This window comes from Pelobates fuscus, chromosome 10 (assembly GCF_036172605.1).
Source record: "Pelobates fuscus isolate aPelFus1 chromosome 10, aPelFus1.pri, whole genome shotgun sequence".
Classification (NCBI taxonomy): domain Eukaryota; kingdom Metazoa; phylum Chordata; class Amphibia; order Anura; family Pelobatidae; genus Pelobates; species Pelobates fuscus.
This window is the reverse complement of record NC_086326.1, coordinates 39,165,987-39,238,075: the sequence shown is the minus strand read 5'-3', so window position 1 is coordinate 39,238,075 and position 72,089 is coordinate 39,165,987. Positions and strand designations below refer to the sequence as shown.

Sequence of the window (72,089 nt, the reverse complement as noted above, 5' to 3'; positions counted from 1 at the left end):
AAGACATGCATTAATGGTAGATGACTAAAATATAACAGCAAGCAAATCATGATCATATCGGCAAAAATATTTTTCTCTTCTCCCCACAGTTGCATTTGAGGATGATGATGATAAGATTGTAGGAGGTTACACCTGCACCAAGAACTCTGTCCCATACATCGTATCCCTCAACTCTGGCTACCATTTCTGTGGAGGTACCCTGGTTACTAGCCTGTGGGTGGTGTCTGCTGCCCATTGCTACAAGGCGTAAGTTTCACTTAACGTTGACATAGATGAATGAAATTACAGAAAACATTTTTGTAGAAATGCATAACAAGTTCATATTTAGAATGAATGAAATTCGACCAATGTGTTAACTTTCTCTTAAAAATGGCCTATGTTTCCCTCATGCAGGAGTGTTCAGGTCAGACTGGGAGAGCACAACATCGATGTAAGTGAGGGCACTGAGCAGTTCATTAACTCTGCCAAGGTCATCAGACACCCCAGCTACAACTCCAGGACCACCGACAATGACATCATGTTGATCAAACTTGCTAGTGCTGCCACCCTCAACAGCTATGTGAAGACTGTGTCTCTGCCCTCTGGCTGTGCTGCTGCTGGAACCAGCTGTCTGATTTCTGGCTGGGGAAACACACTCAGCAGTGGAAGTAAGTTTTGAAAAAATAGCATACTCTAAACTAGAGACAAACTCTAGTTTAGAGTAAACGAAGGGCTTATAACTAAACATCTCTTATTTTACATTTACATTGCAAAAACATGATTTGTTACAAGAGCAATGTAATATTGTTAAAGGCACACATTATTAAGCATTTTTTTTAATTCCACAATATAACTAGTTAATATTACACATGCTGGAAGGAGTTAGTGGTTGTTTGATTACATACTGGTCTTTCTATTTTGTTGTCTTCAGCAAAGGTTGATATAGTGTGACAGGCAAATAGTGAATTAATACGTTGATGGACATTCTGGCTAAGGAATAATCATATAATAGTATTTATTAACAAAACATTTTAGTCCAGTACTTAATAGAGATAACATACTGCAATGAACTCATAAAGAGTGTGTACATGTAACAAGATTATAATTTTATTTCATTTTATTTTATTTCAGCCAACTATCCAAGTCTCCTGCAGTGTTTGAACGCACCCATCCTGACAAGTGCTCAGTGTAGCAGTGCCTACCCAGGACAGATCACCACTAACATGATCTGTGTTGGCTACGTTGAAGGAGGCAAGGATTCCTGCCAGGTAATGTATCTGAAAATCGCAGTTTGATTTAATATTTCCAGTGGAGAAGTGAAATATATCTCACAATCCATGGCTATATATTTAATGTTTTTAATATTTTACATTTTCTCTCCTTCCCTCAGGGTGACTCTGGTGGCCCCGTGGTCTGTAATGGTCAGCTCCAAGGTGTTGTGTCCTGGGGATATGGCTGTGCTTTGAGGAACTACCCCGGAGTCTACGCTAGGGTCTGCAACTACAACTCCTGGATCCAGAGCACCTTTGCTTCCAACTAAAACTGTTTATTAAATGTTTTGTGCAAGATTTTAATAAATGTGTGAACTTTCTAAAAACGTCTTGTCATCATCATTTATATAATAAAAAAAGTACTGAGTTAGAATATATCGTCATAAAATGTTTGAATATATTCTCTGGATAAAAATAAAAGTTTGCCTCTTTATAAATCAAAGTTACATAGCTGCATAGGCTGTAAAGAGATATGTGTCCATAAAGTTCAGTCTTGCTCACATCTGTTTTTGCTGTTAATCCAAAAGAAAGCAAAAAAAAAAAACAGTTTGAAGTACTTCAAATTTTGCAACAAACTAGGAAAAAAATCCTTCTTGCTCCAAGAAGGTCAGTCAGATTTATCCCTGGATCAAGAAGCTCTTACCATACAATTAAAAATGATGTCCATGAATATTATGTTTTTGCATGTATGCATCTAGTTGCTGTTTAAACCTAAAAAATGTTCCTTTACTTTGGACTATATCTCCTTTCTTCCAGTCTAAAATCATGACCTTGTGTCCTCTGTGTAGACCTGTTTGTGAATAGATTTTTTTAGATAATAGATTTCCAGACAATGGTTTGTATTGGCCCTGGATATATTGGTATAATCTTATTATATCCCTTCTGAGGGACTGCTTTACTGAAGTAAGGAGGCTAAAATGTTCCATTCCTTTTACTAATTTTGTAGTTCACCTCTGCAATTTTTCTAGTACCATATTATCCTCCTTCAGAACAGGTGCCCAAAAGTGCATAGCATATGCAAGATGTGGTCTTACCAGTGAGTTATAAAGAGGCAAAATTATATTCTCATTCAGAGAATTAATGCCCCTTTTTATACATGCCAATACCCTACTGGCCTTAGCCACTGCTGATTGACATTGCACATTGTTGCATAGTTTGTTTTCTACAACAAATCCCAAGTCTTTCTCGTGTGTTGTTATCCCTAATTTGTTTCTATTAAAGGTATAAAAAAGTTGCTTGTGCATTCGTAACGCCGAAGTGCATAACTTGGCATTTTTCTACATTAAGTTTCATCTACCATTTGAGTGCCCAGTTCCCCAGTCTATCAAACTCACTCTGCAGCAAAGTAATACCCTGATCACATTTTATCACTTTACAGAGTTTTTGTCATCTGCAAACACTGAAACATGACTTTCAATGCTTTTTTCAAGATCATTTATAAATATGTTAAATATAAGTGGACCCTGAACAGAACATTGTGGACAACATCTGCCACTTTTGTCCAGTTCGAAAATTTACCATTAATGACAACTCCTTGTACTCTAGTTAGAACTCTAACCTATTGATTGGAACTGTATCAAATGTCTTGGCAAAATCCAAGTAGATCACATCCACTGCAGCACCCTGATCTATACGTCTACTTACTTCTTCATAGAATGCAATTAAGTTACTTTTACATGACCTATGTTTTTTCAAACATACTGATTTTTGCTGATAACCATGTTCTTCACATGAATTCCGGAATATTATCCTTTATTAACCTTTCAGATAGTTCCCCAGCCCCATAAGTTAAGCTCACAGGTCTATAGTTTCCTGGCAATGATTATATATATATATATTTTTTTAACAAGTACTTGTGGGTGAATACCATCAGGCCCTGGAGCTTTGTTTATTTTAACTTTCTTTAGTTGCTGCAGCACATTGTCTTGAGTCATCCAATCACACTTTTTCTGCAAGTTTCTTCCAGCAATTATTTGCATATCTATAGCCATAGTTTCTTCCTTAATATATATTGAGGAGAAATAGTTATTTAAAACTTCTGCCTTTTCCTTGACTTTATTAAATATCACCCCCATTACGGTTTCCCCCATCACGGTTTTCAGTGTAACTACACTTTCCTTTTATTTTTAAATTTTTTATTTATGTACTTAAAAAATATTTTGGAGTTGGTTTTGCTCCATTTGGCTATCTCTTCCTCATTTTGTAGTTTAGCAAATCTAATGCTAAATTTTGTGCATTATAGGCTTCCTTATATCTTTTATATGATGCCTCTGATTTGTCCGATTTGAATGCTTTAAATGTCCAATTTCTTGATTTACTTTCCCAGTAAGCCACATTGGTTTTAATTTTTTTCTTTTATATTTATTACCCAATTACACACACTGAGAAATGTACCTTTCTAACATTTGTTTGAAGATATTCAAACAAATCTTCAGTTTTTTCTTTTTTTACTAAAGAGTTTATTCCAGTCAATACACTGTAAAGCTGCCCTTATCTTATTGAAATTTACTTTTTTTAAAGTATATGCTTTAGTATACCCATGTGCATTTTTATTTTTTTTTAGTTTATTTCAAAAGATACTATATTGTGATCACTGTTTCCCAAGTGCTCCCATACATGAATGCTGGTCAAAAGATCAACATTGTTTGTTATTACCAAATCCAGACAAGCATCCTTCCTGGATGGTGATTGTACAAGTTGTGACATTAAGGTGTCATTAAACAAGTTCAAAAAACGAATTCCCTTTACTGAACTACTAGTCCCTCTATCCAATTTTATTTGGGGTAACTAAAATCTCCAATAATTAGTGTGTTACCCAGATTTTCCGCTGAACCAAATGCAGCTGTTCTTCCTCATCATTATTAAGGTGGTTTATAACATATCCCTACCAATAATTGATTTCCCTTATTTTGTCCCAAGCAGAAATCTACCCATAAAGCTTCAACATTTTCCTTATCGCATTCCACTTACTTGACATTTGGCCATATTGGAGAGTTTGGAATCTGATTGATTGATTGCTTCTGTGGACAGGTGTCATTTATACAGGTAACAAGCTCAGATTAGGAGCACTCCCTTTAATCATTACCTGTATAAAAGACACCCGGGAGCCAGAAATCTTGCTGACTGATAGCGGATCAAATACCCATTCACTCATTGACATGCAAATCAATTTATAACTTTTTGACACACCCACCATTAAAATTATAGACTGATCATTTATTTGTCAGAGGGCAAATGTTCAAAATCAGCAGGGGATCAAATACTTTTCCCCTCACTGTAGAAGGCTTATCAATAACCTGCGATCTTTGAGTTTGGATTAAAATATTGTCGAATGGGATAGACAGTAGCTAATGTCAGGCAACATAGGGTTGTAGTCAATGGAGCATATTTGAAGCAAAGTCTTGTTAACAGCGGGGTACCTCAGGGATCTGTACTTGGACCTTTTCTCTTCAATTTTTTTATTAGTGATATTTCAGAATATCTTGATAGTAAGGTATATCTTTTTGATGATGATACAAAGATCTGCAACAGGGTTGTTGTTCCAGGAGGGAGAAGTCAAATGGTCAATTTTTTAGGTAAACTAGAAAAATGGTCAGAGCTCTGGTAACTGACATTTAATAGGGATAAGTGCAAGACAATGCATCTTAGGTGTAAGTATAGAATATTTGATATAGTCCTAGCCTTACCATCTGAGATTTAGGGGTAATTATTTAAGATGGCTTAAAGATAGACAAACAATGTAATAGAGTAGCAGGAAATGCTAGCTGAATGATTGGTTATATAGGGAGATGTATTAGCAGTAGACAGAGGGAAGTGCTCATGCCGTTGTACGGAGCACCAGTGAGACCTCACTTGGAATATTGTGTGCAATATTGGAGATCATATCTCCAGAAGGATATTGATACTTTGGATAGAGTTCAGAGAAGGGCTACTAAACTGGTTCATGGATTGCATGGTAAAATGTACCAGTATAGACTAAAGGATCTAAACATGTATAGTTTGGAGGAAAGATGAGACAGGAAGGATATGATAGAAATATTTAAATACATAAAGAGATCAACACAGTAAAGGAAGACAGTATATTTAAAAGGAGAAAACTAGAGGACATAGTCTTACATTAGAGGGGCATAGGTTAAAAAATTGTATCAGGAAGAATTACTTAACTGAAATTGTAGTGTATGCATGGAATAGCCTCCCAGCTGAAGTAGTAGAGGTTAACACAGTAAGGGGGTTTAAGGCATACGGCTATGATAGATATAAGAAACAGCCAGGGACTAATGAAACTATTTAGAAAATGGGGAAGACTAGATGGGCTGAACAGTTTTTATCTGCCATCACATTCTTTGTTTCTGTAACGGCTACCCAAGTAGAGAGAGGGTATCTGCCGTTGGAGACGTCCTTTTCCCTGCAAGCTGCTGTGGAGAAGTAAAGCTGGTATAATCCCATCCACGATATCCAGAGCGAGAGTCAGGTTCAGCTGTAACAGGAGCAGAATAATATTCCCAAATAATCCCCTTCCAAGAACGAGACGAGGCTACGTTTTGAAGGGTCAAGAAGAACTGAGGCCTGGAACACCCAGCCTGCTTTTTATTAGGATAAGGTACACACAGGACACTCCCAGGGAGAGGATGAAAATAACCAATCATACACATGGTAACACCCCCACGTCTCCTCCCCTCAGATAAACACATAACATAATTATAACGTACAATATTTTACCCCAGTTCTGGATGTACCCCAAAAACAGGGGGTACACCTTTAAGGTCTTGGTTAGGAGAACAATATGTCCAAATTTCAGCCCATTCGGTTGAGGGGTTCGGGAGTTATGGATGTTTGAAGTTTTGACCGACCGCCTGGATTTTCTAGCCGAAAAGAGTTCCACAAGTTTTGGCCCTGCGGTCGGTCTCCGTTCGCCTGTTAAAATTATACGAAATCCTTGTCATCCACAACTATCTCCGTGTTCGCTGAATTCCCCATAGCTGATTAAGTGTAACTACCGAATGGCCCGTCGTTCGGTAGTTCCAGGACGAAGTTCTGGGCGCATGGAGGTCTCAGCGGTGTTCGCCTGTTTGTGTATCCGTTTTTAGTTCCATGCGTTTGCAGGCAAACACCGCTGTTCGTGCGCAAGATGGCCGCGAACACGTGTAAGTCCCGAAATGGCGGCCACCTATATGTTATACACGGAGTTCGTGCGGAATGATGTGAACGGCTGGGAACAAGCTGGGAAGGTAAAACATGCTTTTGCTATATCACAACAGTCCGGTATTCGGTAGAAATCTGCCGATACAGAACGAATCAAACTACCGAACAGATGCTTTATCAGGCATTTCACTGTCTTAGTCCACAGGGCTTAGGAGATGATGAAGTTCTGTTACACTGCTCCCCTTTTGTGGAACACCCCGGCAGACCCGGATTGATCCTTTTCGGGTCAACTTGGGGCTGTCCGGTCAATTGTTAGGGCAACAGTTCTGTTTGCCTGGACAGACCATCGGCATTCCCATTAAACTTGCCAGGGCAGTATTGAATGGAGAAATTATAGGGTTGCAGTGCTAGGCTCCATCTCAATAAACGTCCATTATCTCCAGCTACTCTGTTCAGCCACACCAGGGGGTTATGGTCGGTGATTAGAGTAAATTCTTGTCCGTACAAATATGGGGTGAGTTTCTTTAGTGCCCAGACCAGTGCCAAGCATTCCTTTTCCACTGCCGCGTAACTCACTTCTCTGGGTAACAGTTTTCTACTGAGATACATGACAGGGTGTTCGCCCCCATCTTCTCCGACCTGGCTTAGAACTGCCCCCAGTCCATACATGGATGCATCTGTATGAACGACAAATCTTTTGTTAGGGACGGGGGCAGACAGGACAGGTGCATGAATCAGAGCATTCTTTAGGGCTTGAAAGGCGGTTTCACAGGCGGGAGACCACAGGACTATCCTAGGCAAGTTCTTTTTGGTTAAGTCTGTCAGGGGTTTCGCGATGGCGCTATAGTCAGGGACAAACTTCCTATAATATCCTGCCGTCCCCAAAAATGCTAAGACCTGCGTCTTGGTGTGGGGTGTGGGCCAGTTAGCTACAGCTTCAACTTTAGCGGGTTCTGGGCGCTGCTTCCCACATCCCACCCGGTGTCCCAGGTATTGGACTTCGGCCATGCCGAAGTTACACTTTTCTGGTTTCAGAGTCAAGCCTGCGGCCCGAATCTGATCCAGTACGGCCTCTACATGCCTCAAGTGTTCTCCCCAGGTTTCGCTATAAATCGCAATGTCATCCAGGTACGCGCAAGCGAAATCCTGGAAGCCATCAAGGAGGCGGTCCACTAAGCGCTGAAATGTAGCCGGGGCGTTTTTCATCCCAAATGGCATGACTTTGAACTGGTACAAGCCAAATGGGGTGACAAAGGCCGACTTAGGGATAGCCTCCTTGGCCAGGGGAATCTGCCAATACCCTTTGCACAAATCGATGGTGGTCAGATAACGTCCCCTGGCAATACGATCTAATAGCTCGTCTACTCGGGGCATGGGATATGCATCTGTCACGGTTCTGTCATTGAGACGTCGATAATCGACACAGAACCGGGTGGTTCCGTCCTTTTTGGGAACTAGAACCACAGGTGAGGCCCACGGACTGTCAGATGGCTCTATCACCCCCAGTCTTAACATCTCTTGGATTTCCTTCCTCATCTCCTCTTTTACTGCCTCAGGGATCCTATAGGTAGTTTGTCGGAGAGGGGTTTGTCCTGGGGTCTCTACATAGTGAGTTGCTAAGGGGGTGTACCCGGACTCTTGGGAAAACGTCAACCCTTTCTCAGTCAGCAGCTGTCGGATCTGCCCCTTTTCTGCGGGGGTTAACCGCTCCCCTAGCTGTACGGTATTGAGCAGAGTTTTAGGTTCCGAGTTAGCTAATAGGTTGGGTATGGGTAAGCTGTCAGGGTCTTCAGTGGCTGGGATACATATGGCGGCTATATCCTCTGGTCTTTCCTGATATTCTTTTAATAAGTTTACGTGAAAGGACTTCTGGATCCTTTCATCTTTGCTGCTGGCAATTACATAGGTGGTGTCACAGACCTGTGCTACCACTTTGTAAGGGCCCTGCCAGGAGGTTTGGAGCTTATTCCCTTTAACAGGTCTAAGTTAAGCCCCTGCTTAGTTCCCCATACCACCCTCAGACTAACGGTCTCTGTGAATGCTTTAATGGTACCCTAAAGCAATTGCTGCGGACCTTTACGGCGGAATACAGAGACTGGGAACGATCCCTGAGGACGTGGTGGTCCTGGTGGGACTAGAGCCCGAAATTCTGGACGTGAGACAATGGCTGGGGTACGTGGCTCTGTCTTATGAGCTTGTCGTGTAGTACCCTGGCTTACTTTCCTTGTCTCGGCGTATTCATCGGCTAGCCGAGCCGCCTCATTTAGATTAGCGGGGCGCCGGTCTCGAACCCAGTCTTGTATGTCCGCAGCCAAATCTTGGAAGAAATGTTCCATTAAGAACAACTGTAATACTTCCTCCCCGGTGTTGGCCTTGCACCCTTGGACCCAATGTGATGCCACTCTTTGTAGCCGGTTGGCCCATTCCATGTGGGAGTCCACAGCTTTCTTTTTGGACTCCCGGAAGCGGCGACGGTATGCTTCTGGGGTTACCACATACCTGGTGAGCAGTGCCTCTTTTACTTTTTGGTACTGCGTGATCTCCTCTGTAGTGAGTGCTCGGAAAGCCTCATTAGCTTTTCCTGACAGTTTTCCCGCCAGGATAGTGACCCATTGCTCTGGCGGTATTTGATGTAGCGAGCACTGCCTTTCAAAGTCAGCCAAATATCCATCAATTTCTTCTTCATTTTCCACAAAGGTTTTAAATGCAGTAAAGGGAATTTTCTTTACCGTAGTAGTGGGTAGCGGGGTAGGAACTGTATGTGTAATGGGCTGTCTCGCTCTTACCAGTTCCATTTCTTGTTCCCTCTTGGTTTGTATCTCTTCCCTTGCTTCCCGGAACAGTTGAGTTATTAGTTCCGCAGACGTGACTGGATACAAAGATAATCTCCGCTGTACAATTGCAGTAATCACATCGTCCTCACTGATGGGTGCCATGGGTTCAGTTACCTCCATGGACCTATCCATCTCGTCCAGCTCCAGCAGGTCAGCTATCAGCTCCCTCCGTGGTCTGTTGCTGGCACTCCTACCACGATTCTCCAATAAATCCTTTAGTGTGGGTCTTTTCAGCTTGGCATACTGCGACTCCATTCAGCGCTTGTTCTTTGGATAAAAGGACCATCCCACCGCTGCCACCAATGTAACGGCTACCCAAGTAGAGAGAGGGTATCTGCCGTTGGAGACGTCCTTTTCCCTGCAAGCTGCTGTGGAGAAGTAAAGCTGGTATAATCCCATCCACGATATCCAGAGCGAGAGTCAGGTTCAGCTGTAACAGGAGCAGAATAATATTCCCAAATAATCCCCTTCCAAGAACGAGACGAGGCTACGTTTTGAAGGGTCAAGAAGAACTGAGGCCTGGAACACCCAGCCTGCTTTTTATTAGGATAAGGTACACACAGGACACTCCCAGGGGGAGGATGAAAATAACCAATCATACACATGGTAACACCCCCACGTCTCCTCCCCTCAGATAAACACATAACATAATTATAACGTACAATATTTTAACCCAGTTCTGGATGTACCCCAAAAAAAGGGGGTACACCTTTAAGGTCTTGGTTAGGAGAACAATATGTCCAAATTTCAGCCCATTCGGTTGAGGGGTTCGGGAGTTATGGATGTTTGAAGTTTTGACCGACCACCTGGATTTTCTAGCCGAAAAGAGTTCCATAAGTTTTGGCCCTGCGGTCGGTCTCCGTTCGCCTGTTAAAATTATACGAAATCCTTGTCATCCACAACTATCTCCGTGTTCGCTGAATTCCCCATAGCTGATTGAGTGTAACTACCGAATGGCCCGTCGTTCGGTAGTTCCAGCACGAAGTTCTGGGCGCATGGAGGTCTCAGCGGTGTTCGCCTGTTTGTGTATCCGTTTTTAGTTCCATGCGTTTGCAGGCAAACACCGCTGTTCGTGCGCAAGATGGCCGCGAACACGTGTAAGTCCCGAAATGGCGGCCACCTATATGTTATACACGGAGTTCGTGCGGAATGATGTGAACGGCTGGGAACAAGCTGGGAAGGTAAAACATGCTTTTGCTATATCACAACAGTCCGGTATTCGGTAGAAATCTGCCGATACAGAACGAATCAAACTACCGAACAGATGCTTTATCAGGCATTAAACTGTCTTAGTCCACAGGGCTTAGGAGATGATGAAGTTCTGTTACAGTTTCAATGTTTCTTAGTAACTGCTTGTACTGCTTACAACAACTTTGATTTAGAAAGAGCCTTTGTCATTGAACTAGTGTGAGACTGATTAGGTTATTGCTGTGGGTAGCCTCTGCCAGTTGCACAGTGCCACTTACATAAACTGTGAGTTGGATATAGATATAAACTACTTGTTTATTGTTTTTCACATGTCTCTTTTTATTGAAACACTTCAGACAGTAAACAGAACATCATTGAATATAGCATCATTGGCATACATAAGAGAAATGTAGGTATTGGAGTACAATGTTCATTATATCTTATACACTGACAGTAAAAACATAGTGATCAGTACATTAAGTCATGACTTGGGTAGTTTTATCACAAAATACATTAGAGTCATGTGCGAATTGGTGCAAATCCTGCACTTATGATTGCAAACATCAATTCCAAGATGTCTTGCCCGAAGAAAAACAATGGTAAATGCATATATAACTGAGATTATGTAAAGAGAAGGTTATTAGTAGGCACAGAAAAGAAGAAAGAAGGAGAGAGAGAGTTGTGTCCCATTTAAGAGTCCCGGTGTGGCAGACAGTGTCAAGTTGTCCAGCTTCTGCGAAGCCCTTATCCCAATACCTTTGGTAACAATAAGGAGTATACTACTTTGCAGTTTAAGACTGTAGTGAACTAAAAGTGCTAATTGTATTCCTTTTTGCAAAGATTTAGGAGGTAAAAGCTTGTGGTCAGTGTGTGATTAGAGGCCAGTACACCCTTGCCAACATTTCCATATTTTAGTGTGGTCTTCCTCTCTGCCTCTTAGTCTGTGGGACATTTTTTCATATTGGTAGACTGAGTTAACCCTGATCCAGACCTCCTGTAAAAAAAAGTGGGACATTATCCTATCCACTGTCTTGCAATACTGATTTTTGCTGGTTAAGATTTCTATTGCTATGTGTAACAGGGAGCATTCCGGTCTAAAGGGGTCCAAACTTTTGCTATCTTATGTATTACATAATTGATGTGGTGCCAGAAGTTTATCAATCTCGGGCTCTAGACATAGTATGAAGAACAGTACTGTGTATTGGTATAACGTGAGAAAAACAAAACTTTGCAAGGCAATATGGTATAGGTGGGCAACATGGCAACTGAGAAATTAGTGCGTATGGGATAAAGTATGTGAAAAGATTATAGAACATGTGGGATACAATATTTTTTTTTATTTACATCAATGCTTTCTTCAATGTAACTTCATTATGTGGTACAATGGTTTTTAAAAACTTTCTATCTAAGCATTTTTTTTCTATCTCCATTAAATAATCTATAATCTATGCATACTGAAATGAAAACACATTTAAACATTACTTTCCAGGACTCCCAAATTACTCAGTGTGTGTGTGTGTGTGTGTGTGTGTGTGTGTGTGTGTGTGTGTGTACGTGGTAGTAAAGAGGTTAACATTGGTACATATATGTTTTACATTCTTGGAAAAAAATAAATTCAAGGTAATTGATCATATAAAATGTACACGTTAACCAGATTGTGCAGTATTTACATAATATGATAACATTCTATGGGGGCAGGCGTAACTCTGGGTAAAAATATATAAATACACACTTAATTTCACCCAAAACATCCCACAGGTATACCTCCAGGATGAAACTTCTACTGATCTGCGTGCTCCTTGGAGCTGCTGGTAAGAAATATTATTATTATTAGTAGCAGTTTCTGTCTCATTTAAAAATATATGTTTAATTTCATGTTATTATAACATTTTTTTTTTTTATCAATTTCTTAACCCTTAATATTTTAGACTTATAAAATTAAAAACACACATATGGTGAAATAGTTTTTAGCATTTTTCTTCAACTTTGCAATACATTTGTTTTTGAGCTACCTATGACATCATAGCTTATTTGTAGCATTTAAAAATACACTTAAAATACTATTAAAAAAAGAAAAAACATCTAAGGAAACACATAGAAAAAATCTCCACTATGGCCATGAACACAGTTATATTTAAAATGTAATATTAAGGATCCCTTTGAATAATATGAATTATACTACGATTATTTTATTTAAATTATGTCTGTTTCCTATCTTCCAATATTGCAATTGATGTAAAATAAATACTTTTTGAAAAATACATCTTGACTGCATATGTAGTTTACACCTTCAATTAAACCATATAAATGTTTTCCATTGAGCCATATGAATTGCACCATAAAAAATATAATTTACAATAAGACATGCATTAATGGTAGATGACTAAAATATAACAGCAAGCAAATCATGATCATATCGGCAAAAATATTTTTCTCTTCTCCCCACAGTTGCATTTGAGGATGATGATGATAAGATTGTAGGAGGTTACACTTGCACCAAGAACTCTGTCCCATACATCGTATCCCTCAACTCTGGCTACCATTTCTGTGGAGGTACCCTGGTTACTAGCCTGTGGGTGGTGTCTGCTGCCCATTGCTACAAAGCGTAAGTTTCACTTAATGTTGACATAGATGAATGAAATTACAGAAAAAAATGATTGAACATTTTTGTAGAAATGCATAACAAGTTCATATTTAGAATGAATGAAATTCGACCAATGTGTTAACTTTCTCTTAAAAATGTCCTATGTTTCCCTCATGCAGGAGTGTTCAGGTCAGACTGGGAGAGCACAACATTGATGTAAGTGAGGGCACAGAGCAGTTCATTAATTCTGCCAAGGTCATCAGACACCCCAGCTACAACTCCAGGACCACCGACAATGACATCATGTTGATCAAACTTGCTAGTGCTGCCACCCTCAACAGCTATGTGAAGACTGTGTCTCTGCCCTCTGGCTGTGCTGCTGCTGGAACCAGCTGTCTGATTTCTGGCTGGGGAAACACACTCAGCAGTGGAAGTAAGTTTTGAAAAAATAGCATACTCTAAACTAGAGACAAACTCTAGTTTAGAGTAAACGAAGGGCTTATAACTAAACATCTCTTATTTTACATTTACATTGCAAAAACATGATTTGTTACAAGAGCAATGTAATATTGTTAAAGGCACACATTATTAAGCATTCTCTTTAATTCCACAATATAACTAGTTAATATTACACATGCTGGAAGGAGTTAGTGGTTGTTTGATTAAATACTGGTCTTTCCATTTTATTGTCTTCAGCAATGGTTGATATAGTGTGACAGGCAAAGAGTGAATTAATAAGTTGATGGACATTCTGGGTAAGGAATAATCATATAATAGTATTTATTAACTAAACATTTTAGTCCAGTACCTAATAGAGATAGCATACTGCAATGAACTCATAAAGAGTGTGTACATGTAACAAGATTATAATTTTATTTCATTTTATTTTATTTCAGCCAACTATCCAAGTCTCCTGCAGTGTTTGAACGCACCCATACTGACAAGTGCTCAGTGTAGCAGTGCCTATCCAGGACAGATCACCACTAACATGATCTGTGTTGGCTACGTTGAAGGAGGCAAGGATTCCTGCCAGGTAATGTATCTGAATCTCGCTGTTTGATTTAATATTTCCAGTGGGGAAGTAAAATATATCTCAAAATCCATGGCTATATCTTTAACATTCTCTCTCCTTCCCTCAGGGTGACTCTGGTGGCCCCGTGGTCTGTAATGGTCAGCTCCAAGGTGTTGTGTCCTGGGGATATGGCTGTGCTTTGAGGAACTACCCCGGAGTCTACGCCAGGGTCTGCAACTACAACTCCTGGATCCAGAGCACCTTTGCTTCAAACTAAAACTGTTTATTAAATGTTTTGTGCAAGATTTTAATAAATGTGTGAACTTTCTAACTACTTTTTGTCATCATCATTTATATATTAAAAAAATACTGACTTAGTTAGAATATATCGTCATAAAAATGTGTGAATGTATTCTCTGGATAAAAATAAAATGTTGCCTCTTTATAAATCAAAGTTACATAGTTACATAGGCTGTAAAGAGACACATGTCCATCAAGTTCAGTCTTGCTCACATCTGTTTTTGCTGTTGATCCAAAAGAAGGAAAAAAAACAGTTTAACCCCTTAAGGACACATGACGTGTGTGACATGTCATGATTCCCTTTTATTCCAGAAGCTTGGTCCTTAAGGGGTTAAAGTACTTCCATTTTTTAACAAACTAGGAAAAAATTCCTTCTTGCTCCAAGAAGGTCAGTCCGATTTATCCCTGCATCAAAAAGCTCTTACCATACAATTGAAAAATAATATCCTTTAATATTATGTTTTTGCATGTATGCATCTAGTTGCTGTTTAAACATATGTGTAGACTCAAAAAAAACCACTTCTTTAGGCATATAATTCCACATCCTTACTTTTCTTACTGTAAAAAAACCTTTCATTTGCTTTGGACTAAATCTCCTTTCTTCCAGTCTAAAAGCATGACCTTGTGTCCACTGTGTAGACTTGTTTGTGAATGATTTGTTTTAGATAATATATTTCCAGACAATGGTTTGTATTGGCCCTGGATATATTGGTATAATCGTATTATATCCTATCTAAGGGGCTGTTTTACTGAACTAAAAGAGGTTTAAATTTGTTAACCTGTCTTCATAGCTAAAATATTCCATTCCTTTTATTACTTTTGTAGTCCACCGCTGCACGTTTTCTAGTGCCATATTATCCTCTTTTAGAACAGGTGCCCAAAATTGCACAGCATATTCAAGATGTAGTCTTACCAGTGATTTATAAAGAGGCAAAATTATATTCTCATCAAGAGAATTAATGCCCCTTTTTATACATGCCAATACCTTACTGGCTTTAGATACTGCTGATTGACATTGCAAATTGTTGAATAGTTTGTTTTCTAAAACAATTCCCAAGTCCTTCTCGTGTGTTGTTATCCCTAATTTGTTTCTATTAAAGGTATAAGTTGTTTGTGCATTCTTTTTTTTTTTTAATTCTTTATTTTTGTGTCACGCTGCATAAGTGTCAGAGTCGACATTCAAAACGTTTGAAGCATAATTGTCAGATTCATACATATGGCAATACACAAGAAAAGGTACAATATGCAGCATGAACAGTTTTTTTTGTAAAAGAATTATTGAGTACAAGTAGGTAGGTAACTCGAGTGCCCTCAGTGGTCTATAGAAGTATGGCTATCTGGTGTGATGTGGTGGTTCGTGTTCCACTGAGGAGGACATCCCCGTTGGCTGTGGCTGCCTTGTGAAATGACCCTGGTGTGTCAGTGGTGGGGATGGGGGGGGGGAATACACAGCATAATCAGTAGTTTAAACTCGGTGTGGTGGTTCATGTTCCACTGAGGAGGACATCCCCGTTGGCTGTGGCTGCCTTGTGAAATGACCCTGGTGTGTCAGTGGTGGGGATGGGGGCGGGGGGAATACACAGCGTAATCAGTAGTTTAAACTCGGCGTCTGGCCGTTGTCTCACCAAAAGTGGCCCCGTGTGTTGCAACTAAGTTGGGTACCTGGTGAGGTGTATTATGTGAGGTGTCGCTACGAGGGAGTAGTGTGTGATGAGCTCTAACTTAGGAGTGATGAACTGTGAGGTAGGGTAACAGTAGACATTGGAGGAAAGTCAATCCCCTTCGCAGGGGTAGTCTCTCATGGTGGCGCGCGGGGCCCTTGCATCTTCTTAGCATGTCTGGGTGTAAATTCCTGCACAGTGGCTGGGTTCAGCTGTGATATCTGCAGGCCTCATAGCATCGGCGTTGTCAGGATGCCCAAAGTGGTCAGAAGAGCTTCTAGTTCTTGGGCGCTGTGTACTCTGTGGGCTGTCCCTTCATGAGAGAAGAGGAGCGCTCGTGGGGTTCCCCATTTGTAAGGTATGTCCTTGTTCCGCAGATGTTTTAGGCAGGGTTGCATTCCTTTTCTCCAGGTTAGGGTATTCCTTGTCAGGTCTGAGAAGACAGACAGCGTGGCCCCTTCAAAGATTAGCAGGGTTTTCCCCCGGAGTGCTGCGAGAATCAGTGCTTTTTGTTGAAGTGACTGGAATCGCATGATTAGATCCATAGACGCGGCCGCCGGAGCCCTTGCTGGTTTTGGCAGCCTAAACAGTCCATCAATTTGTATAGACTGTTTAGGCGGTAATATGGTCGCCAGTAGGCGTCTAATGAAGTGTGGCGCCTCTGTTAACCCCACCGAATCAGGTATCCCTCTGACCTTCACATTGTATCTCCTGCGTTGGTCTTCCATGGCATCAATTCTGCTCGTCGTGGAGGCTTGCTGGTGTTGTAACTCAGCTAGTTGTTGTTCCACTACTGACAGCCTGGAGTCTTGGGTGCTGGAAGTGGCCTCAAGCTTTGTTATTTTGGAGGCTGCTGAGTCAATGGCTGTTTTATAGTAGGCCATGTCGGCTGCTATATTTTTGCGCAGTTCTCCCAGCATCTTTTGGAGCAGGACTGCTGTTACTGGGTCACCTGGTTTTGGTGGTGCCTTGGTAGGGTCTGAAGTTTTACTGGCAACAGCTCCTATATCCAGGTCGGCTGTGAAATCCTCGGAGGAGTAAGAGGAAAAATCATCAGCCAGCGCCATTTTGTCCCAGGAGGCCCTATGTGAGCTCCGGAGCATTTCTCCGATGTCTCGGTTTGTAGGGGCTTTGTCTGCCCTCGTTTTTTTCTTTATGTTGTCCATATCGATCCTCGGTGCTGCCGCCTAGGTGGGTGTCCAATTTGGGGCTCGGTACCCCCGTTTACTAGCTCAATTTCTCCGGTTAATACACGGAGCTCCGAGGTATGCGACTGTCTCGGTCTCCGGCTCAGAATTGTACCTGTTTGTGCATTCTTAATGCCGAAGTGCATAACTTTGCATTTTTCTACATTAGGTTTTGTGACGGTACAATCCTTTACTCAGTCAAGCATTCCCTTCTTCCCATAAAACAAAATCGCCAAGTAATCCACAGAGTAATAAATCGCTGGTATCACCGAATAATCCACACATGAGCCAAGGCTTAATGCTGGAACAAGTCTGATTTACTGAGAAACAGGGCACACAATTTTTACAGTACATAACTCCTCCTCTGGGCCAGGCTAGATAATTGGGTTTGAGCACTTATCAAACTCAATTATCTAGTGGCCAGAAAAGTTAACATTTTTCACAATTATTAGAAACATACTTTATACATAACATATCAATATAAAAACAATTCCACATTTCCTGAGAATCCGTTCGGTAGTTTTGGAGTTATACCGGGTGGAAGTTTGACCGGCTCGCCATGAGGTTGTAGCCGACTCAGAGTTCCATGAAATCAGTGGTGCGAGCCGATCTCCGTGCGGATGAAAATTGCACGAAAAATCCCCATAGATATAATGTAGCTGGTTGCATGAGAGTGCTCCCCTCGTTCGGTAGATTGAAACTCCCGAATGCCATTCGTGTATTATTCGTGGAAATGGGTCAGACGAGACTTTCACGGGGGAACGGGGATTGCTGAAGAGCCATGATGAAATTAGTTCCAGGCGCTCGACGCCTAAGTCGAGTTGGACGGCCGTTCGGGAGTTTAAGATGGCCGCCATCCATTGGCACTCAATTAGCTTGTGGTTTCATGCAATAACACAGGATTCTACGTTCTAATTGCTACACAGGGTGGTCCTCGTTCGGTAAAATAGCTATTTTACCAAACAAGGGATTGTGACGAAGAGAAAGTAACAAATTAACTAGTAATAAATGTAATAAATCCACCGAATACAGTAGCAGGGAGGGAGAGAACCGAATTAGTGGATGGTGATTTTTCACAGTTTTCATCTGCTATTTGAGTGCCCTGTCCCCCAGTCTATCTAAATCCCTCTGCAGCAAAGTAATACCCTGCTCACATTGTATTACTTTACAGAGTTTTTTGTCATCTACAAACACTGAAACAATTCCTGAGAGAAAAACATCTTGAAAGATTAAAAACAGAAAATTCTTTTATTTCCACACTTCGTTTCTTAAGTATTTGTGGGTGAATACCGTCAGGCCCTGGAACTTTGTTTATGTTAACTTTCTTTAGTTGCTGCAGCACATTGTCTTGAGTCATCCAATCACACTTTTTCTGCAAGTTTCTTCCAGCAATTATTTGCATATCTATAGCCATAGTTTCTTCCTTAATATATACTGAGGAGAAATAGTTATTTAAAATGTCTTCCTTTTCCTCGTCTTTATTAACTATCACCCCCATTATGGTTTACCCCATCGCTGTTTTCAGTGTAACTACACTTTCATTTTATTTTTACATTTTTTATTGATGTACTTAAAAATATTTTGGAGTTGGTTTTGCTCTGTTTGGCTATCTCTTCTTCATTTTGTAGTTTAGCGAATCTAATCACCTTTTTGCATGCATTATAGGCTTCCTTATATCCTTTATATGATGCCTCTGATTTCTCAGATTTGAATGCTTAAAATGTCCTTTTCCTTTTTGAATTTTTTTGATTTACTTTCCACATTGGTTTTAATTAGTTTCTTTTATATTTATTACCCAATTGCACATACTGAGAAATGTACCTTTCTAATATTTGTTTGAAGATATTCATAAAGCTAATGCATTTTCCCTATCACATTCCACTTACTTGACATTTGACTTTTACTCATGGTTGACATACAAACATACCCCACCACCCTTCCTGTTTTTCTATCTCTCCTAAATATTGTGTAATCATTTAAGTTAACTGCCAAGTCTCATCCCACCATGTTTCTGTTATGCCAATTATGTCATAGTGCTCAGTGTATGCTATTTCCTTTAATTCCCCCATTTTGTTAGTTAGGCTCTTTGCATTAGTAAGCATACATTTAATATTATCATGAGTCACTTGTATTTTATGTGAATTTGTATTACTATTACATACCTCCTCTGTTCTGATCTTGCCCCTCCCTCTATCTGTACCCCCTTGTACTGAGCTGAAGTCAATCTCCTTTCTATTCTATCTAGCTCCCTGGACAGCTCATTGGTCTTGGACATGGTGTAGAGTTTGGAATCTGATTGATTGCTTCTGTGGACAGGTGTGTAACGAGCTGAGATTAGGAGCACTCCCTTTAAGAGAATGCTCCTAATCTCAGCTTGTTACTTGTATAAAAAACACCTGGGAGCCAGAAAGCTTGCCGATTGATAGGGAATCAAATACTCATTTTACTGATTGACATGCAAATCATTTTATAACTTTTTTGACATGCATTTTCCTGGATTTTTTTTTATTATTCTGTCTCTCACTGTTAAAACATACATACTATTAAAATTATAGACTGATCATTTATTTGTCAGTTGGTAAATATTCACAATCAGCAGGATATCAAATACTTTTCTCCTCACTGTAGAAGGCTTATCAATAACCTACAATCTTTGAGTTTAGATTCCAATATTGTTGAATAGGCTTGGCAGTAGTTAATGACAGGCAACATAGGGTTGTAGTCAATGGAGCATATTTGAAGCAAGGTCTTGTTAACAGCGGGATACCTCAGGGATCTGTACTTGGACCTTTTCTCTTCAATATTTTTATTAGTGATATTCCAGAAGATCTTGATAGCAAGGTATATCTGTTTGAAAGATTTGCAACAGGGTTGTTGTTCCAGTAGGGACAAGCCAAATGGTAAATTTTTTAGGTAAACTTTAATATGGATAAGTGCAAGACAATGCATCTTGGGTGTAAGTATATAATATTTGATATAGTCCTAACCTCAACATCTGAGATTTAGGGGTAATTATTTAAGATGGCTTAAAGATAGACAAACAATGTAATAGATCAGCAGGCAATACTAGCTGAATGCTTGGTTATATAGGGAGATGTATTAGCAGTAGAAAGAGGGAAGTGTTCATGCCGTTGTACAGGGCACCGGTGAGACCTCACTTGGAATATCGTGTGCAATATTGGAGACCATATCTCCAGAAGTATATTGATATTTTGGAGAGAGTTCAGAGAAGGGCTACTAAACTGGTCCATGTATTGCATGGTAAAGCTCAACAGTATAGGTTAAAGTTAAAGGATCTTAACATGTATGGTTTGGAGGAAAGACAAGACAGGAGGGATATGATAGAAACATTTAAATACATAAAGAGATCAACACAGTAAAGGAAGAGAGTATATTTAAAAGAAGAAAACTAGAGGACATACTCTTACATTAGAGGGGCATAGGTTTAAAAATTATATCAGGAAGAATTACTTAACTGAAAGTTTAGTGTATGCATGGAATAGCCTCCCAGCTGGAGTGGTAGAGGTTAACATAGTAGGGCAGTTTAAGCATGCATGGGATACGTATGCGGCTATGCTACATATAAGAAAAAGCCAGGGACTAATGAAAGTATTTAAAAAATGAGGCAGACTAGATGGGCTGAACAGTTCTTATCTGTCAGAACATTCTTTGTTTCTATGTTTCTAAGTAACTGCTTGTACCGCTTACAATGACTTTAATTGAGAAAGAACCTTTGTCATTGAACCTAGTGTGAGACTGATTAGGTTATTGCTGTGGCTAGTCTCTGCTAGTTGCACAGTGCCACTTACATAAACTGTGAGTTGGATATAGATGTATACTACTTTTTTTATATTATTTTTTTTCACATGTCTCTTTGTATTAAAAAAATTCAGACAGTAAACAGAACATCATTGAATATAGCATCATTGGCATACATAAGAGAAATGTAGGTATTGGAGTACAATGTTCATTATATCTTATACACTGACAGTAAAAACAAAGTGATCAGTACATTAAGTCATGACTTGGGTAGTTTTATCACAAAATACAATAGAGTTATGTATGAATCGGTACAAATCCTGCACTTATGATTGCTAACATCAAATCCAAGATGTCTTGCCCGAAGAATAAACAATGGTAAATGCATATATAACTGGGATTATGTGAGGAGAAGGTTATCAGTAGGCAAAGAAAAGAAGAAAGAAGGAGAGAGAGAGTTGTGTCCCATTTAAGAGTCCCAGTGTGGCAGACAGTGTCAAGTTGTCCTGCGATGCCCTTATCCCAATACCTTTGGTAACAATCAGGAGTATACTACTTTGCAGTTTGAGACTGTAGTGAACTAAAAGTGGTCATTTTGTGACCTTTTTCTAAAGATTTAGGAGGTAAGAGCTTGTGGTCAGTGTGTGATTAGAGGTTAGTACACCTTTGCCAACATTTCCATAGTTTAGCGTGGTCTTCCTCTCTGCCTCTTAGGCTGTAGGAATTTTTTTCATATTGGTAGACTGAGTCAACCCTGATCCAGACCTCCTGTAAAAAAAAGTGGGACATGCTCCTCTCCACTGTCTTGACATACTGATTTTTGATGCTAGAAGCAGATGAATGATACCAATTTTATTAGGAGTTGTTAAGATTTCTGTTGCTATGTGTAACAGGAAGATATCCGGTCTAAAGGGGACCCAAACTTTTGCTTTCTTTTGAATTACATCATTTGCTATGTTTATTTTTCTATTGAGACATCTGCTATATTAGATAGAGATGCCTTGTCTACTACACACAAGTCTATATGTGAGTATGTCAGGTGTACTGGGGAGTAATAGGTATAATCTTTGTCAGCTGGGTAAAGACTGCGCCAAGAGAGATCATGGACATGGAATAAGTTGGTTAGTGCTTGGCTATATGCCAATGATGCAGGGGTGGTGTGTTTATTGTTTTCCGGCTTAATGTCTAATGTTGGGTACAACAAAGGCCCCAGATATTATAGTGTGGCCTCAACTTTATTGAGGTAATATTTTTCAGTGCCTTTCTTAGGAAAGGTACTTGAGAGATGATCTGTGCATACAGAGAGGCAATTGTGATGTTTTAACTGTTCAGTGTACCTGCCAGAATCAGAACCCTGCCCAATTCATCTTTATATTGTTTGTGTAATTGGAAGACCCAATCAGCGTGGAAGAATATAGAGACTATTTTTTACTTGTGTGAAAAGCTTGTAAGTACTTTTTAGATTGGAAATGGCATTGTCTGTGGGCACATAAATTGGACTCTTGAAAGCAGATTATTACTGCTTTGGATTTATGCATTTCCTGAGGCACCATTTATGTGGGCTGTTGAGGCCTTTTAAATTTAGAGAAATTATTTTTAACATGGAGTCTGCCATTTGGGAGATCAAGCTAATTTGTATTGGAAATGATATGCCAGCAGTGCAGCTCAATCCTTTTAGTTCTATATTGTGTATAGAGAGACTCGGCTAGGTACAGTAATACATAAATTAGGAATCGCAAGATCCACCATGTTTCAGGACAAAATGGATACCTCAGCATCAGATTTTTAACAACTCTACTGTCGTGTACATCATTTTAAAAAGTGTCAAGTTGTCCTGCGATGCCCTTATCCCAATACCTTTGGTAACAATCAGGAGTATACTACTTTGCAGTTTGAGACTGTAGTGAACTAAAAGTGGTCATTTTGTGACCTTTTTCTAAAGATTTAGGAGGTAAGAGCTTGTGGTCAGTGTGTGATTAGAGGTTAGTACACATTTGCCAACATTTCCATAGTTTAGCGTGGTCTTCCTCTCTGCCTCTTAGGCTGTAGGAATTTTTTTCATATTGGTAGACTGAGTCAACCCTGATCCAGACCTCCTGTAAAAAAAAGTGGGACATGCTCCTCTCCACTGTCTTGACATACTGATTTTTGATGCTAGAAGCAGATGAATGATACCAATTTTATTAGGAGTTGTTAAGATTTCTGTTGCTATGTGTAACAGGAAGATATCCGGTCTAAAGGGGACCCAAACTTTTGCTTTCTTTTGAATTACATCATTTGCTATGTTTATTTTTCTATTGAGACATCTGCTATATTAGATAGAGATGCCTTGTCTACTACACACAAGTCTATATGTGAGTATGTCAGGTGTACTGGGGAGTAATAGGTATAATCTTTGTCAGCTGGGTAAAGACTGCGCCAAGAGAGATCATGGACATGGAATAAGTTGGTTAGTGCTTGGCTATATGCCAATGATGCAGGGGTGGTGTGTTTATTGTTTTCCGGCTTAATGTCTAATGTTGGGTACAACAAAGGCCCCAGATATTATAGTGTGGCCTCAACTTTATTGAGGTAATATTTTTCAGTGCCTTTCTTAGGAAAGGTACTTGAGAGATGATCTGTGCATACAGAGAGGCAATTGTGATGTTTTAACTGTTCAGTGTACCTGCCAGAATCAGAACCCTGCCCAATTCATCTTTATATTGTTTGTGTAATTGGAAGACCCAATCAGCGTGGAAGAATATAGAGACTATTTTTTACTTGTGTGAAAAGCTTGTAAGTACTTTTTAGATTGGAAATGGCATTGTCTGTGGGCACATAAATTGGACTCTTGAAAGCAGATTATTACTGCTTTGGATTTATGCATTTCCTGAGGCACCATTTATGTGGGCTGTTGAGGCCTTTTAAATTTAGAGAAATTATTTTTAACATGGAGTCTGCCATTTGGGAGATCAAGCTAATTTGTATTGGAAATGATATGCCAGCAGTGCAGCTCAATCCTTTTAGTTCTATATTGTGTATAGAGAGACTCGGCTAGGTACAGTAATACATAAATTAGGAATCGCAAGATCCACCATGTTTCAGGACAAAATGGATACCTCAGCATCAGATTTTTAACAACTCTACTGTCGTGTACATCATTTTAAAAAGTGTCAAGTTGTCCTGCGATGCCCTTATCCCAATACCTTTGGTAACAATCAGGAGTATACTACTTTGCAGTTTAAGACTGTAGTGAACTAAAAGTGGTCATTTTGTGACCTTTTTCTAAAGATTTAGGAGGAAAGAGCTTGTGGTCAGTGTGTGATTAGTCAACCCTGATCCAGACCTCCTGTAAAAAAAAGTGGGACATTCTCCTCTCCACTGTCTTGAAATACTGATTTTTGGTGCTAGAAGCAGCTTAATCCTTTTTAGGTCTATATTGTGTATGGAGAGACTTAGCTAGGTACAATAATACATAAATTAGGAATCAAAAAGATCCACCATGTTGCAGAACAAAATGGATACCTCAGCATCAGATTTTTATCAACTCTACTGTCGTGTACATCATTAGAAAAATACCGTGGACATATTGAATTAAAGAAAGAGTAGGATAGTAGAAGAAAATAAAAAGGTACTGTGTATCGATATAACTCGAGAAAAAACTAAACTTTGTAAGGCAATATGGTATGGGTTGGCAACATGGCAATAGAGAAATGAGTGCATATGGGATAAAGTATGTAAAAGGATTATAGAATATGTGGGATACAATTTTTTAATTTACATCAATGTATTCTTCTTTGTAACTTCATTATGTAGTGCAATGGTTTTTAAAAAATTGTTGTCTAATTAAAATAAAAAAAATTCTATCTCCTTTAAATAATCTATCATCTATGCATACCGAAATTAAAACATATTTAAACATTACTTTCCAGAGCACCCAAAGTACTCAGAGAGAGAGAGAGTGTGTGTGCGCGTGCTTAACATTGGTACATATGTTTTACATTCTTGGAAAAAAATAAATTCAAGGTAATTGATCATATAAAGTGTACACATTAACCAGATTGTGCAGTATTTACATAATATGATAACATTCTATGGGGGTAGGAGTAACTCTGGGTAAAAATATATAAATACTCACTTAATTTCACCCAAAACATCCCACAGGCATACCTCCAGGATGAAACTTCTTCTGATCTGTGTGCTCCTTGGAGCTGCTGGTAAGAAATATTATTATTATTAGTAGTGGTACTTTCTGTCTCATTTAAAAATATATATTTAATTTCATGTTATTATTACATATTTTTTCTCCACCATAAAATGTTAGACTTATAAAATTAAAAACACACACAAAGTGAAATAGTTTTTAGCATTTTTTTTTCAACTTTAAAATACGTATGTTTTTTAGCTACCTAGGACGTCATAACTTATTTGTAGCATTTAAATATACACTTAAAATACTATTAAAAAAAATCTAAAAAATCTGAGGAAACAAATTGAAAAAATCTCCACTATGGCCATGAACACAGTTATATTTAAAATGTAATATTAAGGACCCCTTTTAATAAAATGAATTATACTATGATTATTATATTTAAATGAAGTCTCTTTCCTGTCTTCCAATATTGCAATTTATGTAAAATAAATACTTTTTGAAAAATAGATTTTGACTGCATATGTAGTTTACACCTTCAATTAAACCATATAAATGTTTTTCATTGAGCCATATGAATTGCACCATAAAAAATATAATTTACAATAAGACATGCAATAATGGTAGTTGACTAAAATGTAACAGCAAGCAAATCATGATCACAGCGGCAAACATATTTTTCTCTTCTGCCCACAGTTGCATTTGAGGATGATGATGATAAGATTGTAGGAGGTTACACCTGCACCAAGAACTCTGTCCCATACATCGTATCCCTCAACTCTGGCTACCATTTCTGCGGAGGTACCCTGGTTACCAGCCTGTGGGTGGTGTCTGCTGCCCATTGCTACAAGGCGTAAGTTTCACTTAATGTTGACATAGATGAATGAAATTTCAGAAAAAAATATCGAATATTTTTGTAGAAATGCATAAAAAGTTCATATTTAGAATTAATGAAATTCAACAAATGTGTTAACTTTCTCTTAAACATTGCCTATGTTTCCCTCATGCAGGAGTGTTCAGGTCAGACTGGGAGAGCACAACATCGATGTAAGTGAGGGCACAGAGCAGTTCATTAACTCTGCCAAGGTCATCAGACATCCAAGCTACAACTCCAGGACCACCGACAATGACATCATGTTGATCAAACTTGCTAGTGCTGCCACCCTCAATAGCTATGTGAAGACTGTGTCTCTGCCCTCTGGCTGTGCTGCTGCTGGAACCAGCTGTCTGATTTCTGGCTGGGGAAACACACTCAGCAGTGGAAGTAAGTTTAGAAAATATAGCACACAGAGACAAACTATAGTTTAGAGTAAATGAAGGGCTTGTAACTATACATCTCGTATTTTACATTTACATTGCAAAAACATGATTTGTTATAAGAGCAATGTAATATTGTTAAAGGCACACATTATTAAGCATTTTCTTTAATTCCACAATATAACTAGTTAATATTACACATGCTGGAAGGAGTTAGTGGTTGTTTGATTACATACTGGTCTTTCCATTTTGTTGTCTTCAGCAAAGGTTGATATAGTGTGACAGGCAAAGAGTGAATTAATAAGTTGATGGAGATTCTGGGCAAGGAAGATAGTATTTCTTAACAAAACATTTTAGTCCAGTACCTAATAAAGATAACATACTGCAATGAACTAATAAAGAATGTGTACATATAACAAGATTATATATATATATTTTTTTTTTTCAGCCAACTATCCAAGTCTCCTGCAGTGTTTAAACGCACCCATCCTGACAAGTGCTCAGTGTAGCAGTGCCTACCCAGGACAGATCACCAGTAACATGATCTGTGTTGGCTACGTTGAAGGAGGCAAGGATTCCTGCCAGGTAATGTATCTGAAAATAGCTGTTTAATTTAATATTTCCAGTGGAGAATTAAAATATATCTCAAAACCCATGGCTATATCTTTAACGTTTTTAATATTTTACATTCTCTCTCCTTCCCTCAGGGTGACTCTGGTGGCCCCGTGGTCTGTAATGGTCAGCTCCAGGGTATTGTGTCCTGGGGATATGGCTGTGCTTTGAGGAACTACCCCGGAGTGTACGCCAGGGTCTGCAACTACAACTCCTGGATCCAGAGCACCTTTGCTTCAAACTAAAACTGTTTATTAAATGTTTTGTGCAAGATTTTAATAAATGTGTGAACTTTCTAACTACTTTTTGTCATCATCATTTATATATTAAAAAAAATACTGACTTAGTTAGAATATATCGTCATAAAAATGTGTGAATGTATTCTCTGGATAAAAATTAAATTTTGACTCTTTATAAATCAAAGTTACATAGTTACATAGGCTGTAAAGAGACACATGTCCATCAAGTTCAGTCTTGCTCACATCTGTTTTTGCTGTTGATCCAAAAGAAGGAAACATGTATCCCTGGATCAAGAAGCTCTTACCATACAATTGAAAAATGATATCCTTGAATATTATGTTTTTGCATGTATGCATCTAGTTGCTGTTTAAATATATGTGTAGACTCTAATAAAACCACTTCTTTAGGCATTGTGAATAGATTTGTTTTAGATAATATATTTCCAAACAATGGTTTGTATTGGCCCTGGATATATTGGTATAATCTTATTATATCCCCTCTAAGGGGCTGTTTTACTGAACTAAAGAGGTTTACATTTGTTAACCTTTCTTCATAGCTAAAATATTCCATTCCTTTTATTACTTTTGTAGTCCACCTCTGTACGTTTTCTAGTGCCATATTATCCTCCTTTAGAACAGGTGCCCAAAATTGCACAGCATATTCAAGATGTGGTCTTACCAGTGATTTATAAAGAGGCAAAATTATATTCTCATCTAGATAATACATCCCCCTTTTTATTCATGCCAATACCCTACTGGCCTTAGACACTGCTGATTGCCAGTGTTGCATAGCACATTGTTGCATAGTATGTTGTCTACAACAATTCCCAAGTCCTTCTCGTGTGTTGTTATCCCTAATTCGTTTCAATAAACGTATAAGTTGCCTGTGCATTCGTAACGCTGAAGTGCATAACTTGGCATTTTTCTACATTAAGTTTCATCTACCATTTGAGTGCCCAGGTCCCCAGTCTATCAAACTCACCCTGCAGCAAAGTTATACCCTGCTCACATTGTATTACTTTATCGAGTTTTTTTTGTCATTTGCAAACACTGAAACATGACTTTCAATGCTTATTTTAAGATCATTTATAAATATGTTAAATATAAGTGGAACCAGAACAGAACCTTGAGGACAACACCTGCCACTTTTGTCCAGCTTGAAAATATACCATTAATGGCAACTCCTTGTGGTTTAGTTTGAACTCTAACCTACTGAGTGGAACGGTATCAAACATCTTGGCAAAATCCAAATAGATCACATCCACTGCAGCACCCTGTTCTATACTTCTACCAACTTTTTCATAGAATGCAATTAAGTTACTTTGTCATGACCTATGTTTTTTTAAAACCATGCTGATTTTTGCTGATAACAATGTTCTTCTCATGAATTCCTGAATATTATCCCTTAATAACCTTTCAAATACCTCCCCTGCCACATAATTTAAGCTCACAGTTCTATAATGTCCTGGCAATGATTTTGAACCATTTTGAATATAGGAACCACATCTCCCTTCCTCCAGTGCTCCAATTCCTGAAAGAAAAAAAATCTTGAAAGATTAAAAACAGAGGTTCTTTTATTTCCACACTTAGTTCCGTAAGTGCTTGTGGGTGAATACCGTCAGGCCCTGGAACTTTGTTAATATTAACTTTCTTTAGTTGCTGCAGCACATTGTCTTGAGTCATCAAATTACACTTTTTCTGCAAGTTTTTTTCAGCAATTATTTGCATATCTATAGCAATAGTTTCTTCCTTATATATATTGAGGAGAAATAGTTATTTAAAACTTCTGCCTTTTCCTAGTCTTTATTAACTATCACCCCCATTATGGTTTTCCCCATCACTGGTTTTAGTGTAACTACACTTCTCATTCTTTTTTAAAAATTTTCATTTATGTACTTAAAAAATATTTTGGAGTTGCTTTTGCTCCGTTGGCTATCTCTTCCTCATTTTGTAGTTTAGCAAATCTAATGCTAAACTACATGCATTATAGGCTTCCATATATCTTTTATATGATACCACTTTCTTGACTTACTGTCCTACTAAGCCACATTGGTTTTAATGTATTACCCAATTGCACATACTGAGAAATATTCTAATATTTGTTTGAATATATTCAAACAAATAACCCTTTTTTCTTTTTTACTAAAGAGTTTATGCTAGTCAATATACTGTAAAGCTGCCCTTATCTTATTGAAATTAGCTTTTTTTAAAGTATACGTTTTAGTATACCCATGTGCGTTTTTTTTTAGTTTATTTCAAAGGATACTTTATTGTGATCACTGTTTCCCAAGTGCTCCAATACATGAATGTTGGTAAAAATATCAACATTGTTTGTTATTACCAAATCCAGACAAGCATCCTTCCTGGTTGTTGCTTGTAAAAAGTTGTGACATGAAGGTGTCATTAAACAAGTTAAAAAAAATCTAATTCCCTTTACTGAACTACTAGTCTGTCTATCCAATTTTATGTTGGGGTAATTCAAATCTCCAATAATTAATGTGTTACCCAGATTATAATATATAATATTTAAATGCATAAAGAGATCAACACAGTAAAGGAAGAGAGTATATTTAAAAGAAGAAAACTAGAGGGCATAGTCTTACATTAGAGGGGCAAAGGTTTAAAAATTATATCAGGAAGTATTACTTTACTGAAATGGTAGTGTATGCATGGAATAGCCTCCCAACTGAAGTGGTAGAGGTTAACACAGTAATGGAGTTTAAGCATGCATGCCATCACATTCTTTGTTTCTATGTTTCTACGTAACTGCTTGTACCGCTTATAAAAACTTTGATTGAGAAAAAAACCTAGTGTGTGACTGATTAGGTTATTGCTGTGGCTAGCCTCCGCCAGTTGCACAGTGCCACTTACATAAACTGTGAGTTGGATATAGATATATACTACTTGTTTATTTTTTTTTTAAATGTCTCTTTTTATTGAAAAACTTCAGACGGTAAACAGAACATCATTGAATATAGCATCATTGGCATACATAAGAGAAATGTAGGTATTGGAGTACAATGTTCATTATATCTTATACACTGACAGTAAATACATAGTGATCAGTACATTAAGTCATGACTTGGATAGTTTTATCACAAAATACAATAGAGTTATGTACGAATCAGTACAAATCCTGCACTTATGATTGCTAACATCAATTCCAAGATGTCTTGCCCGAAGAAAAACAATGGCTAATGCATATATAACTGGGATTATGTGAATTTTATCAGTAGGCAAAGAAAAGAAGAAAGAAGGAGAGAGAGAGTTATGTCTCAGTTAAGAGTTCCAGTGTGGCAGACAGTGTCACGTTGTCTAGCGTACTGCAGTGCCCTTATCCCAATACCTTTGGTAACAATAAGGACTATACTACTTTGCAGTTTAAGACTGTAGTGAACTAAAAGTTGTCATTTTGTGACCTTTTTGTAAAGATTTAGTAGTTAAGAACTTGTGGGCAGTGTGTGATTAGAGGTTAATACACCCTTGCCAACATTTCCATAGTTTAACGTGGTCTTCCTCTCTGCCTCTTAGTCTGTAGGCCATTTTTTCATATTAGTAGACTGAGCAGTGGCGTACTAAGGGGGGTGGGGGGGGTACCACACCCCACTGCCATTATACCCCCACCCTCCTTGCCATTCTAATCCCGTCTGCCCTATACCCCCACCTCCCTGCCATTATAACACCCCCTGCCCTATATCCCCCACCCCTGCCATTATACTACCACCCCTCTTCCCATTTACCCCCACACCCCCTGCCCTATACCCCCACCTCCCTGCTATTATAACCCCCCTGCCATTATACTCCCACCCCTCATGCTCTATACCCCCACCTCACTGCCATTATAACCCCAGAGCAGCTACCAAATGGTGAGACAGACCCTGCTGATCCTGCACCCTCCCAAATGGTAAGGTACTACTATACCCCCCCTGCCATATACCCCTCTGCCATTATAACCCCACCCTCCCTGTGCTATACCCCCACCCTCCGTGCCATTATACTCCCACCCTCCCTGCCCTATTCCCCCATGCAATATCACACACTAAGTCCCAGACCCCAATCTATTTCGACCCACCTAGGCACATACAACTGTTCCCCTAATGTCACATAGACACATTACACACAGGCTCACATTCACAAATTACATATGCAGTCACACACAATGCACATACATACGCTGTCACAAACACATTTTTTACACAAGGGATAAGGACAGATATATTCTGGGAGGCAGTGAGGTTAGTGCGCGCCCTGCAGTGAACAGGCAGCTGGGATAAGATGTCATCCTGGCATCGGCATCACTACTGGGAGCACAAGTGAGCTGTGCAGGAAGAGCACCCAGCCCAGCAGCAACCGCTAATCACCATGGGGAAGATCCAAGAGCAAGGTAGGGAAGCTGGGTGGACCTCTTAATTACTAAATGTGTGTAAGAATGTGATTATTGTGTGTGTCTGTGATTGTGTGTATCTCTGTCGTTAAGTGTGTGTTTATTGTGATTGTGTGTCTGTGATTAGGTGTATGTCTGTGATCGTGTGTGTATTTATATACACACACTACCACAGATGTACAAGTCTGTGTGTATATATCTGTGGTTGTGTCTGTATATAAATGTGTATGTGTTTAGTAGATAGCTCCCTTATTTGGTGTCCTTAAATATGTCAATCCCACATAAGGATAACAAATAAGGGAGTTATCTACTAAAAAACTGAAAGATTAAAATTAAGTAAAGGCTTTTAAATTTTGATCTTTTAGCAGTTTAGTAGATCATTCCCTAAATTAATGCTCTTATGTGAGATTTCCATATTTAAATATGCCAAATTAGTGTGCTCTTTAGATCTAACTGTGGCAATCTCACATAGGGATATCAAATAGAGGAGTTATCTGCTAAACAAAGATCAAAGTTTAGAGGTGTCAGCCAGCGTAGAACAGGAAATCTGGGTGGCTAGTATGAATTCTATGCAAATGTGTTTATCTGTGTGTATATATTTGTGTATGTGTATGTGTGCATACATCTTAGCATTTTGCCAACGCTACACACAAGCACACCACTGCATTCAAACAACACTACAAACAAACACACCTTTGTATTAAAACATCACCATTAGATATAACCACACCACTGCATCTCGCCAACACTACACACAAATGCATGCCTGCATTCAGACGCCAACACTACACACCCCTACATTCACTCACACATTTTCCATACAAAAACACATGCTTACATTTAGATGCACAAACACTGCTCAGTGCTACATTCATTTAAAACATTTTTGGGAGTTTTTTTACATTTTAAGGTGGCGTTGGGGGGGGTGCGGTGACATAAGGAGGATCCGCCTTAGGGGCCAAATGCTCTAGGTACGCCCCTGAGACTAAGTCAACCCTGATCCAGACCTCCTGTAAAAAAAACAACCTCCTTTGACATTCTCCTCTTTACTGACTTGTAATACTGATATTTCTGCTAGAAGCAGATGCATGATACCACTTTTATTAGGAGAAGTTACGATTTCTATTGCTATGTGTTACAGGAAGCATTCCGGTCTAAATAGGACCCAAACTTTTGCTATCTTATGTATTACATCACTGATCTGGTGCCAGAAGTTTATCAATCTGGGGCTCTAGACATAGTATGATGAACAGTGAGGATAAAGGGCAACCCTGACGTGTGCTACTGGTTATTGAAAATTATTTCAATAAAATCCTGAACTATAGACCTTAGCTGAGGGGTGGAGATAGTGCGCAAAAATGATTCTCAAAAAGCTATCTGATAACCCCATTTTGAGCAGGGTGGTTTGCATGTAATTCCAAGTTGTTTGCTAGAGTTTGCCCAATTGATTAAATTAATAAAATATCTAGTGTTATCACCTGCCTGTCTACCTAGGGCAAATCTTTCCTGTTCTGCAGATATCAGTTGTGGAGGTAGTTTTAATCTTGTTGCCAAAGGTTTGGCATATAGTTTGATATCGGCATTTAAAAGTGAGATAGGTCTCAGATTGACTCAATCAGTCGGTTGTTTACCTGGTTTAGGTTAATGTTAGCACATGCGCTTCTTAAATGTCCTGGTTTAGGTTAATGTTAGCACATGGGCTTCCAAAATTTCCTATGGTAGTGAGCTGGATTATTTTATGTTAAAAAGTTTGGTAAGAAAGGGGTTAGAAAGTAGTATATAATTTGAGAGCCCATCAGGACCTGGTACTTTATGTTTTGGTAAGGAAAGTATGGCTTTTCAGACTTCTTCTTTCTTGAATGGACTATCACACATAGCATGTGTCCCGCCTGACTCTAAGAGCACGTTCGCGAGTCTCGGGCGCGCTCTTAAAGGGACAGTGGGAGCCTAAATTGGAAAAGGCTTCCCATTGGTCCCTGTCGTGCCACTCTCCCCATACACTTACCTTTTGGGGGCGTGGATATGACAGGGACCAATCACAATAGTTGTTTAGCTATATATACTTACCTTTTTCCCTTAGTTCCTTGCCCTATCGTGGTTTCTGTTTCAGTTCCCTTTAGCGCTTGTTGTATTCGGTTGTGTTTCTTCGTATTTGACCTTGGCTTTGTTTTCTGACTACGTTATCTCTTTATCCTTATCTGTTCTGTTTGCCGGCTTGCTGTTTACTGTGTACCAGACCCCGGCTAGTCCTAGTTTACGCTGTCTCTTTGTGCCCTTGACCTCGGATCGTTCCTGACTCTGTACTTCTCCTGTATACGTCGAGTCTGGCCACTCTAAGGACCGGTAGGCGTATCTCCTCTCTGTGTTGTCTTCTGTTTAGCTGGATTCTGCATGTTGGGGTATATTCTTGTTACAGTAATATACTAATTTCTTTAGTTAATGTCTTGTATGGCTATTTTTATTTTGGCTTTCAAGGGTATGTAGATCTTTGCACAAGCGTTCTTTGTGTCATAGGTTGCTTATTTTAAATGTGAACTCAGGCAGATAAAACCCAGCCATTGTAGGACAATGGAGTAGTTTTACAATGCATTATCTGAGATGTAGTCTGAAACAGCTTTATTGATTTTGAAGAGAGTAGTAATGTCATATAACATAATTTAATGTATTCTCCATTTACCTCTACCTCTGATTGGGTATAGTGATTGGAAGTTAACCACTACTGGGGCATGGTCAAACCAGGATCTAATGTCTATTGAGACATCTGTTATATTAGATAGAGATGCCTTATCTACTACACACACGTCTATATGTCAGTATGTCAGGTGTACTGGGGAGTAATAGGTATAATCTTTGTCAGCTGGGTAAAGACTGCGCCAAGAGAGATCATGGACATGGAATAAGTTGGTCAGTGCTTGACTATATGCCAATGATGCAGGGGTGGTGTGTTTATTGTTTTCCGGCTTAATGTCTAATGTTGGGTACAACAAAGGCCCCAGATATTATAGTGTGGCCTCAACTTTATTGAGGTAATATTTTTCAGTGCCTTTCTTAGGAAAGGTACTTGAGAGATGATCTGTGCATACAGAGAGGCAATTGTGATGTTTTAACTGTTCAGTGTACCTGCCAGAATCAGAACCCTGCCCAATTCATCTTTATATTGTTTGTGTAATTGGAAGACCCAATCAGCGTGGAAGAATATAGAGACTATTTTTTACTTGTGTGAAAAGCTTGTAGTACTTTTTAGATTGGAACTGGCATTGTCTGTGGGCACAAAAATTGGACTCTTGAAAGCAGATTATTACTGCTTTGGATTTATGCATCTCCTGAGGCACCATTTATGTGGGCTGTTGGGGCCTTTTAAATTTAGAGAAATTATTTTTAACATGGAGTCTGCCATTTGGGAGATCAAGCTAATTTGTATCGGAAATTATATACCAGCAGTTCAGCTCAATCCTTTTAGTTCTATATTGTGTATAGAGAGACTCGGCTAGGTACAGTAATACATAAATTAGGAATCGCAAGATCCACCATGTTGCAGGACAAAATGGATACCTCAGCATCAGATTTTTAACAATTCTACTGTCATGTACATTATTGGAAAACATTGTGGACATAGTGATTTAAAGAAAGAGTAGGATAGTAGAAGAAAATAAAAAGGTACTGTGTATCGATATAACTTGAGAAAAACAAAACTTTACTATTAAAGGGGCACAATAGTCACCCAGACCACTTCAGCTCAATGAAGTGGTCTGGGTGCCAAGTCCCCCAAGTTTTAACCCTTCAGATGTAAACATAGCAGTTTCAGAGAAACTGCTATGTTTACATTGCAGGGTTAATCCAACCTCAAGTGGCTATCTTCCTGACAGCCGCTAGAGGCGCTTCTGCGACGCTTGATGCAAAATTCAGATCCAGCGTGCAGAACGTCCATAGGAAACCATTGAGAAATGCTTACCTATGGACTGTTTGAATGCGTGCGTGGCTTTTGCTGCGCATGCGCATTCTGCTCCACTCGGGAGCTGACGTCGGCGGGGGAGGAGAGGTCACCAGCAACGAGGGAGACCAGGGCTGGGTAAAGGTAAATATATATATATATAGACAAAAAAAGGCAAAAAAGACCACCCAGGTGCAGCAATAAATTAAAGAGGAAGGATAGATTACTTCCCTCTGGGTCTAGGCTGTAACAAAGGATTCCTCGTATCCTCACAAATCAATATGTAAAACAAGATACACCTAGACAAAACAAAGGCAGAGAACACTCATAGGGCAACACCGTTTAGTGTATATGTCCCTGCTATGAATATTATACACTCACAAAATAAAGGAGTATTTCAAGCCCATCAGATGTCTTTAAATCCTGGAGTATGATTCCTCAGGAGTACATGCAGAAAAAGAAGAACTGGACATAGTGTGAAATCTTAATTGTATAAAAAGTCACATTTAATGGAAAAACTTACAGAAATACAGAAGTAAAAATGCTCATCAAAGATGGTAAATGGAAGAAGCAGGTTACAGAATGTATGAAGCAGCTCTACGCGTTTCGTCTAAATATTAGACTTCATCAGGAGCAATAGCAATCAAGTATATAAAACAATAATAAAATACAAATGCATCAATAAAAGTCCAGTGTCTTTGATTCTTCTTATATAGGTCCTCTCTTCAATTTCGCGCTCGAAATTTGCCAATCCGTCAGTCCCATAGCAGCTGTTGTGCATCTCTTCAAAATTCACAATTCAAGTCCGTCTTTGGACTTCCGCGTTGTCACTGTGGAACGCACGTGCGTTCCACCTACCTGGAAGGGATCCTCCCTTTTCGACGCGTGCCCAAATGCGTCATCATTCCGCGGCTGGAACGCACGTGCGTTCCACCTCGGCCGTAGCCGAGAGATACCAATGGGGGAAAAAGGAAAAATGTGTATCAGATCACATAAAACCAAATAATTAACATAAATCAGCACAGATCAGAAGCATGAATGGATGCCCCCTTCATTCAGTTCAGACATTCAAACTCCATAGATATGCATCTAAGAAATTGATGTTAGTGGAGCTGTTAGACTTCTTTGGGTATCTAAACAGCAATACTTTCTCCCTTGTCTTCTCTCCCGAGTTCAGCTCCACTAACATCAATTTCTTAGATTTGACTATATCGGCCAAAGGAGGCCAAATTTCCACTAAGACATACTTCAAACCCACAGATACAAATAGCTACATCGAGTCCACAAGTTGGCATCACCCTAGATGGTTGTCAGGAGTACCCAAAAGTCAATACACCCGATTACGAAGAAACTGCTCTAGCCAAGATGTATATCTAGAACAGGCAGCCATCCTGACTAATAAATGCATTGAAAAGGGTTACAAGAAGGAAACACTTGATAAAGAGGTGGAAAGGGTCAGAAATACTAATAGAGGTAATCTCTTGATAGATAAGGCGAAACCAGTAAACAATTCCAATAAGCGTTTTGAGTTTTCATTCCATACCCAATATAACTCTAAGGCCTTTGCCATTAATAAAATTTTCAAAAAACATTGGAACATTCTAAAATGTGATGAATTTATAGGCCCACAATTACCCGAATACCCTCAAATTGTTTACAGGAAAGGCAAGAGCCTTTCTACATATTTAACACCCAGCCATTTTCAGAAGAAAATCAATAAGAAAATAGAGAGGGGTAGAGGATTTTACACTTGTGGCTCATGTAAAGCATGCCGGGGATTACCATCCCATACACGCTCTTTCTCAAGCTTTATCACTAAAGATATTTTTTTCCATTCAGGGACGGGGGGCACCTGTTCTTCCTCACATGTTGTGTACCTCCTCTCATGCGGATGTGGTGCACAGTATGTGGGGAGAACGGGGAGACCAGCCAAAACTCGTTTTTTAGAACATAAAAATAATATCAGGAAAAATATAAAAAATCATTCTGTACCAGTACACTGTAACGGATGTTTGAAATTCCATTCACATAACCTTTCTTGGGTGGTCATAGAACAAGTATCTCTTGGTGTAAGAGGAGGAGATATTGTCACGAGACTTAGACAAAGAGAGGGATACTGGATTCACAAACTTAGAACACTTCAACCTCATGGGTTGAATGTGGATTTTGATTTAATTGTAGATTATGCTAGCTTTAGTGTACCTATAATCTTGATTTTATTAATGACAGGAGGCGAGTATTTGCTTAATTTGTTTCCTTTAATCACTATATTAATTTATTTTATTTTATTTTCATTTTATTTTCATTTTATTTCTATTTTTATTTCTTTTTGTATATTTTTCCATTTTTTGGTATTTTTATTAGCATTTTTATTTCCCATTATTATTAATATATCATTAAGGTTTGTACATTCCAGTATCCCTCTCTTTGAATATCCCCATTCACTTTGTATGTATTTTTTATTTTTCATTCTACCATTTAGATTGGATGTACAATCCTACTAAGCATATCTATGGAGTTTGAATGTCTGAACTGAATGAAGGGGGCATCCATTCATGCTTCTGATCTGTGCTGATTTATGTTAATTATTTGGTTTTATGTGATCTGATACACATTTTTCCTTTTTCCCCCATTGGTATCTCTCGGCTACGGCCGAGGTGGAACGCACGTGCGTTCCAGCCGCGGAATGATGACGCATTTGGGCACGCGTCGAAAAGGGAGGATCCCTTCCAGGTAGGTGGAACGCACGTGCGTTCCACAGTGACAACGCGGAAGTCCAAAGACGGACTTGAATTGTGAATTTTGAAGAGATGCACAACAGCTGCTATGGGACTGACGGATTGGCAAATTTCGAGCGCGAAATTGAAGAGAGGACCTATATAAGAAGAATCAAAGACACTGGACTTTTATTGATGCATTTGTATTTTATTATTGTTTTATATACTTGATTGCTATTGCTCCTGATGAAGTCTAATATTTAGACGAAACGCGTAGAGCTGCTTCATACATTCTGTAACCTGCTTCTTCCATTTACCATCTTTGATGAGCATTTTTACTTCTGTATTTCTGTAAGTTTTTCCATTAAATGTGACTTTTTATACAATTAAGATTTCACACTATGTCCAGTTCTTCTTTTTCTGCATGTACTCCTGAGGAATCATACTCCAGGATTTAAAGACATCTGATGGGCTTGAAATACTCCTTTATTTTGTGAGTGTATAATATTCATAGCAGGGACATATACACTAAACGGTGTTGCCCTATGAGTGTTCTCTGCCTTTGTTTTGTCTAGGTGTATCTTGTTTTACATACTGGGTAAAGGTAAGTGGCTGAAGGGAGGGGGACCCTGAGGAAGGGGGGGTCCTAAGGATGCTATAGTGTCAGGAAAATGTGTTTATTAGTTTGTTTTCCTGACACTATAGTGATCCTTTAAAGAAAAGGAATTGAACAAGATGTTAACAGAGTCCTCTAATGCCCTTAGACTCTGGCTGGAGGGTGCACTAGTTATCCAGCAATTTTGAATCTTTAGTGAATTATACATCAGTCTAGGGAGGCTGAGAATACATCTGAGTTATCTGATATCATGTGGTAGAATACGCCTATATAGATAATTAAAAACATAGTGGGTAGAACAGATTTTACTGGAAGAAAACATCAGGTTAAATTTTCAGAAAACATGTCTTGAGTAACAATATTAGATTGGGGGTCTCACAACAGTTCAATTTTATCTGGGTTTGCTACACATCAGTAACGAAAACCTACACTAATACCCAGGAACGTGCTACAGGGCTGTGATCCACTGTTCACCAAGGCATGACATTAACAAGTTGTATGATCTCATCGTGTTCTCTCAGTTTTTTTCTCTAAAAGGGGGAAGGTGCGCATTATGTCACAATGGCTGTCAGTAATTGTCAGGTAATTGAAATAGGTGTGTAATCAATAGCAATGTCATGAAATCAGCGAGAGGCACCTCAAGTGAGTCGGACTTCTGAGAATTCCAAGATTGTGCCTGCCAGACAACTCAGTAAAATGGAGGTATATGCAGAGCAGTCCACACCAGTAGAGGAGTACAGATAGTTGAGCGTTCACCCTCTGCGCACCCCAATGAGATGCTGTTTGGTTGTCCGAACTGTTGGGGTTGATTACATTCACATAAGTGTGGGAATTCAGTACAGAGCGTATATTCAGATATTGGGAAAAGTAAACAATGGGCCCTGGGATTGTATTAAGTAATCCTTATATGCGCAAAGTTAACAGATGTTTCGCATCAGGGGTGTATAGTGTAACATTATAAAATGTTGCCTTAGGGTACATTTGTTCTTATGAGCCAGTCAATGTTGTACAAAAAAGGGAAGGCCCCAGTGACAGAGGCGTCAACTACACATATCTATAAGCTTCACACATAGACATTGTACTTCACCCCACCTAGCCCCTAATATATATGGAAGTTCTATGAGCAACCGCTCGATAGTAAATAAGCAGAGTGCAACCCCACAACTTGTCATCACAGTGCAACAGTTGTTTGAAATTCTAACATTAAGCCCATGTTCAAATATCTAGATAACGGTAGTTGACACTAGATAAATTAAACTTAGCTATACCAAATTCAGTGTGAAATGCAGATACCAATATGTGTTAAAGAAAAAACAAATAAACATTTCAAATGATAACCAATGAGTGCAGAGAATTTGCTGTTATGAAGACAGGAATAAGCTGATCTACTCGGAGAATTGTAGGACAGGTCTTGATAATGAACCCGTTTTTTTTCCAATTCCAGCTGTGGGTAACTTGGAGAGGATCGTTGAGGGGAAGTGGTGTACATAGAGCGGTATAGGCCCCATTCATCCAGCTTTGCTAGGCCCAACTCCAGCTCCAAGATTGGTATTGTTCTGCCTCCACACCATATCAGCAGTTTCATAGGGTAATCCCAGCAATACTGTATGTTTTTGTTGAGAAGGGTTTTGGTGACATTAATAAATTCCCTTGATTGTTTTCTCTGCTTTTTTTTTTTTTTTGCTGCATTTGTGCATTTGGTGACTCAAAGTCTACGACAGCAAAATAATCTTCTATGAAGAAGACCACATCTCTATAATAATTCCTGCTGCATCCATTGACACTGCAGCTCCATCTACCACCAGTGTTATACTTTCTTGAGGATTCACCTAGAAGCAGATAAGGGGGAGCTCAGCAAAACATATTTTGTAGGTGCCGAGGCAATCATTTATGGAAGAGCTAGACCAGAGTTTTAATATTACCTCTAGCCCAGAAGCTACTCAAATATGACCCAGGGGAATTACAAGAGGAGAGTCTGGAGGTGACAGACCCACTATTTTCTATAGGTAGTCTACATCTTCTCCATCTTGACAAAGTCCATCTCTATCTGCTTTGAATTGCCTAATCCACAAATCAAACAATCAACATCACTAGTGCATCACAAATACCACCTTTATCAAGATTCATGAGTCAACCAAGGGACAGGTTAGTGTTGTGAAAGCTTCCACTGCTCCCAATGAGACTTCACCCACATATTTAACAGCCGCAATGTTTGGAATTACTTTTGGTTCCACCCTGAAGGCCAACTTGTAATTTGCAAATTGTGCAGCAAGGAAGTGAGTAACAGAGTGAAGGGACATCTCACTAGTGCCAGTATGAACCAACATATGCAAAGACACAATATGTTTTTATTACAAAAGGAAGAAACAGAAAGAGAATGTATTAGAGCAGTTCACGTGTGCTGTATCAGATGCTTTGCTGTTTTTACCAAGTACCACCAGTGGTACCTTCTCCACTACTACTACTACTACAGTTAGCCAGAGCAGGTGAGATGGTGAGGATATTACCATTAGTTGACAGAGACAGTTTGGACAGGAACAGATCAAGCAATCATCATAAACAAAGTTAAGGAAAAAAAGGAATTACAAAGTTAATCTTTCCTTACTGCTACTGGCAGTGTCTCTTACAAGCTTTGATTCACTGGTTTAGAATAGTTTTACTGATTTGCAATTGTTTTTAATTTCTAGTAAGAGGTGGATTATTTGATTTGCTGGGTGCCTCTGTGCCACTGCTTCTGCTATGAAAATTGCAAGGTTCTTCTTTCAGTGCAGTGTGTGTCAATTTACTCCACAAGCAAACCCTGTCTGCACAGAGTATGACAGATCTTTTTTTAAACTCTTTATAACAATCATTATAGAAGAGGTGTCCGTGGTGTTGGTTGTAATGTGTTCAAACACATTTCATTTTAGGTGTTTGGTTTCACCCTGCCTGGCTGTGTCTTGCGATGTGACTATGCCTGTAACCAGGGTCAGATTACCCATTAAGCAGAGTAGCAGTGCTCAAGGTATACTGTTGTGATTCCAATAGGCAGCACAGCAAACCAGTGACAAGAAAATATTAAGTGTGTGCAAAACATCAAAAACAAGCAGCTAAAAAAAAAAAAACTTGTAAAAGGTAACTTACGTCCCTTCACCAAAATAATCATAAATAACAATATATACAAGTGCAAGGCTTATAATACAAAGCACATAAACCAATCCAGGATCTCTCTTCTCCGGTTGATATAGTTGACGGTGAGGTGGGTGTAGCCCCTTAAATGTCCATAGTTGTGATATATAAAATAATAATAAGGGTAGTGAGCAAAATCTGATAGTGTAGTATGTAATGATCTTTGGAAAGTTAGGAGAAAGGGGTGCACTTGCACTTAGTGGAGCTATAATGTAGATCCGTCTAATGCGGTGGCTCTAGCTGAATTTCTTGCTCCAAAATTGGTTATTCCATGAAATATACAGGAGAAGAGAACATAAAAGAAAAAACAAGCAAACAAACCAACAAACAAAAAGGACTGATATAGTGTACAGTCATGTACACAGTTACAGTCACACACATATAGTTACAGATACACACACAGTTACAGTCACACACATAGCTACAGTCACACACATAGCTACCATCACACACATAGCTACCGTCACACAAATAGCTACCGTCACACACACACAGTTATAGACACACACAGTTGCAGTCACTCACACAGTAACCAAATATGTCTGCTGAGTCCTACCTTTATGGGCATTGGTGGTGGGAAAGGAGCAGAGGCTATAGAACATTCCCTGGTGTTTTCAGAAGCAGATGCTGTGAATGCATGACTGAGCTGTGAATGGTCACTTCTTTTTTTCAGAAAAAGGCAAGTGGACGTGGGCAATTGACGAGCGAGTCCCCTCTTTCACCCTAAGAAGAACAAAGCTTTCCCACATATCCAATCTGTAACTTCAATGATTGTCCTTCGGTGTGGACAAAAACAGTGCCCTATAATCAACTTTCCCAACTTCATCTAAGGAGGTAGCAGGCATAGCCTCACTGCAAACCCCAATCAGGCAGGGGCGGACCCACTACAATGAAAAGGGGATTTAAAAAAGGGCGAGCAAAAGAAGTAATTTAATTTTAAAAAAGAGGATTTTTGTAACAAATGAAAGGAGAAAAAACACATTTTCAAATAAATGACTCCAGCTGCCACTAGGATACTGTTTTTATTTTTCTCACTCACATTATACAGTTGCAAGAAAAAGTATGTGAACCCTTTGGAATTATATGGATTTCTGCACAAATTGGTCATAAAATGTGAACTGATCATCATCTAAGTTACAACAATAAACAATCACAGTCTGCTTAAACTAATAACACACAAACAATGAAATGCTGCCATGTTTGTATTGAACACACCATGTAAACATTCACAGTGCAGGTGGAAAAAGTATGTGAACCCTTGAATTTAATAACTGGTTGAACCTCCTTTGGCAGCAATAACTTCAACCAAACGTTTCCTGTAGTTGCAGATCAGACGTGCACAACGGTCAGGAGTAATTCTTGACCATTCCTCTTTACAGAACTGTTTCAGTTCAGCAATATTCTTGGGATGTCTGGTGTGAATCGCTTTCTTGAGGTCATGCCACAGCATCTCAATCGGGTTGAGGTCAGGACTCTGACTGGGCCACTTCAGTAGGCTTTTTTTCTTCTGTTTAAGCCATCATACTTCACTTCATACTTCATACTTCACAGTTCGGATGAGGTTTTGATGTTGGTGTGCTGTGCCTCTTTTTTTGCCACACATAGTGTTGTGTGTTTCTTCCAAACAACTCAACTTTGGTTTCATCTGTCCACAGAATATTTTGCCAGTACTGCTGTGGAACATCCAGGTGCTCTTGTGCAAACTGTAAACATGCAGCAATGTTTTGTTTGGACAGCAGTGGCTTCCTCTGTGGTAACCTCCCATGAAATCCATTCTTGTTTAGTGTTTTAAGTATTGTAGATTCGCTAACAGGGATGTTAGCATTTGCCAGTGACTTTTGTAAGTCTTTAGCTGACACTCTAGGATTCTTCTTCACCTCATTGAGCAGTCTGTGCTGTGCTCTTGCAGTCATCTTTACTGGACGGCCACTCCTAGGGAGAGTAGCAGCAGTGCTGAACTTTCTCCATTTATAGACAATTTGTCTTACCGTGGACTGATGAACAGCAAGGCTTTTGGAGATACATTTATAACCCATTCCAGCTTTATGCAAGTCAACAATTCTTAATCGTAGGTCTTCTGAGAGCTCTCTTGTGCGAGGCATCATGCTCTTGTGAATAGCAAACCCAGAACTGGTGTGTCTTTTTTATAGGGCAGCTGTAACCAACACCTCCAATATCAGCTCATTGATTAGACTCCAGTTGGCTGACATCTCACTCCAATTAGCTCTTGGAGATGTCATTAGTCTAGGGGTTCACATACTTTTTCCACCTGCACTGTGAATGTTTACATGGTGTGTTCAATGAAAACATGGCAACATTTCATTATTTGTGTGTTATTAGTTTAAGCAGACTGTGATTGTTTATTGTTGTAACTTAGATGATGATCAGATCACATTTTATGACCAATTTGTGCAGAAATCCATATCATTCCAAAGGGTTCACATACTTTTTCTTGCAACTGTATAATGTGAGTGAGAAAAATAAAAACAGTATCCTAATGGCAGCTGGAGTCATTTATTTGAAAAAATGTGTTTTTTCTCCTTTCATTTGTTACAAAAATCCTCTGTTTTAAAATTAAATTACTTCTTTTGCTCGCCCTTTTTTAAATCCCCTTGTCATTGTAGTGGGTCCGCCCCTGCCTGACTGGGGTTTGTGGTGAGGCTATGCCTGCTAGATTGGACGTGTGGAAAAGTTTGCAGAATAAAAGATTGAAAATAAAATCAATCATCATTATAAAACTAAGTTTGCTCACTTATTATTTTTTAACAGAGATATAATAATATAATTATGACAAGATCAGAATATCATAGATATTATATTGTAGATATTATAGACATATTTGCACTGCAGCAGACTAATTAACCGGTACATTTTATCTGCTTTTTCTGCTTCTCTGAATGTTTCTCCAAATCTTTTTCATTCACAATATTTTTCCTTCTTCTTTTTTCCTTCTGTTGGTTACATCTTGTCACATGATCTTGTCACATGATCTGTGAAGGAAATACCTCGTTAATTTGATTCGTCCAATTATTTTTTTCTCTGAATTAATGAAATTTCTTCAAACTGAAACGCCGCATTACCAAAAGCCAACAGGGCATATGTAAAAGGTTTTTTTTTTGGATAAAGTAATTCAGACATTTCAAACTCTTTTTGCCATACACCAGACTATCAAACAGCATTGAATGGCTGCATGGGGTAAGTACAGCAGTATATATATATTGATGCATTAAATGAATTAAAATTCCAAATACCAGCAAAGAAGGAAAAAGCAACATAAATGTAATTTCACATAAAAAGGTTTCATTATATTTAAAAAATTATGTTTTTTGTTTTGTTTAGTTTTTTTACAAAGGAGAACGCTGAGGTTTCCAAAGAAGCAAACCACAACAAATAAATAAGTGAATAAAAATGTATCAGTTGCTTAACTCACCAATGCTGCCCAAACCTGGCTATCTAGTCTGTTAAATAGAACTGGCTTAACAGGTTTGAAAGTACAGCCAATGTAGTCCTTACATCGCAGCTTCCATGCAAAAGTCCAATCTTTGATTGACACTAGATCTCCTGAAGTTGTAATTTCTCCTTTCTCACACCTACAAATGACCATGTAATCTGGCATAGAGGGTTTGATGAATATGAGATGACGTACACCAACAGAGGTAACCTACTCATTTCAAACCCCACTGTAAATAAGTGATGGATCTTTACTATAGTGCAATCACTAAATACTTTGAGGTATGTTCCTCATTTATCACTTTTTCTTGACATAATTCAGTCAAGAGTATACTAGAAAAGTTACCACTTGTAATTAGAGAGCAATATTTACAATTTTTGTAATCAAGATAAAGTATGTCAATTCTCCTCACATCAACGGTTTATAAAAAAAAAAATTGTATTGAGGAAGATGTGGGCAATATCTTGTGTTGGGGGGAAGAGGTGTGCTGTATCTGAAATGAACTGTGAGTACTAGGATTCCAGTTATGTCAGGAGGAAATCAAATCAGTCAAAGGAGCAAAAGGTAGCAGAATTAAAAATAGTGCTGGAGAGTCAGAATTCTTCCACGTACTGTTTCCTATTGGTCGAATCACTGCATTCATACAAAATGGTTCAGATGAACTGGAATTGTAAACACCCATTAAAAATAATGTTCATTTTTTCCAGCTGAGGAAGCCAATTTGGTGAAACGCGTCCTGGATGAACAGTGAGCAGACAGAATTGTCTTTTGGACTATAGCCACAAGTGTTATTTTATTTATATACTATTTTTATATTGATGTTATATTATACTTTTTACATACAATAAATTACATATATACATTTTTTTACACTTACGGCTTTTATTCTTACCTGCTATTATAAAGAAGGAATGTGGTCCTTAACCACATACGTCCTATGAAGCGAGCCGAGATACTGGCTCTGGGTTTGTGAGTATATTGGTATTATTCCATAATATACATCCTATATACACAGACTGTACTACGCTATATGTTCCCTCCTGTACCTATTATCTAGGATACTGCACCCGGAGAAAATTTGGACCAAAAGGAGGGTGAGGGTCACCTCTACGGACCCTAAGGCGCATATACCTGAGCTAGTGTATTAGCTCAGTAAAGTGTGAGTTAGTTATTTATGCACTTTATTTCTATTTATTCTTTATATATAGGTTACACTATGTTTTGTACATTTGTGTTTTTTATTTAAGGTAAACCTGAAAACATTGGGACTACTCATAAATATATGACCCATTAAGGTATAGCAAGGTTTTTCCTTCACTACTCCTATATATCCACTGCCATTAGAGCGCTACACTGGATATTTCTTTCTTTTCCATTATTTCTGATATAAAGATAAGCACGGTGATACAGCAGCTCACGCATATTTATTTGGTATAACCTAGATCTTATCCTACACATATAAGCGCTTGTACTCTCCATTCTACCCATTAAAAATAGCCCATGTGGGTCACATGATCTCCCCATATTATTTCCCCACTCGCCATGCTGTGGATGGGGACATGTTTACTAAACAATTTGAGCATATGACAGAAAGACCAACAGAAAGATATATAATTTGGAAGTTTTTATTCACTCGAAAGCAACCCTGATCAGGGGGGGCGGAGCCAGCAGTGCAACTAAGCGGTCGCATCTCAGTGAGCTCCGACTCCAACTCACCTAAACAGACCCATAAATAGAGAATTCTACCCACGAACCTACCTACCGTATATACTCGAGTATAAGCCGAGTTTTTCAGCCCATTTTTTGGGCTGAAAAACCCCAACTCGGCTTATACTCGAGTCAGAGTCTGTATTATGGCAATTTGCATTGCCATAATACAGACCGGGGGAGAGGGGGGCTGGCAGAGCTGTACTTACCTTTCCTGCAGCTCCTGTCAGCTCCCTTCTCCTCTGCGCCGTCCGTACAGCACCTCGGTCAGCTCCCAGTGCAAATCTCGCGAGAGATTGTCCACCTTCTCCTTATCATTTTATTTTATTTAAAGGTTTTCTATGTTTAGCCTATCGGATAACTATTGGAATTATATATAACTTTGCATGATTTCATGCCACTGCTTACTGTAAGTTTATTCCCAGACATGCTGCTGTTTAGCAGGTCATTACTATGTATTTACGCCTATAATGCCTACACAATATACACCCTAACTTAGCAGACTCAGAATGTGGACAACCATGTTAACCCACCTACCCTGACACAGTTAAGCGTTAACCTTATCATTAACATTTTGATTAAATGTTTTCACTGTTTAGCCTACCGGATGAATATTAGAATTATATAAAAATGTGCAAGATTCCATACCACTGATTACTGTACGTTTATTCTCAGACACGCCGTTGTGGTGTATGTCAATACTATGTATAAAGTGCACAACAAAAATAAAGAATTCAAAAAAAAAAAAGCAACCCTGATCATAATGCATTTTTCTAAGAGGGTAGGTGGTTAAACAACATAAAAAACTTTAGAAATAATGTTACTCTTTAGAGAAATACAAAATTACACATAAAGTGAAAAAATGTAGTTCAAGAGATCGAACCCATAACCTTTTTTTTTTTATCTAATCTGGGCTTCAAGGATGGACCCCTTCAAGGCCTGCAGCAGTTGACAATTTCCCCACATTTAGCTTATCACACATTGCAGTCACACATGCTTATTCTCTCAAGCAGTCACCCAAGCCACCAGCTAAGCCTTTTTGCAAAAATAACAATCTTCCCAAAAAGAAAAAGTTCTTTAAAAGTCTCTTAGCAAAGTGATTACAAAAAAAATGAAACATATTCAGAAAAGTAGACTACAGGTTATAAGACAGCAGTCAGTGAACAAGATAGCTGACATCAGCAGATCAATAGAGCATTCCATGTGACCAACTGTAATTAAAAACTAAAGTACAGGGGAGGGGACTGGCATAGTACGCCCATGGGCATTGGAAGGGGACATAACACTGAATAATAGAGGGTTGGATGTCCTCCCCAGCCCCCAACCATGGGCAGCAGGTGGGGGGCAATTAATATATTAAACAGGGAGAGTCATGGTGAGCTCCCCAGCCCACAACCATGGGTGGCATGGATAAGTCAAATGTTGTAGAAAAACTAAATTTTAGTCCAGAAATATAAGGTATGTTTTGAGAAATAAATATGTTCTATTTTCTATTAATCATACATGAAACCTGCAAACAAATGTGAAAATATATGTATAGAAGGTAATGTAGATATAACATTTTGACATGATACCACTCATGGGACTAATGGTCCGGTATAAAATTTGGTCAGTGCAGTGTTACGATATCACCATCCGTCTTCATCTTACACTTGGAGAGAAATATTCTCCACATAGAGATTAGAAATAGGGTGAAGTTGGCCCAGTAGACAAGTAGTGTGCCTAGCTTTGCAGATACTTCAGACATCACCTCTTCAAAGAGGAGTACAGCTGTTCTCACCTATCTGAAATAATAAACGTATTTACCGTATCTGAAATATTTAACAGCAATTAATCCTCAGCAACCTCCACCCTGGTAACATCATGGTACAAAAACCTATATGTTTTCCTTTTCAGTTTATTTTATTAGACAGTATTAAATAGACAAAAAAAAAAGACAATAAATAAACCAGAATAAATATATTGACTTACTGTTGTGCTCAAAAGGTTGCATACTAGTTTAAATTCTGAAGAATTACGTCAATTCAGACATTCGGATGCTTCCAAATTGCAAAAAGTGCCAAATTGCTGAATTTCTGAAGTGCCAAAGTGTTGAATTTCAGAAGTACCGAAGTCCCAAATTGCCGAAGTGCCGAATTTCGAAAGTGCCAAACCAAACCGAATTGCCGAAGTGCCGAAAAGTGGCAAAAACAGGAGAGGGAGTGAAAATTAAGGGAATGATGACAGGGTTAGGGGTAGAGGTAGGGTTATGGTTAGGGGTAGGGTTACGGTAGGGTAAGGTGTAGGGTTAGGGGTAGGGGTAGAGGTAGGGTTAGGGTAAGGGTTAGAGGTAGAGTTGGGTTAGGGGTAGGGTTGAGGTAGAGGTAGGGGCAGGCTTAGGGTTAGGGGTAGGGATAGGGTTATGGGCAGGGTTAGAGTTAGGGTAAGGGTTAGGGGTAGGGTTAGGGGTAGGGGTAGGGGTAGGGTTAGGGGTAGGGTTAGGGTTAGGGGTAGGGTTAGGGGTAGGTTTAGGGGTAGAGTTGGGGTAAGGTTACGGTTAGGGGTAGGGTTCTTGAATTCTCAAAGTGCAGAAGTGCCGAAGTCCTGAAGTGCCAAAAGTCCCGAATTGCCGAAGTCCCGAATTGCTGAAGTGCCGAACCGAACTGAATTGCCAAATTGCCAAATTGCCGAAGTCACAAATTTCAGAAGTCCCAAACGATGTGCCGAATTGCCGAAGTCCCGCTTTTCAGAAGTGGCAAACCAAATGTTTTGACCATGCACATCCCTATTGCATACCCTGGCAGAAATTGTAAAATGTTCGCATTGATTTTGAAATATGACTGATTATGCAAAAAAAAAAAAAGGATAATTTCCCACACCTGTGGCTTTTTTAAAATTGCAATTAATGTCTTTGCATAAATAGTCAATGAGTTTGTTAGCTCCTAGTTGAATGCACTGAGCAGGCTATATGCTAAGCCATGGGAAGCTTAAATAACTGTCAAAAGTCCTGCGTAACAAGATAATGGAACTTTATAAAGATGGAAAAGGTTAGAAAAAAATATATATATATCAAAAGCTTTGAAAATGCTAGTCAGTGTTGTTCAATCACTTATTAAGATGTGGGCGATTCGGGGATCTCTTGATATCAATCTAAGGTCAGGTAGACCAAGAAAGATTTCAGTCACAACTGCCGGGAGAATTGTTCGAGATACAAAGAAAAACCCACAGGTAATCTCAAGAGAAATACAGGCTGCTCTGGAAAAAGATGATGTTTTTTTTTCAAGGAGCACAATACGATGATACTTGAACAAAAATGAGCTGCATGGTCGAGTTGCCAGAAAGAAGCCTTTACTGCACCAATACTACAAAAAAGCATGGTTACAATATGCCTGACAACAGCTTGACTCGCCTCACAGCTTCTGGCACACTGTAATTTGGAGTGACGAGACCAATAAAGAGCTTCATGGTCACAACTATAAGCGCTATGTTTGGAGAGGGGTCACAAGGCCTATAGTGAAAAGAATACCATGCCTACTGTGAAGCATGGTGGTGGCTCACTAATGTTTTTTTTTTTGGGGGGGGGTGAGCTTTAACCCCTTAAGGACCAAACTTCTGGAATAAAAGGGAATCATGACATGTCACACATGTCGTGTGTCCTTAAGGGGTTAAAGGCAAGGGGAATCTTGTGAAAATTGATTGCAAGATGAATGCAGCATGTTATTAGAAAATACTGCAGACAATTTGCATTCTTCTGCATTAAGGCTGTGCTGGACTTTCAAGAATAGCAATGACCCTAAGCACAAAGCCAAGTTGACCCTCTAGTGGTTACAGCAGAAATTTTTTTTTAAAAAAGGTTTTAGAGTGACCATCACAGTCTCCTGACCTTAATATCATCAAGCCATTCTGGGGAGATCTCAAACATGCGGTTCATGCCAGACGACCAAAGACTTTGCATGACCTGGAGGCAAGACGAATGGGCAGCTATACCACCTGCAAGAATTAAGGGCCTCATAGACAACTATTACAAAAGCCTGCACACTGTCATTGATGATAGGATAAATAAAAAGTTAAGATTTGTTTGATTTAAATTATTCACCTCATTGGAATGGCAGACTTCAATGTAATAGTTGCTATGCATTTGTTTCACGTTCCACTTTTTGGAAGTTTGGTTGTTGTCTAATCTGTAGACAGTTCTCTATCTTGTGGCAGGAGATTGTATTTTTGAAGACTGAGATTTGTAAATTATCTGGTAAACAAACTCAGGCTGGAACTACTGCAAAGCCACTGCCGCAGAGACATACTAGGAATGGCAGATGGATCACTGTAGGATCTGGCAGACTTAGAGTTGTGGATAAAAGGCATATTGCACAGTCTGTTGCTCTACATAATTCATTTTTTGCACTTTCAGAGTGTAATGGGGATATGGAGACAGGCACTGAGGATAGTGGTGTTGTGGAGAGAGGCATTGATGCTAGTGGTGTTGTGGAGAGAGGCACTGAGGCTAGTGGTGTTGTGGAGAGAGGCATTGAGGCTAGTGGTGTTGTGGAGAGAGGCATGGAGGCTAGTGGTGTTTTGGAGAGAGGCATTGAGGCTAGTGGTGTTGTGGAGAGAGGCACTGAGGCTAGTGGTGTTGTGGAGAGAGGCATTGAGGCTTGGGGTGTTGTGGAGAGAGGCACTGAGGCTAGTGGTGTTGTGGAGAGAGGCATTGAGGCTAGTGGTGTTGTGGAGAGAGGCACTGAGGCTAGTGGTGTTGTGGAAAGAGGCTTGGAGACTATGGTGAGGCCTAATAGAAAGCAGTTGTTGTTAGGGGATTCCATCATAAAAGGTGTGGAGATGGACAATGGTGGTCTTGTGAGGTGTCTTACCGGAGCTACTGCTCACGGAGACAGGAGACGTATCTGTAATATTGTTAAGCGAGCAAAGCAGGAAGGCGAATTAGATGTACTTGTCCATCTAGGGACAAATGACTTGCCTTGCAATGAGGTTTCAGAGGTTAAGGACGTTTTTAGTGTTTTTGCCAATGATATACGGCAGGTTGCTTCCACACTGTCATTCTCTGAAGTTCTGCCTATGCATAACACTCAGGACGACAGGCGGATGCGTATTAGGGACTTTAACTTGTGGCTTGGTGAATGGTGTCGGGAGCAAGGATTTGGCTTTATTTCTCATGGTAGCTCTGTTTGGAATAGAAATAAACTGTACAAAAAAGATGGTTTGCATCTTTCTCAAAAGGGAACAAATGTTCTCAGTGAGCAGTTCAGAGGTTTTGCTAGGATGTATTTAAACTAGGAGGGGGGCAAAAGGGTGATAAAACATCAATCCAATTGTCCCCCAAAACAAGGACAGAAGGTGCCTGTAGCAAGTGTGTTAAAAAATGATAAGCTTAGAGTCATGTCTACAAATGCTCGCATTTTAGGAAATAAGATCCATGAACTTGTGGCAATAATGGCAACTGATAGTGCAGATTTAGTCGCTGTTACTGAGACATGGTATAATGAGAAAAATGACTGGGACATAGCAATACCAGGGTACTCTTTATATAGAAAAGACAGGGAAGGCAGGAAAGGGGGAGGGGTGGCCCTGTATGTGAAGGATAGCATAAAATCTAGCCTAATAAAAGTTAGTGAGGCGAACATAGAGTCCGTTTGGGTTACATTACAATTTGGGAATCACACAGTAACTCGTGTAGGTGTGATTTATAGGCCCCCAGGACAAATTGAAGAGTTAGATAATCTACTAGTTGAGAAAATAGCTAAAATGACAATGAAGGGGGAAGTTATCATCATGGGTGATTTTAATCTTCCTGATGTGAATTGGAAAACAAAAATAGCTGCTTGTGCCAGGAGCACACATATTCTAAACTCCCTACTGGGATTGTCTCTAAAACAAGTCGTTGAGGAGCCAACTCGTAAAGAGGCCATACTAGATTTAGTGTTAATAAATGGAGATTTGGTATCCGATATTACTGTAGGGGAAAGTTTAGGATCCAGTGATCATCAGTCAGTGTGGTTTAATATAAGAACAGTGACTGAGTAACACCACACAAAAACAAACGTTTTAGACTTTAGAAAAACAGACTTTTCTAAAATTAGAATATGTGTAAAGGAGTCATTATCAGACTGGAGCAATTTAAATGGAGTCCAAGAGAAATTGGATTATTTAAAAGTTGCACTACTGAAGGCAACAGAAAATTGCATTAGGCTTGTCAGTAAAAGCAAAAAATTCAAGAAACCACTGTGGTACTCCGCAGATGTGGCCAAAATAGTAAAAAAACAAAAAGTTAGCATTTAGTAATTATAAAAAAAAGGAAGACAGAATGATCTATAAAATTAGGCAGAAAGAGACTAAGCAAGTTGTAAGAGCTTCCAAATCACACACAGAAGAGAAAATAGCAGTCAGTAAAAAAGGGGGACAAAACTTTTTTTAGATACATAAATGAGAAAAGAAAAGTAAAACAAGGATTAGTTAGATTAAAAAAAAAGAAGGACGGTATGTAGAAGAGGATAAAGGTCTAGCTGACTGCCTCAATGAATATTTTTGTTCAGTATTTACAGATGAAAATAAAGGAAAGGGACCTCAGTTAAGAAAAAGGATAAATGAGTCATTTATTACACGTGAGTTTACAGAGGAAGAGGTTCTATTTCAACTCTCAAAAATAAAGACAAATAAGTCAATGGGACCTGATGGAATACACCCAAAGCTATTAAAAGAGTCTATTGAAGGTCCACGTTATGACGTGCGGACGTACTGACGTACGGTCGTTGTGATGACGGAGTAGGAGGGGCGACCCGCCATACACTGCCGAGGTAGCCGCTTCTGAATGCCTCTCGCTGCTGCACTAATGCACACTTTCTAAAGCGTTTTTTTATCCAATTGAATGCCTACCTGAAGGACTGATGGCGAAAACACACTACACGGTTCAGAGTCCCTATGCTCCTGTGCTTTGAGCGCCTCACTCCGAAGAAAAATTAATCCTCAAATCCTTGGAGGTGGCGTTTTGTGAGAACCACGTGTATCTATACAGAAACGCCAGGAACATCACGGTGATGTAGAATTTCGTTCTCTGCAAATCAAACGGTCACACTGACTGCACATATGTGGCAGTAAGTATATCTATATATAAACCCACACTGCAAACTGGTGATATTAAATTCAAACTGGTGATATTTTTCTTTTGTGGCTATTGTTCAGGACGCCCATACTATATCTTCTACATAAATTGGCATATTGGGGTATTGCTATATCTGTTGGCTTTGCAAAAAAACTAAAGAAGGGAGAAAGAAAGAAGGAAAAAAAGGGAAAAAGGAGAAGAAAGGAAAAGGAAAGAGATATCAGAAATTTTTATTTAATTGAGGCGCTCATTTGTGTGAAATAAGGCTTTAAGGCCAAAAGAAATAGAATATTAACAACACCACGGCGAATAGAAAGAATCAAGTGTAGATGAAAAGCAAGGAAAAAAAGAAAAAGAAGGGAAAAAAATAAAAAGTTAAAGGAAAGGGGAAAGGGGGAAGTAAAAGAAAGAAAAAGAATGGAAAGAGAGGAAAAAAAAGTAAGAAGATGAAGCAGAAGAAAGAAAGAAGAAGAAACAAGAAAGGGAAAGATAAGTGAAAAGAGAAAATAAAAAGCAAAAAAAAAAAGCAATAAAATCTGCAAAAAATTTGAAGTCAGTTAACAAGCAAGCACATATAAAGATTAATCGCCAGTGGTCTGACGTTCTCACTTTGGTGTAACGGTTACAACATGGCTTCGAAAAAACTGCATGAAACTAAATCCTCTACGAGGAAAGACAAAAAAGACTCCCTCCAGGATAAATCCCAGGATAAATCCCTAACAACTTATTTTTCTCCCCAGCAACATAAGATCACCAAACAGAAATTAAACGATATGGATCTCAGTTTGGAAAGCTTGTAGCCTTAAAATGTTTCACAAGATTAATATATTAGCTATAAATAGTCAGCACTTAACAGACTTGTACTCTATGCACCATTTTCAAGGTTAAGTTTTGCGAGTCAAAGAGTAATGAAGGTATCCATAAAGTTAACTTAATTTTTTTTTTGTTCTTCTTCTCTCTCACAGGAGAGATTTACTTCAAGAAAGAGGGAGGGAATTTTAGCGGCAGGCTCCCTATTCAGGCAAGGTTTAGGGTTTCCCCTCTTGTGTAGTTATACTACTCTATTTTCATTTTGCCTATATGGCTTTCAATGATTACAATAGTATTAGGTTTTCACCTAATAGTCGGGTGAATGATGGTGTTGGACTTATTCAGAGTCCAATGATAGGATGTATATGTTTTGGGTTTTTCTTTTTTCTTTTTTTTAGTGTGTTATGTTTTTTCTTTTTTGAACAGGAAGCCTAAAAATATAGCTTTTGATGTATCTCTATGCTGAAGTTTCTATCCTTAAACATCCAGGGGCTTAATACAAATAAGAAAAGACATAGATTGTATAACTTCTTGATGGAACAAAATATACAGGTTTCAACTACGATCCAAGCCTTATTAACCAATAAAAAAAAAGGGGGGGGGGGCAATTATATTTAACAAAGATCTCAAATTAGATATTTTACATTTAGAACTAGATCCAGAAGTCAGGTTTATTATTTTGGTCTGCAAGATCGATGACAAGATCTTTACATTGGTCAATATGTATCTCTCCAATGTTGACCCAACGACTAAACTTTCTTTGATAATGGATAAAGTTGATAAGATTAATAAGGGATACTTGATCATCGCTGGTGATTTTAATTGTGTTAGTGATCCCATTCTGGACAGAACTACCTTATCTCCTTCTGCTAATAATAAAGGGCCCATTAAGCAGGCCAAAACGTTAAATAATATCTGCAAACAATATAATTTATATGACAACTTGAGACTATTTCACCCCAAAAAGATTTCTTCCATTTATCTGGAGTTTATGGTACTTACTCCTGGATTGACTTTTGTTTAACAAACGCTATTACAATTCCGCTCTTTAATCATATTAATATTAAGGAAAATACATGGTCAGACCACAGCTTCGTTTTATTCAACCTTGGAAATTCTCCTCCTCTCCTTCGTAATACCTGGAGACTGAACGATGCCTTCCTAAAGGACACTAATAATAGGGAGGATTTGACCAAGTTACTAGAATATTTTTGGGTAGAAAATAATCCGGTAGAAACCTCTCCTTTGATAAATTGGTGTTCTCATAAATCCGTAATGAGGGGCTATATAATTAAAATAGACCATGTCCTTAAGAAAAAAAATGGCACAAATTTGTCGGATTTATATATCGAATTTTATTCATGCTCAAAATTGAATAAACTACATTCTACCTCTGAGCTGAGAACTCGTTTAACCCCTTAAGGACCAAACTTCTGGAATAAAAGGGAATCATGACATGTCAGGCACGTCATGTGTCCTTAAGGGGTTAAAAGAGTTGCAAAAACAAATCAACTTAAAAGAATAGGAAAAAATTAAGCTAAATATAAATAAACTAAAACTAAGCCATTATCTTTCGGGCAACAGAACGAGCAAAAGTTTAACTAGGAGATTACGTAATCATTATGCTAAAAATAGGATAGAAAAATTGGTGGCCGATCAAATTGTATACTCCACCCCATCTCAGATTGGACAAAAGTTCAATCAGTTCTATCAAGACTTATACAATCTAAAACTGTCCCCAGAAATAACGGACATCCAAGGCTATTTATCTAGTTCCCTAATTCCGAGAATTTCTTCCCAGGATCTGACCAACTTAAATAAAAAAATACCCCTGAAGAAGTTCAATTTCAAATTGATAGATTAGCTACAAATAAAACTCCTGCCCCTGATGGCTTTACAGATTTATACTATAAATATATGAAGCTCCATCTACTAAAACCTCTTACTGAAATGTTTAATCAAGTAGCTGTAAATGACGTTATTCCAAAGGAACTATTACAGTCAAATATTGTCCCTATCTTGAAACAGGGCAAAGATAGTTCAGACCCAAGAAACTATAGACCGATTGCATTAATCAATGTAGATATGAAAATATATTCCGCCATCATTGCCGAGAGACTGAAAACTATTATAACTAAACTAATTCATCCGGACCAAATAGGATTTATCCCTGGCAGATGGACATCAAATAACACCCGAAAGCTCATTGACATTATTGGTTTAGCAAAAGTTCACGCTGAGCCCCTCCTGGCCCTGTCTTTAGACGCAGAAAAAGCGTTTGACAGGGTCGGGTGGAGCTATTTAAGAGAACTCCTTAAGGCATATGGCTTTAAAGGATGGATATATACTGCAATTTTGGTTCTGTATTCTTCTCCCTCGGCTAAAACCGTAGGCCCCAATATTACTTCGAGTTGGTTCGATCTTAAAAAATGGAACAAGACAGGGCTGTCCCCTGTCACCCTTTCTTTATATCTTGTCTCTTGAACCTCTCGCCGTCAATATCAGAAATGATCAGTTAATAAAGGGGGTCCCTACGAAATGTAATGACATTAAGATTGCATTATATGCCGATGATGCTTTGGTTACCCTTACATCTCCGGAAGATTAATTAGCGGCACTAATGGAAGAAATTGATAAGTTTTCAAATATCTCTAATTTTAAGTTAAATATTTCAAAATCTACTGCTTTAACCATTAACCTGTCTTCGCACCAGGTTGAAAGGTTATCTCAAAAATGTGAATTTATTTGGACTGACAGAGAAATAAATTACTTGGGTCTCAGTTTTCCTGCTAACGCCTCTCACATAACGGAGAGGAATGTTATACATCTAATGAAAGATATGGATCAAAATTTAAGAAAATGGAAAAATTTAGAAACTTTGTGTACAGGTAGAATCAACATTATAAATTCTTATATTTTACCAAAATGGCTGTACTTGTTCTCTATGGTCCCTCTTAAAATTCCTAAGGCTTGGTTAGTAATGATCCAATCTGCCATTAATAAATGTATCTGGAAAAATAAAAAGCCTAGAATAAGTCAAAAAAATTGTCTCAGGGAGGGCTTAATTTTCCAAATATTACTAATCTTTATTATGCTAATACTATCCGACATATATACACTTTACAAGAACCACATTCTTTTTCTGAACCATGGTATAATATGGAATCTGAAGCTATTCATGCTTCTAGACTTTATTCTTATGTATGGTCAGATCCTGGGAAGCTCTCTAGGTACTTGCCTAACTGTTTAATATCTTTGGCTCAGTCCCTGGAAATATGGCTGAAATTAAGAAAATTTTGGGTTTTACTCATCTAATTCCCAGAACATGTAAACTAAATATATTAGAAAATAATTTAGAGGCTTTATCACTGAGACACTGGGCAAACAAAGATACATTAATTCTATCGGATATTATGCAGGGTGACAATATTCTGCCCTTCCAACAGATTGTGGATAATTTACATATACCATCTAAATAATTATTTACTTACCTTCGTATTAAACATTATATTCAGAAACATGTTATTCAATCTTCCTTTCCTTGGGCTAAAGAGTTGCAAACTTTATTTTGTTTTCAAACCGTACCCAAGGTTATTTCTGTTGCTAATTCGCTTTTTAAAGGTTTAGACACCTTCCCTTATAAACTGGTTAAAACATGGGAGAATTAATTAAACTTAGTGATTTCTCCAAACGACTGGTTTTCCTCTATAATTCTTGTAAATAAATTTGTTCATGGCCTAAACCTGACCGAGTGTCACTTCAAGCTACTCCACAGATGGTATTACACCCCGACAAGATTGGCCAAAATGTACACTTCCCAAGATTCTACTTGTTGGAGGTGTGGTACCTATTCTGGTACATACATTCCTATATGGTGGGCTTGCCCAGCACTTAAGTCACTTTGGGCCTGGGCATTTAATATTTTTTCTGAAACATCTCTCAATGAGGCATCATTTAACGATATAAATAAAAACCCAGCTTCGGCCCTTCTTCATTTGAATTGGCCCTTTAAATCACATAAATACATCTGTTTAGCTATTCATTGCTTTATCGCAGTTAACATGAGCATTGCGAGACAGTGGAAATCCTCTAACTCTTTTCAGAAATTCTCCTTGATAAATCAAATTGAATTCCAACTGACAATGGAAAATGATATTACCAAAAATTGTTCAGCGGTCTCAAAAAAAAGAGACTGGTACTCAACTTGGCTTCAAAATTGCTCTTTACTTTATGGTAACTTATAAATTCTATTAGGTAGATTAACTGGAAGTATGGTATATGTAGTTTTATCTGGTCATTTGAAAATAATTCATGGACTATATGTAATTAAATCTGTGTTTACTTCCACCGATACATTCCTTTCTATTTTTTACTATTTTGCTACAGACATTTGTTTATGTCATATTAATGACTTCCTGACTCTTTAAAGATTTTTTTCTTTCTTTTTCTTTTCTTTTTGTGTGTTTTTCACATTCGGCTGATTGTGATATTTATATGAATCCACTTTATTTATAAGACAACTTATTTGTACCAAGCGGACGTACTATGTATGATTGTATGTATGCACTCTGAATTGTCTTGTACTATAAAACCAACAAAACACCAAAAAAATGGCAATCTACAATACAGAAATAATAGAGAAGGACATAGCGCAATACTGTTGCAAAATAATATATTTGTGGTTTAAATGATTGCACTCACAAAAACAGTTTGATTGAAGGCACATCAAATATACTGCTGTGAAGAATTCAGGACTTGTGGACCATCAGAATCATGCATAGGAAGAAATAAATAAATAATAGTGCAGAGTATCCAAGTAAAAAAGACACACTTTATTCACAAATGCACTTATAGAATTGCAGTGTCAAGTAGGCACATCAAGGTTCAGATGGAATGGTACATCCCAGTGGAAAAATCCAGAGGAGCAGAAAAACCAGATGCATAAAATAAATAAAATCAACAATATAATAAAAAGTGTTAAAACAAAAAACTCTAGCACTAAAGGAAAGCCCTACGCGTTTCGTTCATAAAAGAACTTCCTCAGGGGCATCAAATATGAAGTCCTCCAAATGCAGGCATAAAATCAAGTCCAGAAACCTCCCTTTTAAATCCATCCGGTTTGGTGCGAAAAAGCTGACTCAGCCGCTCACTTCCGGGTTCGGACTGCTTCCGGTTACGTCATGCGTTCCGGAGTTGCTGTCTAAGCCTCAGTTTCGTTTTGTTAGTCAGTTCGGAGGTGACACAGAGGGAAAGTTCCGTTATGCTTGGGCATTCAAACCCACAAGTCCATGATAAGAGAAACAGATGTATTACATGAATTAACAGCATATCATATTATAACAAGAGCAATAGGAAGTAACATTACAAAGCTAATGTAAAAGAACATTATAGAACCCATAACTGGTATGAAAACCTTAGGGGGAAATAGAATAAAGTAACTAAATATAAATAAAAATAAATATAAAATAAAAATAAAAATAAATATAAATATAAATAAAAACATAATAATAAAATATAAAAAAATGAAAAAATAAAATAAAATAAAATAAAAATAAAATGAGTAAAACAAACATAAGAAAAAACAAGAAAAAACATAAGAAAAAAATAAAAAATATATAAGAAAAAAATAAAAAATATATATGAAAAAAATAAAAAATATATGAAAAAAATAAAAAAAATATATATGAATAAAATATCAACATCTTTTCAACATCTCAGGATTCCCCTTAACCCCACATGAAATTCTTCTCCTAGGAAAGGGTCTGAAATTTGTTCCAGAGGAATCCCCTAATTGTTTCCAACTTTTTATTGATGCTCAGAAGTTTATTAGAAAGATGTCCATTAAGAGATTTTTCATCAAAAAAACTAGTGAAGGATTTCTCAATACCCCTCTTAATTCAAATAAAGATTCAGTATCACAGAAATTTAAGCCTAAATCTAAATTCTGTCCCAATGAACGAGGAAGCCAAATCGAGGCCTTTAACAAAATGATTGTTAGAGACTTTGATAAACTCGGAAAAGATAAAGCCAGGAAAGATAGACATAAGAATCTTACCTCACAAGAAAGTAAGACCCTGATGAATTTAAGCAAAAGAAATGAGCTTACAATCAAAAGTGCTGACAAGGGAGGAGGAGTGGTGATTATGTCGACTCAGTATTATGTTGCAGAAGCATATCGGCTTCTTAATGACCACTCCACCTACAAAAAGCTTGACCGTAATCCTAATTGTACCTTTAATCAAGATCTGAAGGGTATGCTACAGGAGGCTAAAATAGCAGGTATTATAGATGAGTCTATCTTTTCTTTTATCTTTTCAGATTTTCCCAAAGTGCCCACATTTTATTTTCTCCCGAAAATTCACAAATGCAAAGATAAACCCCCAGGGAGGCCGATTATAAGCGGCATTGATTCACTTACATCTAAGCTCTCTGAATATATCGATTACCATCTACAAAAATATGCTCAGGGGGCTATGTCATACCTGAGAGATACTAAACATCTTATTCAGGAGCTGGAATGCATTGAATGGGATGATGATTATGTTTGGGCTACTCTGGATGTAACCTCACTCTACACCGTAATAGATCATGATTTGGGTAGCAGTTAGACAGAATTTTGATCGTGATGCTGACTTAGATCCACTTTTTTGTGGTTTTTTGGAGAGGGCTATTCGTTTTATTCTCACGCACAATTTTTTTAGTTTTGACGGAGATTTTTTTCTTCAGATCAAGGGCAACGCAATGGGCACCAAGTTTGCACCAAGCTATGCCAACGTGTTTATGGACTGCTGGGAAAGATCGTCTATTTGGTCCAATAACCCGTTTGGTGCAAACTTGGTGCTCTGGAGACGGTACATCGACGATGTCCTGATGATATGGCGTGGCCCTATAGACCAGCTACATAGTTTCTTTGAACATGTCAACCACAATTCTTTATCATTGGTTTTCACCCCTAAAATTGGTATCCAAAGTATTGACTTTCTCGATCTGTCAATATTTATTGAGAATCGGAAAGTGAAGACTAAGACTTTCTTTAAGGACATTGACTCTAACAGCTTTATTGATACCAAAAGTGGACATCATCCGAACTGGCTTAGAGGGGTTCCCAAGGGCCAGTTTGTCAGACTACGTAGGAATTGTAGCGATCTAGATTCTTTTTTTGTACAAGCAGAGGTTCTGAAGAAACGTTTTTTAGAGAAGGGGTATTCCTCTGAATTTATAGACTCAGAAATTGCTAGAGTTGGGAAGATCTGCCGTAATGATCTTCTTATAAATAAGAAAAAAGATATGACTAGAAATCCTGCTTTCGATTTTTCCTTTAATACTCGGTACAATGGAAGAGCTTTCGATGTACAGAGGATTATAAGGAAACATTGGGGGTTGTTAGTAGAGGACGAATTTCTGGGGAAGCAGATACCTAAGGATCCCAAAGTTATTTTTAGAAAGGGCACAAATTTAAAACAAATCCTTGCCCCTAGTGCTTTTCGATCTGTGAAGGATCACACTAGCCAGAAGGGAGGTTTCTATACATGTGGGAATTGTGTAAGTTGTGGCCACCTTTTTGGTACGGTCTTTGATTTTGTGAGTACACAGACGCAAATGAAATTTAAAATTAAAAATAAGATATCTTGTTCCTCTACACATATAATATATCTCCTCACTTGTGGATGTGGGATGCAATATGTGGGAAGAACTGGGAGGAAATTAAAAATTAGATTGCAGGAGCATAGAAATAACATCAAAAAGGGTCTATTGACTCACTCAGTGCCGGTACACTGTAATAGCTGTCCCATCTTTAGCTTTAATACACTCAAGTGTATAGGCATAGAACAAGTAACTCTGAACGAAAGAGGTGGGGATCTAATGATGTTTTTGAGACAACGTGAGGGTTACTGGATCCATACATTAAAAACCATGAAACCAAGGGGTTTAAATATTGATTTTGATTTGATTTGTTTTTTGTAATTATTCATATTTCATTTTATTCAGTAACTTTATTGTTACTCATCTGATTAAGTTCTATTTATTATTAAGCCTAATCTGTTTAATTTAATTTATTTCCCTTATATATATTTTATTCATATATATTTTTTTCATTTTTTTCATATTTTTTTATTTTTTTCATATATATTTTTTCTTTTTTTCTTATGTTTTTCTTGTTTTTTCTTGTTTGTTTTACTCATTTTATTTTTATTTTATTTTATTTTATTTTATTTTTTCATTTTTTTATATTTTATTATTATGTTTTTATTTATATTTATATTTATTTTTATTTTTATTTTATATTTATTTTTATTTATATTTAGTTACTTTATTCTATTTCCCCCTAAGGTTTTCATACCAGTTATGGGTTCTATAATGTTCTTTTACATTAGCTTTGTAATGTTACTTCCTATTGCTCTTGTTATAATATGATATGCTGTTAATTCATGTAATACATCTGTTTCTTTTATCATGGACTTGTGGGTTTGAATGCCCAAGCATAACGGAACTTTCCCTCTGTGTCACCTCCGAACTGACTAACAAAACGAAACTGAGGCTTGGACAGCAACTCCGGAACGCATGACGTAACCGGAAGCAGTCCGAACCCGGAAGTGAGCGGCTGAGTCGGCTTTTTCACGCCAAACCGGACGGATTTAAAAGGGAGGTTTCTGGACTTGATTTTATGCCTGCATTTGGAGGACTTCATATTTGATGCCCCTGAGGAAGTTCTTTTATGAACGAAACGCGTAGGGCTTTCCTTTAGTGCTAGAGTTTTTTGTTTTAATACTTTTTATTATATTGTTGATTTTATTTATTTTATGCATCTGGTTTTTCTGCTCCTCTGGATTTTTCCACTGGGATGTACCATTCCATCTGAACCTTGATGTGCCTACTTGACACTGCAATTCTGTAAGTGCATTTGTGAATAAAGTGTGTCTTTTTTACTTGGATACTCTGCACTATTATTTCTTTCTTTCTTCCTATGCATGATTCTGATGGTCCACAAGTCCTGAATTCTTCACAGCAGTATATTTGATGTGCCTTCAATCAAACTGTTTTTGTGAGTGCAATCATTTAAACCACAAATATATTATTTTGCAACAGTATTGCGCTATGTCCTTCTCTATTATTTCTGTATTGTAGATTGCCATTTTTTTGGTGTTTTGTTGTTATTGCCTTGAGGATATAAGAGGAATCCTTTATCTACAATACAGTTAATTAAGGGTAATTTGTGTGTTTGTTTCACCCAATACCCACTAAGTGTGTTTGCTATCTACACACAGGTGAATGTACACTGTTTGTTTTTAATCATTGTACTATAAAAACAAAATTTTTCAATAAAAAATTATTATAAAAAAAAATAAAAGAGCTTAGTGGTGTACTAACAAAACCATTAACAGATTTATTTAACCAATCATTGATAACAGAAGCAGTCCCAGAAGATTGGAAGTTGGTGAATGTTGTGCCCATTCACAAGAAAGGTAATAGGGAGGAGTCAGGCAACTATAGGCCAGTAAGCCTTACTTCAGTAGTGGGGAAAGTGATGGAAACCATGTTAAAGGATAGGATTGTTGAACATCTAAAAACACATGGATTTCAAGATCAGAGACAACATGGATTTACTTCAGGGAGATCATGCCAAACTAATCTTATTGATTTTTTTTTGATTGGGTAACTAAAAGTATAGATCAGGGTGGTGCAGTAGACATTGCTTACCTAGATTTCAGTAAGGCATTTGACACTGTTGCACATAGAAGGCTTATCAATAAACTGCAATATTTAAGTTTGGATTCCAATATTGTTGAATGGGTAAGGCAGTGGCTGAGTGACAGGCAACAGAGGGTTGTAGTCAATGGAGTATATTCGAAGCTTGGGCTTGTCACCAGTGGGGTAAGTTAGGGATCTGTACTTGGACCCATTCTCTTTAATATTTTTATTAGTGATATTGCAGAAGGTCTTGATGGTAAGGTATGTCTTTTTGCTGATGATACTAAGATATGTAACAGGGTTGATGTTCCAGGAGGGATAAGCCAAATGGCAAATTATTTAGGTAAACTAGAAAAATGGTCAGAGTTGTGGCAACTGACATTTAATGTGGATAAGTGCAAGATAATGCATCTTGGACGTAAAAACCCAAGGGCAGAGTACAGAATATTTGATAGAGTCCTAACCTCAACATCTGAGGAAAGGGATTTAAGGGTGATTATTTCTGATGACTTAAAGGTAGGCAGACAATGTAATAGAGCAGCAGGAAATGCTAGCAGAATGCTTGGTTGTATAGGGAGAGGCCTTAGCAGTAAAAAGAGGGAAGTGCTCATGCCATTGTACAGAACACTGGTGAGACCTCACTTGGAGTATTGTACGCAGTACTGGAGACCATATCTTCAGAAGGATATTGATACCTTAGAGAGAGTTCAGAGAAAAGCTACTAAACTGGTTCATGGATTACAGGTTACAACTTACCAGGAAAGGTTAAAGAATCTTAACATGTATAGCTTGGAGGAAAGACGAGACAGGGGGGATATGATAGAAACATTTAAATACATAAAGGGAATCAAAACAGTAGAGGAGGAGACTATATTTAAAAGAGGACACAACAAGAGGACATAGTCTTAAATTAGAGGGACAAAGGTTTAAAAATAATATCAGGAAGTATTACTTTACTGAGAGGGTAGTGGATGCATGGAATAGCCTTCCAGCTGAAGTGGTAGAGGTTAACACAGTAAAGGAGTTTAAGCATGCGTGGGATAGGCATAAGGCTATCCTAACTATAAGATAAGTCCAGGGACTAATGAAAGTATTTAGAAAATTGGGCAGACTAGATGGGCTGAATGGTTCTTATCTGCCGTCACATTCTATGTTTCTATGTTTCTATGATGTTAAAGGGGGAAATACACAGTATTACGAATTAAGGGTATGCAGACTTTTGAACAGGGGTCATTTAATTTTTTTCGTTGTTGCCATGTTTTGTTTTATGATTGTGCGATTCTGTTATAACCTACAGTTGAATATGAATCCCATAAGGAAAAAAAAGAAATGTGTTTTGCCTGCTCACTCATGTTTTCACAATGGTACATATATTACCAATTCTCCAGGGGTATGCAAACTTTTGAGCACAACTGTGACCTCAGTACATACATGTTTTACATTCTTGGAAAAAGTCTAATTTCAAGGTTATTGATAATATAACATTAACCTGTAATTCTGGTACACATTAACCAGATTGTGCAGTAGTTACATAATATGATAACATTCTATGGGGGCAGGCGTAACTTTGGTTAAAAATATATAAATACTCACTTGATTTCACCAAAAAATACCCCACAGGCATACCTCCAGCATGAAGCTTTTTCTGATCTGTGTGCTCCTCGGAGCTGCTGGTAACAATTCTTATTATTACTAGTACTTTCCTTATTATGTAATATTGTTATATATTTTGAATCAATTTGTTCACCACAATAGTTTGGACTTATTTAATGTCTACTGTGGAGCAGCAATAAATGTTTAATTTTGTTCCTTTCTAGAGTTTCAGGATTATGGAATTATTTTTTCTTTTTTATAATACGCAATATTTGTAGATCACTAAAATGTAGCAGCCAGCCTAAAACATCATGATCATAGTGGTAAATATATTTGCTTCTGCTGCCCACAGCTGCATTTGAGGATGATGATGATAAGATTGTAGGAGGTTACACCTGCACCAAGAACTCTGTCCCATACATCGTATCTCTCAACTCTGGCTACCACTTCTGCGGAGGTACCCTGGTTACTAGCCTGTGGGTGGTGTCTGCTGCCCATTGCTACAAAGCGTAAGTTTCACTTAACGTTGGCATAGATGACATAGAGGAATGAAATTACATAAGAAATAATTGAAAAATTTTGTACAAATGCATAAACCAGCCCATATTCTGAATTAATTAAATTGACCGATGTGTTGACTTTCTCTTTAAAATGTCCTATGTTTCCCTCTTGCAGGAGTGTTCAGGTCAGACTGGGAGAGCACAACATTGATGTAAGTGAGGGCACTGAGCAGTTCATTAATTCTGCCAAGGTCATCAGACACCCCAGCTACAACTCCAGGACCACCGACAATGACATCATGTTGATCAAACTTGCTAGTGCTGCCACCCTCAACAGCTATGTGAAGACTGTGTCTCTGCCCTCTGGCTGTGCTGCTGCCGGAACCAGCTGTCTGATTTCTGGCTGGGGAAACACACTCAGCAGTGGAAGTAAGTTTCTATTAGAAAGGGTTTTGAGAAATAGCGCACGGAAAATACTTCCAGTTTAGAACTAAAAAATAAAGAGTGTATAACTAAACATCTCTCATTTTGAATTTACATCACAAAAAAAAATGATTTGTTACAAGAGCAATGTAATAGTGTTAAAGACACACATTATTAAACATTTTCTTTAATTACCTACTATAACTAGTTAATATTTCATATGTATGAAGGGGTAAGTGGCTTTTTGATTACATGCTGGTCTTTCCATTGTGTGGCCTTCAGCAAAGGTTGATATAATATGACAGGCAAATAGTAAATTAATAAGTCAATTGAGATTTGGGACAACTGAAGAACATGGTGAATAGTATTTATTAGCAAAGCTTTTTAGTTCATTACTTAACACAGATTACATATGCAATGAACTCCTAAAGAGTGTGCACATGTAACTGATTTTAATTTTATTCCATTTATTTCAGCCAACTATCCAAGTCTCCTGCAGTGTTTGAATGCACCCATCCTGACAAGTGCTCAGTGTAGCAGTGCCTACCCAGGACAGATCACCTCTAACATGATCTGTGTTGGATACGTTGAAGGAGGCAAGGATTCCTGCCAGGTAATGCATCTGATAATCACAGTTTGATTTTAAAATTTTATATTTCCAGTGGGGAAATATATCTCAAAATCCACGGCTATATCTTTATCACTCCTATGAATTAATGCATATAGTAACTATATATTTTTTTAATATTTTACATTCTCACTCCTTCCCTCAGGGTGACTCTGGTGGCCCCGTGGTCTGTAATGGTCAACTCCAGGGTATTGTGTCCTGGGGATATGGCTGCGCTTTGAGGAACTACCCCGGTGTCTATGCCAGGGTCTGCAACTACAACTCCTGGATCCAGAGCACCTTTGCTTCAAACTAAAACTGTTTCTTAAATGTTCTAAGACTTTAATAAATGTGTGAACTTACTAACTCGTCCATGCATCATCATTAATGTACTAGAAAAAATACTGTGTTAGAACATATTATGGTGGGAGAATAATGTGTGAATGTAGAGAATGATCTCTTGATTATTATATTTAAACTCCATCATATCTACATTTGAGCTACTGTTTGGATAATAACATATTCTCTGTCACAGGCCTGGTAGAGAGAATTCTCCTTTAACTGAAGCCAAGGTACGCAAGGATGTATTTTGGCAACAGTGTTACAATTATATTTTAATTGAACTATTTATTCAAAAAATGCAAAACTAGATTTCTCTCACTTTTCAGTCCTGGCGAGTAGGTACAAATGCAAACATATGTAGCACATTAAGATAAACAATGATTGTATTTTTTTTCTTAAAGATAGAGGGGAAAAACAACCTGTAATTCGTCTAAATTTTAGGTAGTAGGCAGGTCATCCAAAATACATAACTCCAAAGCTCTATATAGTCACATTCTCGAACAAATGAGTAACAAAATGGATGATCATGTTTGTCTGGTGACAAAAGGGGGAAGAAACAACTATATTTCCAAGCAGGATTATTCTAGACACATTGACTTCAATTACTAAGGGAATGAGACAAGCAGACAAGGGTTGCCTACTTTCCCCATTTCAGTGCGTGTGTAGGAGTGGAAGATAGCTTGGTCCTAGTGTGAGACAGATACAGAGGATACTGGAATGGGGATGAGTTGAAGATAGTATTCCATATAAGATATAGACATTATGAGTGCATGGTGATGACAATCTGAATTATATTCATGACTATTCATGTCAGAATTTATTGTGAAGGCATCCTCATCTATAATGCAAATCTGACAGATCACAGAAAACATGTTGGTAATGTGCTGTCCTCCCTCAGAGTGTATATCTGTATGCAAAGCTATAACAAAATACGTACAAAAATATGTACAAAATTAAACAGAAAGTGGAACACAGAGTAATATTGTAAAGCCATCAAAAAGTGTCTCCGCGGTAATACATTCACAAAATTGAATAACTGATTGGCATGTTACTTAAAACAGCAGGCATTCTTCAGCCTTCTCCAGATGTAAACTCTAGAAAAAAGGGAAAAAGATGTGTAATACTGTTATAAAATCTGTCAACATTGAAGTTGCTGTTTAGTAGATAGGAGAGTGCGCTAGATCTTGTGTATTGTTTATTGTATAATATGGCCCCCAGCAGCACCCCATTTAAGCATGTTCAGGTGAGTGCAACCATCCCCCATGTTTCATATATATATATATATATATATATATATATATATATATATATATATATATATAAAGAAGGTATGGATTGGGCACTCACCCTTAAGTGGCTATGGCTGATTCTTGCCTTTTGGTGCTACCAGCGTCCAAAATATATAATCGAAGAATAATCGGAGCACTCAAAAAGGACTTCTTTTTCTGCGTTTTAATGTGACAAAAATTTACATCAAATCTTCAAATCGACGTTTCGACCCCTTAGTTTCTTTTTCAAGATCAAACAGTATGTGAAATGACAGAGTTTAAATACAAAATACTAATTGACAACTCACCAATCTCATGTGTGCTGCTACCCGGACCCGGACGTGTTCCACCACCTCACGTGACTCGTGGGACGTGCGTCCGTGCGTGCGTCATGGTTGCTAAGAGATGGAGTGTAAACTCCGTGAGACTTACAGCATGGTTGCTAAGCAATGGAGTGTAATCTCCGTATGTGGATAGTGTACACACCGGGAAACCCGTGCATAAAGACATATGGCTCAAAGGAGTTAAGAGATCTCTGAGAGAGATCATAAGGTGACAATTAAAAACAAATGAATATGGAAACATATTCAAACGGAGGATTTCTAGTATGTTGAAAATGTCATGATGAGACGAATGCCGAAAAAGGTTGCGGTGGATGCGTCACTTGCAGTCACATGAACTCTGGCAGTTCATTTGTCCACCCACACAGTGGCATTCGAATTCCAATTACCCACTATATCACATGTTTGACGGATCATGTAATATATCTAATCACTTGTCCGTGTGGTCTGTCCTATGTTGGTAAAACGGACCTCACTCTCCGAGAAAGGATTCGAGGCCATAGATCTACCATCACCACTGCATTTAGAGACCAAAAATCCGATAAACCCGTCGCCAAACATTTTCTCCAACTGAATCATAGACTTCCTACACTCAAATTTATGGCCATTGATCATGTGCCACCCAGTCCCAGAGGAGGAGATAGGTCCAAACTATTACTCCAACGTGAAACTTATTGCATACACCGCCTAGACACTGTTACACCTAAGGGACTAAACGAATATATTTCATTCACTATGTTTCTGTGAATTATTCTGAGTTGTCAGTCATCTTGTGATTCTTGTGATTTATTAACAGCGATATTTATGACCATTGCTACATACTATAGAATATTGTATATTGTATATTTTTTTCTCTTAAATTTTAACCTGATATATAGGTGTTCTACATTAATCCTGCCTATTACCACCCGCTTTTGAGGTATGTTGCTGAGACCTTTGCCGAATAGATTGCAGATACTTTTTGTTTTGTTTTGTTGTCACGTCTTCACTTATTCACACAAGTCACTTTTTTCACAGCTAGATTATTTACCTTTTTCGGCATTCGTCTCATCGTGACATTTTCAACATACTAGAAATCCTCCGTTTGAATATGTTTCCATATTCATTTGTTTTTAATTGTCACCTTATGATCTCTCTCAGAGATCTCTTAACTCCTTTGAGCCATATGTCTTTATGCACGGGTTTCCCGGTGTGTACACTATCCACATACGGAGATTACACTCCATTGCTTAGCAACCACGCTGTAAGTCTCACAGAGTTTACACTCCATCTCTTAGCAACCATGACGCACGCACGGACGCACGTCCCACGAGTCACGTGAGGTGGTGGAACACTTCCGGGTCCGGGTAGCAGCACACACGAGATTGGTGAGTTGTCAATTAGTATTTTTTATTTAAACTCTGTCATTTCACATACTGTTTGATCTTGAAAAAGGCCCTAAGGGGTCGAAACGTCGATTTGAAGATTTGATGTAACTTTTTGCCACATTAAAACACAGAAAAAGAAGTCCTTTTTGAGTGCTCCGATTATTCTTCGATTATATATATATATATATATATATATCTATATATATATATATATAATATATCTCAAAATATACTTATGTCATTTTATATATAATACTAATAAATAAATAAGAAATATTTTATATATGTAGAAGGCCAAAGGCCTGAATTTATGGGAGGAGCTGTTCCTATAAAATGCAATTTCCCCTGCTTACCTGTGCCATTTTCTGTTCATGTGACCTGGTGTCAATGGCAACCTGCACTTCCGGTTAACCTGCATGTGCTGCTGCTACCTGATCTCTGCTTCTGTTAAGGTATTCCCCAACTTCAGACCTCCGGCTCCACTTCTGTTAGTTCCTGCTTCTGGCCACGAGACCCGGCGTATTTACATATGTACATGTGGGAATAACCGTTCGGGTTGTTGCCACATTCTAGGCCTAAAATCCACAGGGATTGGCTACCTTTCTTTCGTATTTTTTAGTTCATTCGCTACATTATACGTGTATGTTCGTTAGTTTTTTTTCTTAGTTCTCTTAATTGCATATACGTCACTTTCGTTGCTATCGTTCGGCTCTGTTCGGTTCTATTCAGTTCTTATATTTGATATACGTTCCTTTTTACTCTAAGTGGGTTTCCGTGCCAGTTAAACACTTTGCTTTAATATCTTAAGCACATTGGGCACTTCGCTAGCCCATCAATTCAACACACGAACTTCAAATAGACAATTCAAACTCCTGTAAAAACATATGCTAAACTCACGAACCTCCCTTACCACTTTAAACTATAAGTTCA

General features: G+C 38.3%; 3 protein-coding genes across 5 annotated transcripts in view; all 3 read left to right on the top strand.

The window, feature by feature from the left end:
- LOC134575324 (trypsin-like) overlaps positions 1–1,576 on the top strand; it is a 2,198-nt gene extending 622 nt beyond the window's left edge. The window contains exons 2-5 of the mRNA XM_063434601.1: positions 90–246; positions 394–647; positions 1,111–1,247; positions 1,370–1,576. Of these exons, the coding sequence (XP_063290671.1) occupies positions 90–246; positions 394–647; positions 1,111–1,247; positions 1,370–1,519 (698 nt within the window). The 3' untranslated portion in view covers positions 1,520–1,576. The remainder of the gene's footprint in view (positions 1–89; positions 247–393; positions 648–1,110; positions 1,248–1,369) is intronic.
- A 10,604-nt stretch (positions 1,577–12,180) lies between these two features.
- Positions 12,181–68,169, top strand: LOC134575329 (trypsin-like). Of its 3 annotated transcripts, none has more exons than XM_063434605.1 (5): positions 12,181–12,225; positions 12,863–13,019; positions 13,178–13,431; positions 13,895–14,031; positions 14,138–14,344. In XM_063434605.1, the coding sequence occupies exons 1-5, from the start codon at positions 12,186–12,188 to the stop codon at positions 14,285–14,287; spliced, it is 738 nt and encodes a 245-aa protein (XP_063290675.1). In that variant the 5' UTR covers positions 12,181–12,185; the 3' UTR covers positions 14,288–14,344. The 3 variants fall into 3 exon arrangements, with proteins under 3 accessions (XP_063290675.1, XP_063290677.1, XP_063290676.1); XM_063434607.1 differs by lacking the exons at positions 12,863–13,019; positions 13,178–13,431; positions 13,895–14,031; positions 14,138–14,344 and adding exons at positions 66,664–66,820; positions 66,987–67,240; positions 67,711–67,847; positions 68,008–68,169 and having other exon boundaries at positions 12,184–12,225; XM_063434606.1 differs by lacking the exons at positions 12,181–12,225; positions 12,863–13,019; positions 13,178–13,431; positions 13,895–14,031; positions 14,138–14,344 and adding exons at positions 66,343–66,391; positions 66,664–66,820; positions 66,987–67,240; positions 67,711–67,847; positions 68,008–68,169.
- LOC134575332 (trypsin-like) lies at positions 25,045–27,217 on the top strand. Its single transcript, XM_063434610.1, has 5 exons — positions 25,045–25,113; positions 25,743–25,899; positions 26,057–26,310; positions 26,752–26,888; positions 27,011–27,217. The coding sequence occupies exons 1-5, from the start codon at positions 25,074–25,076 to the stop codon at positions 27,158–27,160; spliced, it is 738 nt and encodes a 245-aa protein (XP_063290680.1). The 5' UTR covers positions 25,045–25,073; the 3' UTR covers positions 27,161–27,217.
- Positions 68,170–72,089: the final 3,920 nt, after the last annotated feature.

Excerpts from the sequence above, each read along its gene's own strand:
- LOC134575329 (XM_063434607.1), top strand. The coding sequence starts at position 12,186 with ATGAAACTTCTACTGATCTGCGTGCTCCTTGGAGCTGCTG. Across the intron at positions 66,821-66,986 it reads GCTGCCCATTGCTACAAAGC|GAGTGTTCAGGTCAGACTGG; the intron begins GTAAGTTTCACT and ends TCCCTCTTGCAG. Across the intron at positions 67,241-67,710 it reads AAACACACTCAGCAGTGGAA|CCAACTATCCAAGTCTCCTG; the intron begins GTAAGTTTCTAT and ends CATTTATTTCAG.
- LOC134575332 (XM_063434610.1), top strand. The coding sequence starts at position 25,074 with ATGAAACTTCTTCTGATCTGTGTGCTCCTTGGAGCTGCTG. Across the intron at positions 25,900-26,056 it reads GCTGCCCATTGCTACAAGGC|GAGTGTTCAGGTCAGACTGG; the intron begins GTAAGTTTCACT and ends TCCCTCATGCAG. Across the intron at positions 26,889-27,010 it reads GAGGCAAGGATTCCTGCCAG|GGTGACTCTGGTGGCCCCGT; the intron begins GTAATGTATCTG and ends TCCTTCCCTCAG.